Below are 70,997 nucleotides of genomic sequence, written 5' to 3' on the forward strand. Positions count from 1 at the left end.
TTGTTCTCCCTAGGCTCGAACTTCTTGGTAGGGACGGTGATTGCCGGCTTTTCTTGTTTGTTCCTTTTGGCAAAACTTTCTTTTTCGTCCTCTACCTCCATCCAGTTGTTCGCGCAGAAGAGTGCATCATGAATTGTGTCTGGTTTATGAAGTATTAAGTCTTCTTTAAACCTTGAATCATGTCGCAATTCTTTTCGTAGGGCAGATAAAGCTGATTGCTGCGAGATTCTTGGGAGCTTTGACAGCACTCCTTTGAATTTGGTGATAAAAACTCGAAGCGACTCATTAGATCCTTGCGATAAGTTCCAAAGATCGGCATCCGAAACGCTTTTATCCATAAGGATGGAGTATTGCTTTAAGAATACGGCTGATAGTTTGTCGAAATTGCTGATCGAACCCGGCTCTAATTGGGTGAACCACATTAGAGCTTGGCCACATAGATTCTCCGAAAAAAGCTTGCAGTAGCCTGCGTCCTCATCAGCTTCATCCAACTCGACTCTTCCAGCAGCGATCAGAAAAGCTGCGAGATAGCTTTTTGGATCCTCCAATCCGTTGTAAGGGTCCAACTTGAGTTTCCGGGAATCTTTGATCCTCAAACTTGCAATTCGCGAGATGAAAGGTGTTCGCCTAGCCTCTTCAATGACTCGATTGATGTCTGGCTCCGAACTTGTAGCTTGATGAAATTTTGATTTCATTTCTTTTAATTCCTGGCTAACCTTCCTCATGGTCTCAAACTGGTCGAGGTTCTCCTGCTCGTACTGAGCTGCAAGTTGTTCTTCATCTCCGAGCTGTGTCTCTTCTTCCAACGTCTGAGCCACGTTATTAGTAGCATCAGGAGTTGTTTGTCCGCTGGTTTCATTTCGTGCAGCGGAACTTGGCGAGTTGAATATCCCTCTTCGGATTCCCACAAGGTTTCCTGCACTTAAAGAGCGAACACGAGTTTGTATAGTATTGACGTTTTGACTAAGAGATACCTGGGATGTTTGCAACGTATCGACGGCTTTTTCCACATCCGAGAACTTTTGTGATATGTCCGACATGGTTTGCTGCATAGCTTTGAGGGTTTCAGCCAATGATGTCTCAACGGTGTCTCCTCCGGACATTGTTGCTTATCTCGGAAGTGTGATAAAGGAAAAATCTGACCACTCAAGAATCCTAACTCTCCCCACAGGCGGCGCCAAAATGTGGATGTCGGATTCACACACTCAAGTATTTTATTAAGTAGGAAAGATTATTCTTGAGGGACAAAATGAATATGCAAAAGCTTGTAAATTGCTACGAAAATTGCTATAATATTTCTTTCTTCAGAGGGAGATCCCCTTTACATGGCCATTGGCCTTCATATTTATACATAGAGAATTGACATTAAAATGAATAATTAAGTACAATTATTCCCTCTTAAATGTGTCCGTTTTGATTCTTCGACTTTAATGCTCAACGTTTGAATTTGAGTTGACTCTGATCTTCATGGGCCTCGCCTTTCTGGCCCAAATGTCCCTGAACCGACTTGCCCGCATCTTTCACACCGAGCTCGTGTCACAATGCAGCCACTTCGAACTCTCAAAGTGGTGACAACCACTTAGACCGTTCCTTCGACTTATGGGTCCTATGGGCTTCATCCTTTATGGGCCATCATCTTGACTACGTGGCAATCTTTGGTTGGTCTCGGACTTCTGGTGCGAGATCCGACACCAACAGAGGTGTTCTACAAACGATCTTCAGAGCTCAAGCCCATCTAATTAAACTTCACTGTTCGATTAGGTCCAAGAAAGCAGAATAACAGAGAAGAAGATCAGATTTTGTGACGGCGAGGAAGGGAAGAAAAGCGAAACTTTGGTTTTTATTCTTCACAAGCTGTTTTTTTTTTTTTGATAAAAACCCAGAATTCTGTGGGCAATTTCGTCTTTTGGAACAGCTGATAATGGCAAACTCATAAACTGTTGAAAAAAGGTCAAATTCAACAAAGACCACTCCAGAAAATGGCTTTCTCGTAATTGATTCTTTGATTGTATGTTTTTAAATGCAATTAATGTTATTTATTTTGGAACTAACTGAGAATTTACCGATTACTTTGCAAAAGATCAAAATATTTTAAATGCCATATCATTGGTAATTAGTTATAGCTAAGCGAATATTATATAGGCTTAGAGATGGTGGATGTGACTCCTTTCTGACTACAGTGTTATTAGTTTTATGAGAAACATAACGTTGAAATGTTAGTTATGGAAAACAATTTGTTGATTCAAATAAACCAAGAAAAATAGCTATTACTTCTTCTGTTTCACAAAGAGTGTCATTTTAGAGTTTTGCATACAGATTAAGAAAACATTAAATTTTTTGTTTTTTCTAAAAAAAAACATCATTAACTATATACCTAAACATAATCTGCCCAATAGTAAAACAATATGCAGAATACTAATAGTCATAAAACATAAAAAATTATTAAATTTTGCATTGAAAATCTAAAACGACACTCTTTGTGAAACAAAAATAAAACCTTAAAACGACACTCTTTATGAAACGAAGGGAGTATAAGTTTGTAACCATTTTGCTTCTTTATAAAGTCAATTATCTATATATTATTCTGGATTTGCAGTTTTTAGATTTTAATTTTCGTTTTGTCAAGGTAAACATTGATTATCTTATTTATATGGCTCCATTAGGTATTGTTAGCTCAATTTTATCTAGGTGATTCTAGTTTTGTGGAGTGTTTATTAACTTGACAACAACTTGGAATCTATATTAACAATTACAAGAAGATAAACGGTTTAAGAATTGGAAGAATTTTGGAGATCTTTCTCTTCTAATGGTATAAACACAAACACAAAACATCTTGTAGATCCTTTGGTTTATAGACTTCTAAAATAATTTTAAGTATTAAATGTTTAAATATATGTCTACTACCTTTAAGTGTCCAAAAATATTTTCCGACCGCAGACCATTTTTTTTAATATTGAGCACTTACACAAAGTTAATTTCACTAATACAAAGATAACATTACAACATTCAATTCTAATCTTAACCCTTTTTGTAGGAGTTTGATTTTCCGTATGATCTTAGAAATCTGACTGGAAAGGTTTGTAGATCTTGAGATCACTAACAATGCCAACTACAGATCCTGCAGCCGCGGCAACGGATACAAAAAGACAGGCCAGACTTAAGACTTGTAGACAAACCCACTTTGTGCCCCATCTCGGAACATTCTTCTGTACAATGTACATTTCCACCGGGAAATAAACCGTTAAAGGCCAAAACCCGATGGCCCCCAAAAGACCGAGAACATCGTTAAAGAAAGGCATTAACATTGAGATCAACGTTGTTGTCATCACGAAGATTGTCCTCCATACGAGCCTGAAGAGATTCAAGTTGAAGGGTTTCCCCGGAAAGAGTTGGATCTTGATCTCATTTGTGACAAATTTGCTCTCTGGAAACCTCCTAGCGGCTTCCTTCTCGACAAATGCAAAGAGGGGTTGGCAATAGACTTGGTAAGCTCCGACTAGATGGATCACTATAGCGAGATTGGCTATGTCAAGCAACCAAAATGGGTTTCTGAACCCTCCATTAGCGAGGAGATTCCCGGGTGCGGTATCTCCAAATGCTGCATACCCTACACAGCCACAGAGCATGTAGAAGAGTGTTGTCACTGCCACACTTACAAAAGTCGCTTTTCTCATAGTGTTTACTTCTGCTGGCGGTGATTTTACCGTGTCCTGCATCATCAACTCGTCAGTAAATTAAAACATCCTTTAAACAAACTCTTATCATACATACATGCATCAAAAATACCTGAATTTCGATGAGAATCATCGAGTAAGAGTACGCAAACGCAATGTTTCCAAGAGACTGAAATGTTCTCCAAATTTTCTGCGTCGGTGTCACTGTCCCACTCGGTGTCACTGTCCCAACAGTGACTCCAGTGAGACTACCTTTAATTTCTTTGTTCTCTACCACTTTAGAGACACCAAGACCAAGCCCAATGGTAGAATAACCAAAAGACATGACCGCAGCGACAATGGAAAGCCACCATAACTGATCAAAATCCGGAATCTGAGAAAATATGATTTGTACAACACCGAATGCAATCATGTAAACATTTCCATTCACATGACAAGGATGATTTCCTCCATTCATCTGTTGGCAACTTGTCCTTTGGATTGCTCTGTTATTTTATTCAATCATAATTAATTACAAGTCAAACAATAATAGAGCCGTTCTTTCGAATCTTGACGATTCTTTAATAAGACTACAATGACTTTGACACTGCATTATTGAGCCAAAACTTAAATGACTTGTATGGACAATATTGAATAGCAAAATGAGACACGCATCTAACTTTTTTGGACAAATGTGAACAATTAAAAATTGTGAAAACAAAGTTTTAACTTACACCAAACTTATAGCTGATGCAATAGTGTATCCAATTGCAGTACCAAAGAGATTAAGATATTGCACAACTCCACATACTTTCACCTTAATCCCACCTAAAAATGAATCAAGAAGTAATCAAGATTCAATTTTTACTGATTCTAAACCAAAAAGATAACCGAAATGAATTCTTTTCTTACCGAGGTTAGCGTGAATAGCGTCCATGTAAGTGTAGTTTCTTTTGCCGGAAACAGAGTCACCAGAGCGGTAACAAGAACAGAGGAGGGTAGATGTGTAATAAGTAACGAAAGAAAAGAGTAACATAGTCACTGGACCACCAACCCAACCAATCTGAGCAACGGCCCATGCCAATGACAACACTCCTGACCCAATTACTGCTGTTATTATGTGTGCACTTGCTGTCCACACCGTCCCTAAAATCCAATCACATTCAAACAGAATTTTTAAGACAAAAACTGTAATAAAAAAAACCAAGTCAAAACTTTAATGGGTCTGATTTATTTTGCACACAATCATGTTTCTTTTGTTCTTGTCCATACAATTCAGTAACAAAAAAAAACATGTTTTTCATAATTCCAATGCAGAATTTGGCTAACATCCACAAAATTTATTAAAAAGTTGAAATTTGTCACCTTTAACAAACAAAGGCTATGCATATATTCATAAGAGTTCATTAAAAGTAGCAAAGTCGAAATAAAGTTTGCAGATTTTTATGGCTAGTTGACAGTACCCGTTTCCCGTTCCCGTACCCGTTTCAGTGCTACTTACTACTTAGGTTATTGTAGATGTTTTAAATTGCAAGATCAACAGACTCCGGGTTTTGGTAGGAATCCCGAAACCCGAAACTAATTCCGGGTTTCGGGTAATCCTCGGTTACCAAAAAAAAAGAAAAAGAAAGTTATATGTTTGCGAAGAAATTGTTTTCAAGAAAACATTAGCTCTATTAAAAAAAACAGAGAAGAAAGAGAAATTACCGGTTCGCTTGGGACGACCATCGTCATCGAATAAATCGGAGCTATTTCTCGGAAGAACATCCAAGTCTTGAACATTCTTAACGACCATCTTCTTCTTCTTCTTGACAAAAGACCAAAATTTACAATAAAAATCCAAACGTTACCGACAGGAAAAACGGTTGAAAAAGTTTTTACTTGTTTTTTTTCTTCTCGTTTAGATCTTGAATTTTTTTAGACCAGAAGAAGTGAATGGAAAGGAATCAACGGTCACAAGAGACCGATGTTTTCTCCGGTTTTCTATGGACCAGAGATTATGTAATTGGAAGAGAGAGAAGCATAGAAATTGAAGAAGAAGAGATTAGAAATGCATGATGATAATAAAACAGACCAAAGCTTTGTTATTTCACTAATTTATAAGCTCCGTGGGAGACGGAGACATCCAACTTGTAGGAGGAAGAAGCAAAGGAAACCGCATGTGCTTCTTCTTTTTTTACTATTTTGTTTTGTGAGGACTAGAAGAATAGTTTAGTTTTGGGTTTTATATAAATTAATGAAAACGAGTTAAATTATAGACCCTTTATTCTTAATTTTTAATGTCAAATCCTACAAATTCCATAAAAGCTAAACAATCAAACTAAATCATATCTTTTACCTTTAAAACATAAGTATTTAATTCTAAAATATAAAAAATGATTTGTGTCCTTAGTTTTAAGAGTATTTGACTAAATTAAAAGTAATTTCAAAATTAATTAGATTTTTTTGTAATTTTTCATTGACTATTAAGTTTTAGGAAATTTTGCGTTCAAGAAAAAGTTTACGGTGGATTTAATTCTTGAAATTTGTTATATCATTTGTAAAGGGTCGTAATGGATGATTTGGTGGTGTGAGGTAGAGATATTAGAATGATTTATTAGAGGCACTCTCCAAAATAATATAATACAACTTATCAGTTTCAAAATTTGGTTAAAATTTTAGTAAACATTTTTAGTAGTAATTACCATAAAAATTGATAAAGTAAATATTTTGTTTTATTTATATAAATAATTAACATTTACCATGCATTTCTGTGTCCCAAAAATATTAAATATTTTCGAATAATTTTTATTTTATTTTAGGAGTGTTTTTTTCTAACCATGTAAAATACACATTTTTGGGTATAATTTTAACCATCGAAATTATAAGACATAAATTCTATCATAAATCTGTTGATTTATGTAAATGGAGAAAATAATCGATAGTATTCTAGAAGATTCTATGAAAGACCGACACGTGCCGCGATCGGTGAGAATCATGACAATATGGGCCGTAGTCCACCGAAACCGGGTCAATACGGGCCATAACCTAATCTTGTGAATAACTTTATCCTCTCAAGAATCACGGATCCTATCAAGAGAATATTTGATGTGATCTTAACGAGAGAATATCGGATATGACTTTATCACGTGAAGGGCGGTTGCTCAAATCCAAATCCCACGAGGATTAGGATCGCCAAGACTTCTCTATAAAAGGAGAGTCTCATTCGACGAAAGAAGACACGAAATCGAGAGCAAACACAAGAGACTGCGAAAAACGGCGAGACACACGACTCAACTCTATAACACGACTAGGGTTTATAGATTGATTCGTTGTGCCTTGATTCTTGTACTTTGCAATCGATACTTTGGTCAATAAAGAGATTATATTCGACTATTTTTCTTGTTTTCCGTAGACTCTCACGAATCGATTACTTTTGCCAAAACACACATCAACTAGATGAAGTTTTTCAACATAAAATTGCTAGAGTGGTTTTCATGTTTTCTACATGATATTGTTGTGCAATGGTTTTCGAAGTTTTCTCCATATATGAATTACAAAAGAATAGAAAATTCAATAAAATCATTTGAACATCTAATCTATCTCTTAAGTTGAAAAGAAAAAGATTAAAAAAAAAACTAATTTTTCAGAACGATGATGTTGGAAAAACATTATGCCATCTAAAAAATGTATAAATCGCTAAATAGTAAAGAACACAAAGAATCTGACTTTTTTTCTTGCATTAATATAGCTGTATTGAATGCGTAATTATATCTCGTGTTTTACACCAGATTTTATGTCTGGGAGTTAAAGCTGAGTTGCTTGAAATGATATATCTATATGGGAAGTTGAGATATTATGATAAGAGGGAGATATAAAAATGGAAATTAAGTCATAATTTTGATATCAATTCCAGTTAAGCCGCACCAATCATTGTAATTACTAATTAGCTACCTCCTAAGAATTTGCATCAAGCTACTATCCCAGTTTGGGCCAATGTTTAGAAAATTGGATCGGACAGCTTAGTTAGACTCGTTTAACATAGAATATAATCCATCTAGTCGAGTTGAGACTGAATAAAAACACCAGATTTAGTTGAACGATGGAACGGGGTACTGTAATCGTGTGGTAAGCGCACTATGGTTCTAGCTTGGGGAGATATTCTCATCTTCTCCTTGAAAGTAACGAACATCATTGTTGAATCCTTGACTCCGGTTTGAAATGATCGGAACAATTAGTCTAACCCAAGGCCGGTCCAAAGTTTTATGATTCCTAAAATCCAAAAAAATTTGATGTTCATTTACAACAATAAAAATACAAAATTGTTAAAATTTTCGGTAACCAAAGTTTAAACTCGTCACCATCAACCTGTAAACGTAATAAATAGTTGAATACCACTAGACTACAAGAAGTTTTGAAAATTTGATACCCCTTAAAATAAATATGTAACGCCTCGACCGTTTCTACTAGTGAGCATCCACGTTCTCTCTAGGGTCCGTGGATCAAACCTTGTCTGACGGTCGTTCCGTTACGTTTGGGAAGATTTAAAGACTTGTTTCACCGACCCTATAAATCACCACATGATCTTTCCACATGTTTTGTCTTCACGCACACGGTTCCGATAATCACTTCGCGAAAAGTCATCAATCATAAAATTGTTCCAGCTCAAGCATGTGTAACTGTGAAGTTCTTTCAGGATAATTGACCGAAAAGATAAGTGCATTTTGGTGACATATGTTGCCCAATCAATTCTTTTAAACCTCTCCGCATGCACCACCATATTCCTGAAACCAGGGTGTTACAATTCACCCTTACTAACAGATCACAACTTCCTCGTTGCGCACCAAGACCGTCACCCCCGACGGTGTGAGCCCTCTTGACTCCATACTCGCCTGGGTTCGAGTATGATACCACTTGTAACGCCCCGACCGCTTCTACTAGTGAGCACCCATCTGTCTATGGGCCCACTCATGTCCGACAGTCGGTCCGCTACATCCAGGCAGCTTTAAAGACTTGTTTACCGTCCTACAAATCACCAAATGATCTTTCCTTGTGTTTTGGCCTCACTAACACGGTTCCGACAATCACTTCCCAAAAGGTCACCAATCCTGAAATTGTTCTAGCTCAAGCGCGCTTAATTGTGGAGTTCTCTTAGGACAGTTTACCGAAAAGATAAGTGCACTTTGGTGACATAGGTGACCAAATCAATTCTTTTAAACCTCTCTGATGCACCACCATATTCATGAAATCAGAGTGTTACAACCAAAAGATGTGAATCAGCAAATATGAGAATTTCTTCTATTCCGATAATTCCATGGATTTTTCCCTTAACTTCAGTGTATTCCAATTTAGATTTATTATTTTGGAGAGTAGCAATATTTTTAGATGAACGAGAAAAACAACACTGTTTCCCATGGATTTTATGGTTCTTGTGGAAAGATATGAATAAAAAGATCTTTGAAGGAATACAAGTTGAACCCATAGATATTCTAAATCTCGCTTTACATGAACAAGTTTTGTGGGAAGATGCTCAATCAAATCTGGTTGAGACAATGGGAAATATGGAATCCTTGGATACCTCGTCACATAAATTAAGGTGTCAGATTGATAATTCATGGAAATAATCGGATCCTCACGCAGGCCTAGGATGGTGGTGATGTCAAAGAGACAACCGTACAATTCTACTTTGTGCCAAATGTCTTTGAAGGATCCCCTCCCCTCTACACTCGGAGATGGAAGCTTTAACATGGGCTATGAAGAATCTCCTCTCAAGAAGGATTGATTGCCAAGTGTTTGAAACATATTGTACAAAGTTGATTTTGATGGTGCAATCTCCTGAAGAGTGTCATGCTTTCTCAAATCTACTAGATGAGATTGGTTTGCTTCGAGTTTTCTTTCCCTTTTTCTCGCTATCTCATATTTCACGTTCTTATAATTTAAAGTGGATTGTCTACCTCGATGCTCTAGATTGTCATTTTCTGATATTGCATTTGTATATATTTTTCTTTCTGATTTGGCTACAAATCATGTTATGGACATTTAATTAATGTGTGGTTGAAAAAAAGGAATTGAATTTGAAGAAAATGTTAATGTGAATTATTTTTTTTTCAAAATATCGAATCCCATTTGTTGTGTATATGGTTTTTCATATTTTGACGCAAAGAAAATAAATAGGTCATCTAATAAATAATGTTTTGATTGAAGTAAAGTAATGCATATGTATATACTAAGACTTACAATCTTAAATGTTAGTTCAAATAAATGATTTCCTTTAGCTTGTAATTTGGGCAAGTCTACCTTAAGTTTGTGGCTTTTTCATACTCTTCTTCTTCTTCAAAACATTCATACTTAAATGTTGCTTGCTTTTTTCTTAGGCCTTTACAAGTTATTAGATTTTGGTGTCTGACTCTCAAAAAATTGTTTTCTTTCTAGTATTTAAAATAGTTTGCACAAACTTCTACATTGGATGAAAAATTAGATATTAAATTCTTTTTAGATAATTTTGGAGAAGTGTATTTATATTGCTCACTAAATAACCATTTCTTATTATATAAGATTGTAAGCTATTCAAATTTTCTGTATATTTAAACTCTTAATTTAGTTTTTTTTTTAAAAAGTTCTTACATATTTTAACAAAATTTACAAATAAAAAATAACTTTCAAAATGGGGAAAATCATTAAAAATATGTCCAATTTTTCATGTGTTTACAATAAAAAAAACAATATTGGTCTAAATAATAGCTTTTGGTTTTTAACACTAACACATTTTTTTGTCAACAACAATATTGGTCTAAATAATAGCGAATGGTGATACACCCGACACTATACTACAATGCACAAGTCACTATGTTATAGGCCATTAACAATTTGCGTATTTTAAAAATTAAAATACTATAGTACGTCTTCAAAATTCTAAAATTATTATAAATTATGTGTGATTCTCCATCAACATTTGTCTACAAATGGACACTAATCCTTCAAATATAACACTTGTCTCAACACTTTCTCCACTTGTTGAATTCCTCCACACTTGTCATCCGAGTCGCAACAAGTGTCGTTCTAGTCGCAACATGTGTCTTCGTAATTGCCATTTGTCCCAACGGCTCCGCCATGTGTTAAAGTTGCATGTAAGGGTGATATGCCTATAAATAGAACCTTGTTGAAGAAGAAAAATAGTAGATGAAAAACATAAGAATAAGAAATCTAAAGGGTTGCTTTCTTCTTTTCTCTTCTCTCCCCTTTTTCGTTTTGATATTTTCCTGTTAAGATCTCATATTTCACAACAAAAATAATTTTATAAAACATGAAGATAAAAATTTTATTAGAGAAAAGAAAATTGTTAATTTGAACTACCATTGTAAAATGATAGGAATGAGAGAAAAATAGACAAATAGTCATAGACATAAGCACATAGCTGTGGGGGAAAATGTCATCTAATAGCCCAACTTTCAAATTGTGGCCGTTCCAGACACCAACTTCATATATGGCCATTTTAAACATGAAGATATCATTGACTAACCGTTTGAACCATAAACATTCGTTGACCAGGCCAAAAAGACAAACCGTTATCGATTGTTAACAGATTATCTAACATTCGTTAACACCTCCGTTAGCCACCCCAAAACAACGTCGTTTAAGCTTTCTTCGAATTTATTCCCAGGGATTCGAACCCATCACCTGCGAGTGTTCCCTGAACTTACTGAACCAACTAAGCTAGAGTGTGTAAATGACTATTATTCACAAACACATAATTATATATCCGAATGCCGTTAGATACATCAGATCCGGTGAGAGCAATTGCAGAGCAGATACATAAGGTGCGACAACAAAGGTGCCTGTGAGACGACGAAGAACTAGTGCAATTTGTGTTGCTGATTTCATATGAATCGACGAATCCATCAATGGTGTCCATAGAAACAAGTTCCGATGAATTGAATTTAGCAAATTCAAGATCTTTTCAATCAACGAAAAAACGATATGGTTAAGATTAAAGAGAATCATACGAGAGAGAACACAAATTCGGAGGCGGCTATGGAGATGTTTTGTTTCGTAGGTTAACGATGAAGAAGAAGAGCTCTAAGAATATATAAGTATATATGTTTCCATAGAATTGCCAATAAAACGATATAGGTAAATTGGTTAAGTACCTTTTGGTTTTCTATAGAGGTTATGGGTTCGAATCCTAGGGTTACTAATTTATTTTTAAAAGACAAAAACGACGTCGTTTTGGGGTGGCTAACTGATAGTAGAATTTTAGCTAAGATCAATTATCCTTAAAGTACTATCATGTCATTGTAGTATTTAAGGTGTCAATCCAAATGGGTGTGATGCTAGCAATCAAGATGCAATCAGATATCACAGAGTCAAGCCAAGCAAATACAGGTTTGATGTTGTTAACAGTTCTAGTGATCATGCAGAAAACAGAAATTCTAACAATAACAGGCAATATACTCGATCACATAGCTTGATGTCAAGCACTGGGTGTGGTCGAGTATCAGGTCGAGTAACTTAACAGAAACTGTAAACAGGGTACTCGACTGCACAGTTTGTCACCAAACTACTGGGTGTGGTCGAGTACTTCAAATGAAACAAGTAAAAATGCGAAAACTAAGCAACAAGTAACGAGATCAGGCAATCAAAAGCGATGTGAACAAAGAAATCAATTGGAAGAGAAATTCCCGAGGATGGGGTAATCGAGTAGTGAAGTCTCCTTAATCTAACAGGTGGTTAACATGCTCAACAAACTATCCCTAGACAACAAGTTCAATAACCAAATCAAAGTGCTACCGCAACAGAGATCCTCAAGCAAAGCTAGTCCCAGACTCAATCACCATTGACGAGAGCTAACCTAACAGGCATTACGAAACAACAAGTCTAAGCCAAAACGCTCCCTGTAACCAATACCTTGGTACAGAGCCACGAATCTCTGGAATTAGTGGTTCAGACATTTCATCGAACACCTTTTGGGTGCGGAAATGTCTGGGCTCAGATTCCAGTTGATCAGAAAGCAATCAGCATTAAGAACAACTAATCCAGAAGGGATCTACCAATCAAACTCAACCACCTAGCAGATCAAGGATTCTAAACTACTCTAACCCATCCTCAAGAACCCTAATCACTACTCAAAACTCATGAACATGAACATAAACCCAGAAATGCATAAAAACTTCATACTAGCAAGATCTCAACAAGATGAACAACTTTGTAGAAGAAATCAAAAGCAAATACTCAATAGATTAAGAGAAATCTGGATTACAAATATGAAGAAAGCACTAATTGTTCTGCAGAAAAAAACTTAGACAGAATAAAAACTTCCTCTGAAAATTATGAGAAACAACCTCTTTATAGCAAATACTAGGAAACCCTAAATCACAAGACGACAAAGTATTAAGGCGGTTTACGGAGATACTCGACCCTTGTGATCGAGTAGAGAGGTTGAATAAAGTTGGCGCCTTTGCGATTTCTTGCTCTGGGCATGTCGTGATCGAGCATTTGGGTCGAGTATGTGCTCGAGTTCTGCTTCATCCTCTTCTCTTCCTTATGCTCAATGTCTGGTTGAGTTGGGATCTGAGAAGACTGTGAAGCTTGTGATCAAGCGGCTGCGGGGAGGTGGTGATCGAGTAGATTGGTTGGTGGCACGCTCTGGACTGCTTCTTCAACCCTGCGATCGAGTATGTGGGTAGACTGTCAGGATGGACTGCTCCTCTTCCTCTGTGATCGAGTAGAACTGTGAACTGGCAGGATGGACTGCCCTGTGATTGAGCAGAACTGTGAATTGGCAGGATGGACTGCCCTGTGGTCGAGCAGAACTGTGAACTGGCAGGATGGACTGCCCTATGATCGAGCAGAACACTCCTGATGGTCTGCTGAGCTGACTGCTTCCCTCTCTGCTACTGGTGATCGAGCAGAATGGTCCAAATGTGACTTTCAGCTATGTTTTTCCTCTTTCTGAACACCAATAGCCCCGAAGCACCTGAAACAACTCAAATATGCAACATGCATGCAAAACTACCCTAATCATGCAAAGTGATGACAAATGATGAAGAATGGTATGAAACAATGACGAAATGATGATAAAGTGATGCTAAATGGATGCTCAAAACAAGTAAAATATAGACATATCACTAACGGAGGTGTTAACGGATGTTAGATAATCTGTTAACGATCGATAACGGTTTATCTTTTTGGCCTGGTCAACGAATATTTATGGTTCAAACGGTTGGTCAACGATATTTTCATGTTTAAAATGGCCATATATGAAGGGGAAAAATGTCATTTAAATCGTCACTTTGCCATTTGTGGAGGTTTAAAACATGAACTTTGAGCCTGGTGCTTTTAATCCTCAATTTCTAGTTGACTTTCAATTTAATCTCTAACTTTCGTTGACGATGCCGATTGAGACACGTCTTTAACTGGACAAACGGAGGATTAAGACGCTGTTATCTGTCCGTCTAATATATCCGTTAATAAGCTAAACGATGTCGTTTAATCAAATGAAAACCCCCAAATTCGATTAAGCTCGAACCCTAGAATACCAAATCGAAATTAGAAATACAAAATCGAAGATTCTCTCTCGTTTTCTTCTCTAATCAAGACTTCAAGATAGCTGTGTTGAGTTTTCGATGTAAAGATCCTTACACCTAACCCACACACACACTTTGAAGGCACTCCACGGGCAGCGAGTACTATCGATGTCTCGGAGCTAGAACTCATCGGAATCGAGACAACAGATCTTGAGGAATAAAGATGAGATCGAGATTTGAGAAGAAATCGAGATTAGAAAAGAAAGCGAGAGAGAATCTTCGATTTTGTATTTCTAATTTCGGTTTGGTATTCTAGGATTCGAGCTTAATCGAATTTGGGAGTTTTCATTTGATTAAACGACGTCATTTCGCTTATTAACGGATATATTAGACGGACATATAACAGCGTCTTAATCCTCCGTTTGTCAAGTTAAAGACGTGCCTCAATCGGCTTCGTCAACGAAAGTTAGAGATTAAATTGAAAGTCAACTAGAAATTGAGGATTAAAAGCACCAGACTCAAAGTTCATGCTTTAAACCTCCACAAATGGCAAAGTGACGATTTAAATGACATTTTCCCCATATATGAAGTTAGTGTTTAGAACGGCCACAATTTGAAAATTGGACTATTAAATGACATTTTTCTCCATAGCTGTGTGAATGCAGTTTCCAATAATAGAACTTTTTATTGAGAAAAAAACGCAACATTATTTAAACTGATTGGTGATTTTTGGAAAGATTGTGAATTGCGTACGACCATCAAAAGTTGGTCAGTAAAGTCACTTTGAATATTGACTTACTCTCACTTACCATCGAGCTACGCTCAAAACTGTTGACCTTTTTGATTGCCACCATTAAAAACAAGTCAAAGTTCGATAAGATGCTGCTCACACACAACACATAATAATATCCCAAAAGAATTCGATTGTTGATATTTAAATAATGGGCATTTCAAAATAATAATAACAATAATTATGGCCAAAAAGCTTCATATAAAACAATGCGTAAAAAATCTTAGTAATACATTTTAGGATCTACGTCATGCATTTTTATTCTTTTTTCAATTTAGTATTTAGCTCTTGGGGTAATAGAATTTTTGTTTTTGTAAATTAAATTGGGACAAAGCTACTCCATGCATCGGTAGCTCGGCCTTACCGATGCCTCTCTATGTAATGTGAACTACGAACGGCTTGATCCCTCCGATCAGAGGGTACGTAGGCAGCCCTGCTTGCAGGGCGCAGCTATGATATTAATAAAATTTTGTATTTCCATCTAATTTTGAAATACAACCGAACCGAAATATACATCGATACCCTGGCCAGGCAATTCGATCGAACACGTTCGAACGAGAACGCACACCCTTACTTAAGTCTGCCAAAACAAGTAAAAAAGTCTTGGAAAAAACCTACACTTAAGGGTCTGAAAGCCGAGCTCCGTACTCGCAAAGCCTCGATAAACTGGGTAGCATAAGCCGGGGACGAACCCGCACTCCCAAAGATTTATCAGGCCAATACAGGGTAAGCCGATCACCGCGCGTCGCACCTCACGATGTCTCGAGCCCGTCTCGAACACTCCGAGCAAACTCGGAAAAGCCGAAGTAGGTAAAACTTCGCACAAGCCAAGTCCAGCACTTGCATCTTACCGACAGAATAAACGTATAGGCCGAGGACAGACTCACAAATTCCCAACCGATCAAGCCTACCAACAATCAAAGTAACCTAGGCCTCGCATCAGCTTGGTGAACTCGCACCAAGCCGATCACGACCAGGTTTACACAGAAACCGGCCGCGTCCCGTCCTACACAGGAGCCGACCCCTGAAGAACAGGCTAAAATAAAAGAAGGGAAAGAAGAAATAAATGGCGAAAACCACATAAAATAAGCCGACCTAGCGGCAATCATGTTCAAACAAACCGACCCAGCAAAAGTAAAGCTAAAAACCGAGTTAACGGCACGTGTTCAAAAGCCGACAAAGCGGCGACTAGATAAAAAAAAGCCGTCAAAAGAGGCAAAACGACAACTTTAAAAATGACCTCGCAGTCAGCCTTCGATATCAATGTCCTCCCCGTCTTGGACAACCTGAGCTAACGGAGTAGCCACCCGCGGAACCTCCTGGCCGTCGCCAGTCTGCTCAGCGCCTGTGGCCTCGGTCCCAAAACCACCACCATCCTGAAGTTCGGCCCCGGTCTCACGAGCTTCAACTGCGACCTCCTGCTGAGTGTCCTGATTAACGGCATCTTCTTCGACCTCGTCATCTCCGACGAAGTCCCTTCCACTGGCAGCCAAAGCGGCATACTGAAGGTTCTCAGTAACCTCGTTCCGGTCCGCGAAGAGGGTATAGGCGTCAAAATCGCCATCCTGAAGTTCAGTCACGTCGAAGGCCGCAAGATCAGCTCTGTACTGCGCCACGTCAGCCTCAACCCTGGAAAGCGTTTCCTCCGACTTAATGACGACCTCGCCGTCTTCCACTAGAGCCTTCAGAAAACCAAGGTTCCCGACTGCCTGGTTGTAAAGCAGAAGAGTGGGCTGCGCGGCACGGGTATCCTCAACATGAGCCTGTAGACGGGTGAGACGAGCCTGAAACAGCCGGGCCATCTTCGCAAGAGCTTTACCTCTACAGTACTCGCCGTACTCAGCACGACGTTCTCGCAGTCTAGCCTTTTCGGAATGGAGGATCACAGCGAGCTCGTCATACCGAGCCTTCTCTGCCTCCACTTCGGCGCTCAAACGGTCCCTCTCCGCAATCAGCCCATTCCGGTGATGATCGAGAAGGTTGACCTTCTCCCTAAGCTTCACCGCCTCGTCCTTAACAGCACCCAACTCTCGCGAGACTTGATCTACCCGCTCCTTCTCCGCAGCAATGGCAGCCTGATAATCACTCGAATTCGGGTTCTCGTTCGAAAGCCGACGAACTCGGCGCTCGTAGAGATGAACCATGCGGTTCATCGCGAAGGTCGCCTGATAAAAATATATATAAACAATTGACCGAGGAAGGGTAACAAAAATATATATGCACATATATATAGTAATAACCTCGATGATTTCCTGGCCACCTCGGTATACGCATCCCGCTCCCGAAGATCCTCAATTAGAGGGAACGAGCCGGGGCCATGACCCATCTCGCGGAATAGAGCAGCACAGGCGTCCGCATTAGATGTAAAGGGAACATCCCTATCAACATAGCGATACGACCACCGGTGGTCGGCGACCCGAGGCCTCTTCTGGGCAATCGGACGAGCTCCCGTATCAGCCGGCCTCTTCTTGTTCAGAGGCTCGACTGAGCCACTCCGGGCTTCTACGGCCCGAAGATCGTCACTTGGGGGAAGGATTACAGCTCGATCACCTCCACCAGCCTGCTGAGTTGAACGAGCTGCGAGCATCTCGTTCTTCTTTACCCTCTCGGAGTTAGGGCTCAACGGTCGAGAACTTCCGGCCTGGAAGGCGTGACGCCCTCCTTGATCTAGGAGACTCTTCTTCAGGGCCTCCCTCATTTGACGCTCCTCTGAGCGAGTCGGCTTTGCCACAGGAGTCTCCGTGGCCGGCCTCTTTTCCTTGTAACGACTGGCGTAATCCGGAACCACACTCAGGTCGAACTTACCCATTGCTTTACGACCTAAAATCAAAAAAGAAAAAAAAATATATATATGAGCCAAGGGAACGAAAACCCGCAGAGGCGAACGATATATGTGATACCTGGTTTTGATGGAGCGGAAACTTTGGAACTTTGACGAATTGGCCCTCGACGAGAAGAACCTCGGCGACCGCGCGAAGGATTCCGAGAGGGGCGGCGAGCAACCTTGTTAGTAGACGGCCAGATATACGTACCCTCGGCGCGAATCTTTTCGAGATCCTTCTTTAGCTGCTCGGGAAATGGATCAAATATCGTCGGGAAACGAGCTGCATAAAAAAAAGAAGATATAAGAATCGAAAACAACCAAAGAAGAAGTGTGAGGGCGGAAGACGAGCTCAAGCTACCGGGTGAAATTTTCCACCCTGTATAGATCGGAATTCTAACGTCCTCAACAGATTCTGCCGAAATCCTAACAAAGAAGTATCCCGCCGACCAGTCACTAGTTTTGCTCTTGGCCTCATCGACAAGCTTAGGAGTCGTGGATGACTGAACGTAGTGTAAGCCCGGCTTTTTCTTGCTGAGGCTCTTAATCTTAGTCACCTCCTCGTAATGAGAAGAACGGACAACCACGCCGCACCTACTCGCCAGCCAAACCAGGCCTACCGCATTCCGGATGGCAGCAACAGAAAGCTGAGAAAGAGCCATCTCCCGCCTCGCTACATATTCAAGCAGGAAGCCCGGAATCGGAAAAGTGAGATCGCATTCCGTAAAGAAACTCTCATAAACACAGAAGAAGCCGACCGGAGCGGACCAAGGTCGCTCGAATAAAGCCGGAATGCGAGTTTCAATCGAGGACGGAGCATCACAGTAATGGAGGGTATACGCGAGGGTCTCAAATGACGTCCGGGTCGGCCCCAGGAAGTCAACGTGATAGGGAGATGGTCCGGGAACCCCGAAAGGCATCTCAACGAGCTCAGGCTCAGCCTCTAGATCGTCAAACTTGACATCACCAATATCCTCATCTCGGAGACTATGAACGAATGGAACGATCGAGGTAGCCCCGACAAGATCCCGTTGAGAGGGCGAATCGCGACGTTGCAGTTCGGCCGCGAGAATCGAGGAACCGGCGTCAGACGACCTCGACGAGTTCTGTCGACGAGGGGACGAGTTGGACTCCAGGTCGTCGTCAAAAGAATTGGCTCGGAATCGATCAACGGATGATATACGACCCGTAGAATTAGACGAGGTGCGAGAACGGAAGTGGTCGGAGACGGAACCGCGAGAACTAGCGTCGGAAGACATCGCAATAAAACAAAAAAAAAAACGAGATAAAGCGAGAGAACGAAATAGAGAGGAGAAGGTTATACCTTTAGCGGAGGAAGAAGAATGAGAAACGGACGAGAGAAGAGGGAGTATTTATAGAAGCGAAAGGTGATAAGTAATCATTATATCTATGAAATTACGCAATAATTACGAGCTAAGACAGCTTCACACGCGAAGGGACGGTCTCCAAACACCGGGAACAATGTCCGACGAATCGATTCTCGCGTCTCTCCCACGCGCGCGCGTCGACGAAACTCGTTGATCCGAAACGACGCGAAGAAAGGCGATATCTTGCGTGTCTTGGGAAGGGAAAAACAATCATGATCCTCGCAGCACACGATGAATCATGATTGGGGGGCAACTGTTGAGGGAGTTATTGGGCTTTAAGGATATAAGGCCCAATCCAAGAGAAGCCCATCACGAAGGAGGCCTTAAAGCCCGAAGACATCGGGATCCGAACGACCTCGCCGCCTTACAGATCTGCCACGTCACGAGACGCAAGGGTAGAACCGGAAAAACCTGTCAGAGTACGCCCTACTCCGCGGGGGTATAAAAGCAGGACGACTAGTCCTGTCAAATCATCGAAAAACACGCTGACACGGCAAGGACACGAAGAGCTCGGCTGGGACACGAAGAGCTCGGCAAGGATACGAAGAACTCGGCTAGGACACGAAGACCGATCTCAATCTAGAAAAGGAAAGCGACCTCAATCTTCATTCAGCTCGGAGAAGCGACCTCAATCTTCATTCAGTTCGGCTTCATCGACGACCTGGAATCCTTAATCCGAAGTCATCAATCTCGGCTCGCCTAACGCCATTTGAACTCTCGGCTCGAATTGTTTTGGGAGATTCTTTTTACTTCCCCAGAGAAACCCTATTTCGTACTTGTGTGATTCGTGCATCAACAATTATTATACCATAGTTGAAAATTTTACGACAAACACAAAATATTCGAAAAATGGATATGTAAGCTCGGTGACAAATCGCCATACAGTGTATAAAACATAAATTAGTAATTTTGTTATGTTTACTACTATAACATGTTATTCTGTTTAATCAAAATAGAATAAAAGACTACTCTTTTCTTTTCTGTTTAACAATTGTAGTTACCCTCAAATCAATATTGTTTCTTCAATATATAATTTTGTCTACATAATTTCGTAATACTTTGTTAGATCTGCAACTAGCTAGCCATGTATGTCTACAAGAATAAATCCTTAAACCTACATGGAGTGGCAACTTGACCACTTGAGGTGCATGGAGTTCCAAGTTCGTGGGACTTCGGTGCCGCTCATGGTGAGGAGTTCGTAGTCGCCGGGGCGAACTATCTTCGAGACTTGGTACGGCCCTTCCCAGTTTGCTCCTAGTTTGCCGGCGCCGAGTTCAGCTGTATTATCGAAGACTTTCCTGAGTACGAGGTCGCCGACGTCGAAGTGGCGGTTGTGTACTTTTTTGTTGTAGTATCGGGCGGCAGCAAGCTGGTAGTTCTGAACTCGGCATAGTGCGGTGTTGCGCATTTCTTCAAGTTCGTCGAGTCTGTCAAGCATCATCTGGTCGTTGAGGTCGGGACGGACTGCCATCATAGAACGTCGAAGACTTGAGTATCCGACCTCGGCTGGGGCCATTGCTTCCATGCCGTAGGCTAGCGCGAATGGTGTTTGCGTGGTGGCACTGCGGGGTGTAGTTCGGTACGCCCAAAGTACTCCGTCTAGCTCGTCTGCCCAAGCTCCCTTTTTGTCGTCGAGGCATTTTTTGAGGCCGGCGAGAATAGTTTTGTTGGTCGCTTCGGCCTGCCCGTTGCCTTGCGGGTATCTCGGTGTGGACTTGTTTAGACGAATTTTCCAGTTCGCACAGAAATTCTCGAATGTCAGCGAGATAAATTGCGAGCCATTATCGGTGATGATTTCGTATGGAAGGCCGTGTCGGCATATTATATATTTCCAAACGAAGTTCTGGACATCTTTGGCTCGTATTGCCGCGTACGATTCGGCTTCCACCCATTTAGTAAAGTAATCCGTCATGATTAGGATGAACCGTTTTTGCCTGGAGGCTGGTAGCGGGCCGACGATGTCCATAGCCCACCTCATGAATGGATATGGTGCCGCACCGACCTTGAGTAGCTCGGTTGGTCGATGGATCGAGGGCGCGTGTCTTTGACATTGGTCGCACTTGGCCGCGAAGTCCTTACAGTCCGATATCATAGTCGGCCAATAGAAACCTTGCTTTTTGATTTGTAATGCGAGAGCTCGTCCGCCGGAATGGTTGCCGCCGGCCCCCATGTTTGTTTCCTTCATTATTTCTGTGATATCCTCGCTGTGTAGGCAGTTCAGCCATGCTCCGGTTGCGCTGAGCTTTAGGAGGCGATTTTCCAAGGTCGTATATTTCGCGGCTTTGATGCGTAATCGACGTGCTGCCAATTTATCCGTTGGGACCGTTCCATCGGTGAGGAAATCGCGTATTTCGACCCGCCAGTCTGTTGGGTCGGCTGCGTCCGGATCGTGATTGGTTCCGACGAAATTGACAGTATCGATTGCTTCGATGATTGGTCGGTCTACGCTTTCCACCGGGATAATACGTCGAAGGTCGGGGTCCGACGTGGATGCTAATGCAGCGAGAGCGTCAGCCGGCGCGTTATCTCCTCGCGGGATTTTGGTTAGTTCGAAATGTGTAAACTGTGAGGATAACTTCTTGACGACCTTGAGGTATGCCTCCATAGTGTCGTTTTTGGCTTCGTATTCGCCGCTAAATTGATTTGCGACGAGCTATGAGTCCACGTATGCTTGGACTCGTTTGATCTTCATTCCTAGGGCGAGGCGTAGACCGGCAATGAGTGCTTCGTATTCGGAGACATTATTTGTTGCCGTAAAGCGCAGACGAAACGATTGCTCGATTATTTCCCCGGTTGGTGAGACCAGTCGTATGCCGACGCCAGAGCCATGCGATGACGAGGATCCGTCGGCGTACAGCGTCCAGACGCCGTTCTGTGGGTCGCCATGCTCGGGGTCGCCGCTTAGGTTTTTTGGAATGAGCGGTAGTTCAATAAGGAAGTCGGCTAACACTTGCGATTTCATTGCTGGTCGGGTCCTGAAGTCCATATCGTATTCGCTGAGCTCGATTGCCCATTTAGCCATTCTCCCGGACTGGCTCGGACTGTGTAGGGCGGTTCGTAGTGGTTGGTCGGTGAGAACGGCGATTGTGTGGGACTGAAAATAGGGACGTAATTTCCTGGCAGATGTTACGACCGCTAGCGCAGCTTTTTCCATTGTGGGATAGCGTGTCTCGGCTTCGATAAGGGACTTGCTGACGTAAAAGATCGGCTTCTGGTCGCCTCGGTCATTTTTAACAAGCACACCGCTCACGGCCGAGCTTGATACCGCGATGTACAGAAATAACGTTTCACCGTTTTCTGGCTTAGCGAGAACCGGGGGCGTCGTGAGGTACTGTTTGAGTTCGTTGCAAGCATTTTCGCTCGCTTCATCCCATGCAAACTTGTCCTTCCTTTTTAAGAGGTTATAGAAGGGTAAGCACTTGTCCGTCGATCTGGCGATGAAGCGGTTGAGTGCGGCGATCCGTCCTGTTAGTCGCTGCACCTCGCGCGCATTCTTTGGAGAAGGCAGATCGAGGATTGCGCGAATTTGCTTTGGGTTAGCCTCGATCCCCCTCTGTGTGACCATGTACCCCAGGAACTCGCCGGATGTTACGCCGAACGTGCATTTTGCGGGGTTTAATTTCATATTGTACTCGTTCAATACGTCGAAGCATTGGCTTAGGTGTCGGACATGGTCGGCTGCTACTAGAGATTTTACCAGCATGTCGTCTATGTAAACTGCGATGGTTCGTCCGAGATGATCAGCGAACATCTTATTTACCAAACGTTGGTACGTCGCACCGGCGTTCTTGAGGCCGAATGGCATCACCTTGTAGCAATAGGTTCCTCGGTCTGTGATGAACGAGGTCTTTTCCCTATCATCTCTGTGCATGAGGATTTGATTGTATCCCGAGAATGCATCCATGAAGGACAGAAGTTCGTTCCCGGCGGTCGCTTCAACTATCCTGTCGATGTGGGGGAGCGGGTAGCTATCTTTTGGGCACGCCTTATTGAGGTCGGTAAAGTCTACACAAACACGCCATTTGCCGTTCTTCTTCTTCACAACGACCGGGTTCGCTAGCCATTCCGGATATTTTACCTCGGTTATCGAGCCGGCCTTCAAGAGTTTTTCGACTTCGTCATTTACGGCCTTGGCTCGCTCAGTTCCCAATTTTCGCCTTTTCTGCTTTACCGGTTTATAGGTTGAGTCGACGTTAAGCTCGTGCGTAACGATCATAGGGTCGATGCCTATCATGTCGTCTACGCTCCAGGCGAACGTTTTAGAATTCTTTTTTAGGAACGCGATGAGTGGTTCTTTAACCGATGGTACTATCTCGGCCCCGATTGCGACGCATCTTGTCTTATCCGTCTCGTCAATATTCACTTGTTCTGTTCTGCTCAGCTGAGGCTCTTCGAGGGATTTTTTCAGGGTCGGGACGGTCGATGACGCTGGCGTCGTTAATTGCTATAACTTCTTAGTGACGCGGTTCTTGTGTTCGATGAGAAAACATGTTCTTGCGATCTGTTGATTTCCTCTCAAGGTGAATACTCCGTTATGCGTTGGGAACTTGATGCACTGGTGGTATGTGGACGGGATCGCCTGCATTTGATGCATCCAGGGCGTCCCCAAAATAACGTTGTAAACTGCGGGCTTGTCAACTATGACGAACTTGACCCACGAGATCGTTCCTCCGACGAATATGGGCAACTTGATCGTTCCGATTGTCATTACGAAGTCACCATCGAATCCGGCCAACGGGCGCGATACGGGTTTTATTAGCCGATCGCTGACATTCATTATAGCCAAAACGTCCTTGAAGATGAGGTCGACTGAGCTTCCAGTATCGATGAGCACCCTAGTTACTCGGCTATCGCCGATAATGAGTTCGACGACGAGAGGATCGTTATGCGGTGTGTCGACGCCTTCCAGGTCGGATTGGGTAAATGATATGGGTTCGTCGATGGGCGTAATTGATGGCGCGCTCGTGGACGGCCATACTTCCTTCATTTCAGCTTTTTTGCGATGTTGTTTAATTGATCGAACCGAATCGTTGCAGTTTTGCAGTCCGCCCATTATCATTCGGACCTGTCTGACGACCACCGGAGCTTCGGCTGGCGCCTTTCCGTTCCGAGGTCTTTTGGCGGAATCATTCGCATCCTCGACTTCCTTGGCTTTCGCATGGTCTTGTAGGTATTGACGAGCCGTGCTTTCGTTACGCTTTTGATTTCTACCTCCTTGGGCGCGATCGCACTCGATCGCAATGCTTCCGCTCTTATATCTTGCCATCAGCAAGCTTTGTAGATACCGGCAGTCTTCAGTGGCGTGCGCTCTACTCTTATGGTATTCACAGAATATTGATGTCGATACCGGGGAATCGGGGTCCCTTACGTACTTGTTCCACGGCCTTGGTGATGGTGTCTCGCTGTTAACGACGAAGGTCGTAGGTCGTCGTGCCTGGCCGATGCTACCTTTGGAATGTTGCTTTGGCTCGGCGTTGTTTGCCGTGTTAGGTATGGCCGAAGCGGTCTCCTTGGTTACAGATGTTTTGGGCGGATTATGCTTTTTGGCTAGAACGAGCCGCTCTTCTTCGAGCTTGATATACCGCGAGGCTCTATGAAGTGCGTCCTCGAGAGTGTTCGGAGCATGAAGAGTGATATCGTCTCTGTACTTTGAATCGTACCAGACGGCGTTGCGCAGGGCTACTATCGCGGCTTCGTCAGGGATGGTGATTTTGGTTACTACCACCTTGAAGCGATCGATAAACGATCGGAGTGACTCCTTGGGGCCTTGCGATAGGGACCATAGGTCGGCGTTGGACGTTTGGTTCTCGATGAGAGGTGAGTAGTGCTTTAGGAAAGACGACGACAATTGGTTGAAGCTACTGATTGTATTTGGCTTTAGGCGGGAGAACCAGTTGAGAGCCGGGCCCGTGAGATGTTCGATGAAGATCTGGCACCGCCCTGCTTCGAAGTTTTCTGGAGTCAGCTCGGCGCGGTTAATCGCGACGCTGAAAGATTGCAGGAATTCCTTAGGGTCGCCTTTTCCGTTGTACCTTTCTAATTTGATTTTCTTGGATCCGCGGACGGAGATGCTTGTGATTCTTCGGGTGAAAGCGGTTTGCTGAGTTTCCTCGAGCACACGGTCGAGTTCTGGAGCCGAGCTAGTGGCACGGTGAATTTTCGAACTCATTTCCAGGACAGCGCGTCTTAGTTCGGCGATCTCCGTATCTCGCGGATTGGTGCTGCCCATGGTTTGGACGGGCTGAGCTGCCTGGGGACGTCCGGGGAGTTCTGGAGTGTAGACTGCGTTTGCACTCCAACTCGTTTGCAGACGGTTGATCTCGTCCATGGAGAACGCTTGAGCCGCGGCCAGAGATGCGAACCGAGCATCTGTTCGTGCGTCCTGTCGACCTAGATGGTCGAGGATGTTCTGGAGCAGTCGGTTTGGCTCGGCGGGAGTTGTTGCCGCAGCGTGCCGTTCTGCACGGTTTTCTTCGAGGTTCGTTGGACGTCGTCTGCTGGGAGAGGTTGGTTCGCCTTCCTCCTGGTGTGCCGGGGGCGTTTCGTTCCTTGCTGCTTCCGCTGGCCCCTCGGGCGTTTGAGGTAGCGATGCGGGAATAGCTACCGAGGTATGGGTGGCCTTCCTTGTCGGAAGTGCTCCTAACGGGATCGGCGTCACCGTCTCTCCTCCCGTGGAGGATGCGTTGTCGTCTCGGAGGCCCGTGCTGGTTCCCTGGTTTCCATCGGTTGCCATCGTGTTGTCGCGGGCTCGTTTTGTTGACTGGAGAAATCTCTGAGCTATCCCCCTACCTGGCGCGCCAACTGTTGATGCACGAATCACACAAGTACGAAATAGGGTTTCTCTGGGGAAGTAAAAAGAATCTCCCAAAACAATTCGAGCCGAGAGTTCAAATGGCGTTAGGCGAGCCGAGATTGATGACTTCGGATTAAGGATTCCAGGTCGTCGATGAAGCCGAACTGAATGAAGATTGAGGTCGCTTCTCCGAGCTGAATGAAGATTGAGGTCGCTTTCCTTTTCTAGATTGAGATCGGTCTTCGTGTCCTAGCCGAGTTCTTCGTATCCTTGCCGAGCTCTTCGTGTCCCAGCCGAGCTCTTCGTGTCTTTGCCGTGTCAGCGTATTTTTCGATGATTTGACAGGACTAGTCGTCCTGCTTTTATACCCCCGCGGAGTAGGGCGTACTCTGACAGGTTTTTCCAGTTCTACCCTTGCGTCTCGTGACGTGGCAGATCTGTAAGGCAGCGAGGTCGTCCGGATCCCGATGTCTTCGGGCTTTAAGGCCTCCTTCGTGATGGGCTTCTCTTGGATTGGGCCTTATATCCTTAAAGCCCAATAACTCCCTCAACAATAATGGTATATGCAAAAAAAAAATGACTCTCACTAAATGTTTTACAAGGAGATATAACAAGAAAAATAAGAGAGAACACAATAATTTCTTATTCCACAGAACGAGAAAGGTTGAAGATGATAGAAGATTGTATTCATTTGTATTTGAGTCACTTCAATATAGATTTTGTATAATTATTTCTTCTATTTGTTCAAGATGTAATTAAAATTATTTTTTTGTATAGCCAAATTAACAGGAAAGTTGATAAAATTTAGGACTTATATTTTGAAAGGAATGAAACTTTACAAGTAGATGATTTTTTTTTCCTTTTCAATATTTTGATTATAATAAAGAAAATTGTAGACTGCCCAATTTCTATATATAGTTTAGTAAGTTAGACCATTTTTTGCTTTAGCTTTGATTGGTTGCTTAAGATACTCGAGTTGGATGTTTGTGAACAATATTATAGTAGAAGAGTTAGGTATGGTCTTATCGGTAGGCAAAAAGCATCAAATTCCAAATACTTCCCGTAAAGAATATTATAATTAGAAGGAAAAAAAAAAAAGAACTTGGATCTAATTATATTTTTTTCTATGTATCCTAATGTTTTTTTCAACTGTTTGAATCTTTGTAGTCATATTTCGTATTAAGGTATATTGAACATGTAAACCATATTTTAACTCTTCTGTGGATTTAATTATTAGCATTACCGTAGTACCACCCGAATTCATATAAGTTAAATAGTTTTAAGAACTATAACTATTGGTTTTATAAATTTACACCTAAAATGTTAATCCATGAATATACAAACATAGATATACATTTATGGCCATCCATATCAGTAAGAAATGTTCTAATCGATCGAGGACCATCCAAAACATTCTTCAATATAATCAAATCTTTATGAATATCATTCATATTCGTATGCGGCTGCACTGTATCCACTAGTTTTGAAAAGATATGCTCGTCTCTTTATACACTAAACTATTGTATTACTATGTAATTAGTTATTGTCAAGCGTTGAATGTCGGTATTACAAATTAAAAATAATAATTAAGATTACGTTTGAGATATTGGTATAATTTAAACTTTTATACTTGTTTACAACGTTTTCCGATGCGTGTTTAATATTTTATGCTAAGACATTGTATCCGTTTTATTAGTGTTATCATCGACATGTGGAAGCAAATAAAACTATTAAATATATGTTGATGTTTAGATATTGAAACCATATATACATGTCATAATCAATTATTCAAATTTTAATTTTTTTTCTAGAGATTATGGTAAAATTATGCTTATATATAGTCTTATTGAAAGATTAACGAGAACGACCGAGACCGAATCCTATGGGGACCAACTAATATTGTGAGTCATCAAAGCTCATTTGAAGTGAACGTTATGAACTCCGAACCGAAATATATTCTGCAAAAAATCGTATTGTGAAAAATTCATAGTTAAAGATAGAGAAGTTCTAAGCCAATTGGGGTAAGTTCCCATTCCATTACATCCCACAAGAATAGTTGGTCCACAATAAAAATCGGTTTGAGTTGATCTCATTAGTCTCTCCATAAAATTTTTACATCTAAGAGCTCTAGTTCAAAACTAGATCACATTAAAGCAATGTTATTAAAAGAGATTATAAAGCAAATCGGATAATTTTCTACCTTATGGTCACCACTCGATCATGTCCAGTAGCTGGTGTACATACACGAAAGTAACTGAGCCAGTAAAAAACTAAGCCTACAAGAACCGACAAACTTCGCACGGAACCTCATTAGCCAAAGCCTTACACAAACGGAGACTAATAATGACGACTAAACTAACACGCACTCGCTAAACTACGAAAAGATAACCATCAACCAACAAAAACTACTCAAAACCCTGGAACTAAACACGATCAGACCTTGAAGGAAACCCAACCACGAGTTATGTTCTTCTTGTCCTCATTTGAAATTTGTAAACTTGAAAAAAAAAAAATATAATAAACTTCTTTAGGATGGTAACGTGGAAGCATCAAACAATCAGATCTCGATCAAATCTGGTGGAGGAGACTAAAACAGCCGCTTAATCGACTCATCAAAAACTTCAGGAGGAAGAAATGATGAAGGATTCAATCCGATTAAGAGTTTAAGACCATGGTAAAATTTATCTCATGGTAAAAAATTTCTTTATTTGAAATAAGAATAATAATTAATTTTCAAATTCTTATAAGGAAAAGCTGACCCACCACATTAAAAATCTAAACATAGCTTATTTTTCAAATATACTAAAATAGAGTACTTTTCAAAATTCCCAAAAAAAGAAATCCCATTGATTCAAAACTCAAACTCAAAACATATTGTCTCTCTTCAAAACATCAAGGGATCCTAAGCCAAAATAAATCCTCAAATCACACCTTCCTTTATGCCAAAGTATAACATTTTTTTCAAAGGGTTATGTAATTGACTTGTGCTAGAAATCTAATTAACATATCTATAATAGTAGTTGCCTAATTATGTACCACAATTTTGCTAGTTCACCGATTATGAAAAATGTATCTCACGTTTAAATTTGCACTTAATAAATAATTAAGCAGATTGATATTAACTCTCCCACTTTTACCAATATAATCATATAATTTATCAATCTTCACATCTTTTTATGTCTCCAAAGATAGAGGAAGAAAATCATCAGCAGAAGATAAAGTGAGATCGTAGATAGCTAATTTTTATAAATAGACCAACAACAGCAAAATCATGTACAATCAAACAATCAATCCAACATCATTGGAACTAAGTTAAATTAAAAGATTTAGCTGTTGTTGAAGAACTCTTGTGGGATTATGGATGGACAAAACTTCTTTGCCACAAACTTGTACTGCAAAAAAAAAACAAAACACAAACCAATCGTTATTAACACATAAAACAACACCTTAATCATCGTTCTTAATTCTTCTTAAACACAAACTTACTTTGTGTTGACTGTATTTCTCTCTCACGGCAGGTAGAGTAGAGCCGTGAGCGGTACTACACAATCTTTGAAGATCCTTCACACATCCTCTCAACTCCATCGCTTTATATTGCGTATAGTGTTGTAACGTCGAGTTCTGATCCAACCAAAGAAACAATCAACAACACATTTTACTTCATGATTCTTAAAGAGTAAAACAAAGTCTTGATGTTGTTTAAACATACCCATGGTCGTCTTGTTGGGTCTAGAATGTACTTAGCCAAGAAAATGGCGGAAGCAGCTACGAGTGAAGGTGAATGAGAGAGCATAGTGTACTCTAGAAGCGATAATTCCGCAATGTAGTTAGCCATACATTCTAGTTGCATCAATGGAGCCTCATGAACTCCATGGGCTGCTCGAACAAAGCGTCTGAATATCAAGTTTTATGATCCAAGTGGTTAGTACACAATTGTATGCTATAGAAAATTAAGGATATGTTTCGTAACGCAATCATCTTACTAACCTTAGAAAACATTTGGTTGTTGGGGCAGTCATTTCAAACTTCAAGTAATTCAGAACATCAGATTCCATATCAAGAACCTGCAGAGCAACAAGAAACAGAAAAATCAGTATCTTATTAGTGAAATCTTGACCTCATTTATCAAATTCAAAACACAAACCTCATCTTTGAGATATGTATTATCAGTGATGTAACAGAACTCCTCAACTTGTGGAGCACATATCTCTTCATATTTTGCTGCTATCATCATACATGCCACTCCAAGCAACTGAAGCTTCTGCCTACTAATCACATTCCCAGATAGATACCTATCTATATAGTTCACTGTCAAATACAACGTCTCAGGTACAAGTCTATACTCTTCTGACACCTGCGAGAAACCGAAACACCATAATTAAACATCGCCAAGAGTGACAAAAGCCATCAGATTCTGTAAATGTTGTTAACTATAATTCACCTCAATCAGCCAATCAACAAGAATTCCACGCATACTCGAATTCACATCTTTCTGAACTCTCTCCATATAATCAACCGCAGGCCGCTTCTTAGCCTACCATATAGATTCACAGATTCAGAAACTTGCAAACATAAACCTAAAATCTCACATCGAATAAGAGTTATCACCTCGGAGGCACAAAGATGCTTATAGATGTCACAAGCAAATGTAGCACAAAGCTGAGGATCAGCATTGTTACTATCAATGTTAACAATCTGATTCTTATCCATTTTCTTCATATCAGACAACACATCTCTGCTACAATAATTACCTGCAATCCAAGCAAATCAATTCAATACCAAACAAAATCTAATAAACAAAGTCATAGAGAACCATTAGTAAGTAATAATACCAATTGTTTCTGAAGTCGGCGTTATGTACAGATTACTCAATGCTTTCCTTTCAATCGAAACAACAGCGGAAACTTCGTCATTATCGATATACTCAACTTGAGGACTCTTGTAAGAATCACTTGAAGACATTGTCTCGTCCATTGATACTGATCCATCATCAGATTTGCTAGGTGAGGAAGCAACTTTGTGAGGAACTACACTTTTTTGCAGAGGTAAAACATTGCTCGAAAAACCGGCATTTACGCAAACAGGTGGTGTTGGTGCTAACTTCAATTTCGCAGACTTGTTAGAACAATGTACCTATACAAAAATCAAAATCAATAAGAAATCTCACAGATTCAATCAAAGAAACGATGAATCTATAGTCAAATCAAACAAAATTGATCACAAAAACCAAATCGTCAACAAAAACTGAAGCAAAATTTTGTAAAATCACACAGAAATCGAAACAAAATCACGAAATTCCGATCAAAGAAACAATGAATTCATAGTAAATTAGAGTAAACGATTCTTCAAATCAAGTCTATAACAAAAACTCAGATTATGTAAAATTATACAGAATTGAAGAAACTAACCGAATCAAATGATGAATTTGGTAATCGTGAGCCATTTTTTTGATTAGTGATATTACTTAACGGTGCTCGTTTTTTCGTCATCACCGCCATAGGTTTCACTGAATTTTCCGACGAAGATGGTGCTTGACGCTTTGCTAGTGAGGATTTCGTCGACGAGGAAAACGAAGATCGCCGATTCTGATGAATGTTCGACATTTTTTTTAGGGTAAAATCTCTGTGAGAATCTCTGAAAAAGGAAACTGAGTTTTAATGGAGAAAGAGAGAAGAGAAAGAGAAAGAGAAAGAGAGACTCTAAAAACAAAGTGAAGGAAGTGATTTTTTGTTGGGTTAAATAATTAATTTTGAAATTTGAAAGATGATCCTGACCGTTGATTTTGAAGTGTAGATTTGTCTTGGAGCGTGCACAAGTTTTAAAAGGTGTATGTCTGTTATTTTAGTATATATCACTGACTTGTTATATTACGCCACGTAAGGGTCAATTAGCTTTTAGCCAAATAATGTGTGACAGTCGAAAACGAGACTCGGTTTGGTTTACTTTTTTTGAATTCGAATTTCAAACGGAAATAAATTCGAATTTCAAACGGTCACCTTTTGGGCTCTTTCTCCTTTTTTAAAATAAGTTGGAGAGACATAAACCATAAAAAGATAAATTCATACATTGAAATCAGGAGCTATTTTCAATTTTAAATATTTTTACCACCGAATATGTAATGTGAAGAAAAATGTTATGTTATTTAAATTTCAAAACGTGAAATATGGAGAGCTTATTTAGTAAAATATTTGCGAAAGATATTTCTTAGTGTTTTTACTTGTTTAGTAACAACTAACAAGAATCAGAACTAGTAATATCAGATTGAAATCTCAAGGTGTCATGAATGTGTACATACATTAGAGAAAATTACTTTTGGTAGTCACGGATACTAAGGGTCCGAATGGTAACAGCGTAATTGGTTGTGGGAGAAAAGCGGTTTTATAGTGCGGTACGGTTCAACTGCGGTATGTGCGGGAGAAATGTATTTGCGGGACAAGTGCGGTTAGTATAAAATAAGCGGTACGGAATAAAGTTTGATTGGTGAAAAAACTATTTGCGGTACACAATAAATTTTTTGACATAATTATTGCTAACAGTTTTAAAATTTTCAATCATAAAAAAGCACAAGACAATAAAAAAAACTATTATTGGTCTGAATCTAATATTTATGGCATATATTCGTTGTTCCGTAAAACACCAGTTATAGTTTCTAGCAGTTGTATCTTATCTTCATCGGTGCTTTCGGCTATGTCAATGAAATACTTACGCCATAATACTTGCTCCTTTAGTGTACTTATGCATGTCTAGTAAAATCTAGTATGTTTAGGAAGGTCTAACGCAATGAATATCTCTTCTGCCTTTTTAAATTCATCGTAATCATCTTGGATCTGTGTTGTTGTTTCAGTAGGAGGAGTTGAAATTTCGATCAGATGAGTTGAACCTGTTTGGTTGGAAGACATATCTACATTAAATAAAATCCAACGATTACTTTACAATTTTCACAAATAAATCAGATATAAGTATTTTATTTTTTTAATAAAAAATTTAAATATATATTTATTTATTCAATATATATTTAGCAATGGCCATACTATATTTGTAAGTATTGAAATATTTTTAAGTAAAAACATGTTTATATATATATTATAATAATATTGTATAAATAAAATAACTAAAATCAACGTAAGTAAGTTATATCATAAATACAAGTAAACTATATAATCTATATAAACATGTTAACTAAAATTTTGACCATAATGAAATTAATTTTGTACATAACCAATTAGTAGAATAAAGTAGTATATGTAATATTAATCTATTTTTAGTTTCATGAAGTTCAAAAATTATTATTATAATAGGTCATAAATAAGCTAATATTATTGGAAAAAAATTATGAAAATATATTTCATATTACATTCAAGTCCATGATTAAAGATGTGGTTATAGAACAAATTATATAAAAAAAAAGTATAATATTACCTGAAATATTAGCAAAGGAAAGATGTTGTCAACAAAAAAAAGAAGAAAAAAAAAAAAGAGAAAGAAGTCACAATGGATGGAAGACAAGAAATCTCTACACATATTAGTTAGGATAGAAAATATGACATATATATATATAAGCTTTTTTAATAATTAAAAAATAAATATATTATCTGTTAGCGTTTTTTAAAAAATCCACTAGGTAAACACTTGAAAAGCGGTCCACTCTCTAATCCATTGGACAAACCGCTTTTTTTTTTTCTTGAAAAAAAAAACGCAAATTTCCATATCTACTTGTGATTGGTAAAACTGACGTGGTTTTGATAAAAGTGTTTTGAAATCCGATTTTTAAGTGTTACCACTCACTGCCTAATATTGGCTAAGTTAGAAAGTCTAAGGTAGTGAATGGAAGTTACAAAAGCGGGACGTATTTGACATGTTGCGGGACAGATGGAGAAAATTCACCAATCATACAAATGTTATGTATTTAATAAAAACGCACTAGCACAGTAAATAATTAAAGCGGGACGGATTTTGTTTGTTTTTCTGTTTGCAAAAGCGGGGCGTTCTATCCGCATCATATTTGGGGTGTATAGGTGGTTAAAGTGCGGTTTTTGGTTTTTTTTTTAATATTTTCACAAATACTTTTTATAATATATATGTAAATATACTTATTTGGTATGTATTAATACACTTAAAAAGCAGTTATTTGGGCGTAAATATTTCATTGACATAGTTGAAAGCACCGATGAAGATAAACTATAACTGCTATAAATTATACCTGGTGTTTTACGGAACACCGAAATTTGCCAAAATAATTAGGTTCATGCCAATAATAGTTTTTTTTTAATTGTGTTGTGTTTTTTATGATTGAATACGTATATGAAAATGTTTCCTTATTACCAAAAAAACACTAATTTATAATTACTACTATATTTATTTCTAACGTAATGCGTACCGTTTGTTTTTTTTTACCATTCAAATATTTTATTGTATAACGTAAATTATTTTTTCACCAATCAAACATTGTTCCGTACCGCTTATTCTATAAAAACCGCACTTGTCCCGCAATTATATTTCTCCCGCATGTACCGCAGTTGAACCGTACCGCATTATAAAACCGCTTTTTCCGCATAGTCAAATACGCTGTCACCATTCGGACCCTAAATATCACCTTCATGATGAATATCGTTACTAGCATAAATAATATCACTATTCACTATAAAAAAAAATTGAAAATCCGAAACTTTGTTAAGAAACACTGTAATTGTGTGCCTCTAGTACAATTGCAAAGAAGCTAGATAAAAAGATTAAAGATGTCAACTAGGATTATTAAGAAATAAGAGTTGGTTAGGAACTTTTGGTAAAGTAAAGATTCACTTAATAATCAACTCACTTAATAATCAACTCGTTGACGTTTTAACGTAGGCACTTGGTCGTATTCATTTTCGCGAACTTATTTCCAAGTTAGGAGTTCAAAATCTTCACTCTCCAACTTGAGTGGGAGTATTGGGGATACATATGATTATAATAAGGATTATTTTACATTCTATTAAGATAAAGTTTAAAACTTATATTTTAGGAGTTTGTGTATATCTCGTCAACGAGATGGTCGTGTATAAATACCAAAGTGTGAATCAATAAAGCCAAGTCAGGTCGATATCAAATTCTACATTTTATGAAAAGGAAAACAATACTAGGGAAATGCAATTAAACGAACATACAACCAAGAAGTCTTTCCCCTCTTCATGCGGAACTGGAGACTCTCTTATGGACGATGAAGTGCTTATTAGCGCTCCCAATGACGAGCATTCTCATTCTGACGGATTGTTCGGATCTTTTAGAGATGACTTCTAATCCTGAGGAGTGGCCTACTTTTTCTACAGAGTTGAAGGACTTTGTGTATTACATGGCTTTGTTTTCTACTTTTAGTGTTAGACATATCACTCGTAGTGGTAATTCTTCCGCCGATCATCTCGCGAAATGTGCAAGAGGTCGCGGGTTTTGTTTTTCCCATGTAAGTTTTACGGTACCTGACTGGCTCTCTCTAGAAGAGAGTCATTTTCCGTGAATTAATATATGGTGTTTGATTGGAAAAAAAAAAAAAAAAAAACTAAGATTTTCTTAAAAAAAATAAGATTCGTCAAGAGATTATATTATGGAAATATTGAGGAGTCGAATACGATGTTATATTTCTAAAGAGATTGACAAAAATAGCACTACATTTGAAAAGTTTCACAAATAGCACTATAAACTTTAATTAAATATTAAATATAAATAATTAGTTCAATTAAAATAAATAAATAAATAAAATTGGAAATTTCCCGCGAAAAGTTCAGGAAGGATTCCACGTAATTCAGGACGGGAAAAAGTCGGACGGAATTATTTTTTCCGGGAGCGAAAAATTTTGATGGAAATTTTTTTGGCAGGAAAATTTTGACGGGATTTTTTTTTGGCGGGAAAATATTTGTTTTTGGTGAATATTGGTGGGAAAATATTAACGATGAATTTGTGACTTTTTGTATATATTTATAATTATTTATTAATTTACAAAATCAAAATAAGGTGCTATTTTTGTCCAATAAACTTTTGAGTGCTATTCTTGTCTTAAAAACTTGATTTGGGGCTATAAGAGGTAATTTCTCATCACTATTATCTAAGATATGTCTAGTTGTTTATACAGCCAAGTACAATGGGAGACGAGTTCAATTTGGGGAAGTTATGTTAGGAATCAGTCAAAATAAAACTAATTCCAACAATCAAAACTAATATATAACCTTTTTTTTTTATCATAGCATGGATATTACCTAGTAACTTAATAAAAGTTTAACCTTCTTTTAGTATCCCTTCTAACGTTTTTGATTTGGATCAAAAAATTCAGTGTTTAGGATTTCTTTAGCTTGGAAGATTTATAAAAAGCTATTGGCTGGCATAATTTTTAATAATATAGAGAAAAATTATTCTTTAAAAAAGAACATTGCAGTGAATGAGTCTCGTAACCACTTATTATTTAAATATGATTTTTCTTCAGCTATCTGAACCGATTTGATAGAAAAAATGGGAATTCCAATAAGAAAATTTCACATATCATACTAAACTTTTTCTTTCACTGTTTGGCAAAGTCAATTTGAGTTTCCATAGAATAGCCATAAAGCCAAAATCGGACCAAAATGCTCTTGTAACTAAATTCTTAGGGATCTAGTTTCACAACCCAGTCTCTTAGATAATTAAAAAAAAAAAAAAACTAATAAACATTTCGTTGTGAGAAATGAAGAAAAACGAGAAAGAGAGAAGAACTCTTCATCTTCTTCACCAAAAGATTTCTGGAAATTTGGAGAAAATTTTCTATTCTTTATGTTATCTTTAATTCTTTGATAGTTGGGTTACACAATCTTCATTTGAGAAAAAAACATGTTGCAACAGAGGAAATAATTCCGGTGAGACGAAACGAAGAAAAAATTTCAGGCGAGAAGAGATTGAGAGATTTCAGTGTAGAGAACTCCGGCGAGAAGTAAAAAGAAGGATATTGGTTTCTCGTATTTTCGCGACATAAGTCTCGGGAATTTGGAGGATAGAATGATGGCGAGAATATATAGAAGGTTTCTCGTACACTAGAAACATAAAAGGTAGATTTGACAACGTTTTGCACTTCATCTTTTTGTAGGATTGGAAATATAGATCCGAAAGAAGATGAAAATGTAGCTGCAAGTTGTGTAGAGCTACCAATTAGGTTGTTTGGTAAAGGGCTGAAGGGAACATAAGAAATGAAATTTCTGTCAAGCACTCTTTTTGGCTAGCTTTTTCATATCCATCCTAACAAGTATTCATTTTCAGGGAAGCTCATTCTTGGATTAGTGTGCCGATAGTTGGTGACAAAGAAACAGCACGAGATGTGAATATTTTTTCGAGTGTCGATTCACAAATATTATTTGACACATATCTTGTGATTTTGAAAGATTATGATCTGCTACAGACAATATCTTGTGATATTTTCCCCCTAGTTTATGTAGGCTATGATTGGTGACAAAACTAAAAGCAGTACAAAGCTATACACAAAAATTGTTACCAATCAAAACAATTTTATGAAAAGCGGTACGCGATAACATAACAGTTCTTTTTTTGGACAAAAACAAAAACAAATTAAAACGGTTACGATTAAGGTTAAATAAAGTTATGGTTAAATACGGTTATGGTTATAACGGTTATGGTTAAATACGGTTACGGTTACAATAATTATGGTTAAATACGGTTACGGTTATTTGATGACTACAAAACGGTTAATATCGGAGGCGAAATCTTACGAGTTACCTAACTTATTATAATACTTTTAATAAAATAAAAAGTATGTTATAAACCAAATTTTCTTCATTTTGAGCAATATAACATTACAACATATTTGTTTGAGAAAAAGACCATTTTTTATAACGTAGATTTTTTTATATGCGGTATCATTTACTTTTTTGAAAATCTTAGTCTGAACATTCGATATTTGTTTTTGCATTATATGGAGTTACAATTATATTTTTAAAGTTTTAACTATGCGGTTAATAGTACGGTTAACCATGCGGTTACGGTTAAATAACGGTTTTGATATGTTTACGGTTAATTAACGGTTACGGTTAATTTTTTTTTAACCGTAACTAATTATTTTTTACGGTTAGTGGTTATGATTTTTAACCATTTTATACGGTTACGGTTGAGAAACGGTCCGGTGACGGTCCAAAATACGGTTACGGTTAGCTTTTGTTCATGCCTACAATCTGCAACTAGGCATGACCAAAAACTAACGGTAACCGTATTTTGGATCGTAACCAGACCGTTTCTCAACCGTAACTGGATAAAACGGTTAAAAAGCATAACCATTCACCGTAAAACTAGATTAGTTACGGTTAGGAAAATATGCTAACCGTAACCATTGATATACCAGAAACGTATCAAAACTGTTATTTAACCGTACGGTTAACAGTATTATTAACTGCATAATTAAACTTTAAGAATATAATTGTAACTATGTATAATGCAAAAAAAATATATAATGTTCAGATAAAGATTTTTGAAAAAGTAAATAATACCGCCTATGAAAAATCTCATTAGAAATAATGGTTTTTTTCTCAAACAATTATTTTGTAATGCTATATTGCTCAAAATGAAGAAAATTTAGTTTATAACATATTTTTCCATCTTGTTAACAGTAGTGTAAAAAAGTTACATAAATTATAAGATTTTGCCTCTGATATTAACCATATCGTAGCCACCATATAACCGTAACCGTATATAACCATAACCGTATATAACCGTAACCGTTGTAACCGTAGTAGTATTTAACCGGAACCGGTTTAGCTTTATATATAGTGATTAAGGTTACGGTTAAAGAAAATTTATAACTGTAACCGTTGGTTAATCAACCGTATCCGTAATAACCGTAACCGTGGTCATGCCTATCTTCAACAATTATTTATGTAAAACCAAAAAACAAAAAAGCCTTTAAAACTTATCTTTCCACTATCGGTGAACAATCGTTTATCTAAAATTCAAAAAAAAAAAAAACAATCATTCATGTGGATAGGTAACGCGAATTGGTTTGTCAAATTTTTCTTTTATCTAAATAAATATTTTATTAATAAAACAAATATTATAAAATACAACTTTGTTTTCCTATATATAGAAGAACGAAGCAAAGTTTATCATCGTTGTTCTCCTAGTTGTATTTAATTGTTTTTCTTTTTCGCAAACGACTTCTTTTCATTTATCATTACAATTTGAATAAAAAAAAGTACAAGACACTATTATTGTTTCAGTTATATACGATCAAGGTAATAATTAATTGTTTATGATACATATATGTTGCTAATTTATAATTAAGGTCAAAATAATTATGTGAATATAATTTTAGTTTAGTTTATATTATAGTTATCGTATATAACATATTCATGTTATGTTATGATATAATAATAATTATTTAAATGAATACATTTGTGTTACAATGTAAAAATAATTTTAGAAGATGGTATTTGTACTATTATAATTAGTATCATTTGTTACTGCTAAATCTAAATTATTACTAAAATTGTATTAAACTGATTTGTCGTAGTTAATATTTTGTCTACAGAGTGTCTAGTGCTAATGAACGGTCAAGTTCTTCACGTCGACGAAAGAATGTAAATTATATATATCACATAACTAATATATTTAATATAATAATTTTTATAACCCAATTACATGAGTCATTCATATAAAAAAAATATATATATTTCACTTTTTTTAGAAAGAATACTGGTCTTTTTCTAAAGAGAGTGTTGTGCTTGAACTATATGAAGCTGAGCTTGCAAATATAGACTATAATACATATGGTTTGAAAAAACTACATCGAAATCGTATTATGAGCAAACTATTAAAGAGGACGGGTAAACATGTTGATAGTTGGATAAAGGTCAAAAACAAGATAGATACATTGAAGGGAAATTACAAAGAATGGGTCGACCTAATGAGTAAAACAGGTGTAAGTTCGGATAGCAGAACTTGAGTTATCCGAATGGATGACGATTGGTGGCAATTACGTGAGGCGGTATGTATTCTATTTTGTATTAATTTAAATTAGATGTTAAAATTGTGTATCTAAGAAATATATATATTTTTTTTCAGGAGAGTAGAACAATTTTGGCTTGTCACCATAAACCGCCAAAATATTGGGATGCACTGTAACGTATTTATGGACAATATGATGTATAAACTGAACACATGTATGATGTTGATGGAGCACGTAGAGAACTGCTTAAAGAAGATGAAAGAGCAGATTTTAGTGGTGGTTTTGATGAGGATGGTTATGCTAATAATGAGATTCCTCAAACTCATGCAGAAAATACTGATGAAGATGCAGCACCCGAAACACATGTAGATATTCCAGTTACATCGGCAGAAGAAATCTATAATCGTTCAGGTAGAAATACCGCACGTGCTGCGCCATACAGTGCCGAACGAGGAGAAAGTAGTCAGCGAAGAAGTAATTCACGAGTTCATTTTTCTGGTAATAAAGATCGTAGTAACCGTAGAAAGCATCAATTCGAAAGCTCTGTTACCACTGCATTTCAAGGAATAGCAGATGCCCAACGTGCAACTGTATCAGCTATGCGACGTGATAGGTACAATCCCGAAGAATACGCAAAATTTAAAGAAGCATTTGCTATATTGAATTCTTTACCAATTGAGAAGTGCAAACCGTTTTGGAAAGCCTCAGCAAAGCTTCTTAAGGAGGATGCATGGTGGTGTAATGCATTTTTAGACACCTCTTTTAAGTCAGATGAAGATAGAATCCGATTTTTGGAAAGTATAACAGAGGTGGGCCGATTGGAAACCGTAACTCCTTCAAATTTGGCAAACTTTGGATCCTTTTAAAGTGGTCCCAACGGTGGAAGTGTGCGATCATCGGGAAGTTCTATAGGACATTCTTTAGGAAATTCTGTGGGAAATTCATCTGGAAACTCTGAATATAGGTTTGCTGAATTTCCACAGTTTCATTCATCTCCCGCTATGGGATAGTTCTTTTCCTCTCCGGGGCAAGGATTTAATATGCCTGGACAGATGATGGGTGCGCCATATGTTCCGATGATGTTTCCTCAAGGATTTGGTGGTTATCCTTTTATAGCCTCGTCGTCTGCTACACAAATGATGCAAACATCAGGATCTCCTAGAGTCTTTAATGTTGGGGCAGCATCATCGATGGGTGGAATTTCAGCTAGACAAATGGGAGAAACTAATCAAGAAACAAGAACATATTTTTCTCCTGGTTTTGTAACGCCAAATCGACGATCAACTGATATTAGATATAGATTTGGTGTACCATCTGCAACTGGTACTCAGCCACGACATTTGAATTTTATGGATGATAGAACATCAAACAATCACACTGATAGCTCGAGACAATAAATATATAATCTCAAATGTTTATAGTGTTTATGAATGTTTGTATTATATTTTTAAGATTTAAAATTTATGTTTAATGTATGTTTGTCTACCACTGATTTTTTAGTCACTTAACTTATTTTTTTAATGGCCAGGAAAATCGTATGAAAGAGTTGTACTCTCGTGGACTAGATAATCTAACACACCAAGAATTATGCGAATTGTTTATGCTTGAAAAAGAAGAAGTCGATGAGGTACTTATTCAACCAACGATGCAATACTTTGAACTATATTTTTGTCGATAACCCATGCAAGTGGGAGGAGGATTAGGTTGGCTAAATATTAAATGCCAAATTGAACGTGATGATGCTTCATGCTTACATGCAGTAAGGATGACCCGAGGAACATTCCAAATGTTGTGTCAGATGATGGAAAACAAGTATGGCTTAACACCAACAAAAAATATTAGCATTGACGAAAGTGTTGCAATGTTTCTTTCTACATGTGGTCATAATGAAATTTAACATACTGTAGCCCGAAATTTTGGGCGTAACCAAGAGACAGTAAATCGGAAGTTTCATATAGGCATGACCAAAAGCTACCCGTAACCATATTTCGGACCGTAATCAGACCGTTTCTCGACCGTAACCGTATAAAACGGTTAAAAACCGTAACCGTTAACCATCAAAATAGACTAGTTACGGTTAAAAAATATACTAACCATAACCGTTAATTAACCGTAAACGTGTCAAAACCGTTAGTTAACCGTACGGTTAACCGCACTATTAACTGCATAGTTAAAACTTTAAAAATATAATTGTAGCTGCGTATAATGCAAAAACAAATATCGAATATTCAAATAAAGATTTTCAAAAAAAAGTAAATGATACCGCACATTAAAAAATCTACGTTAGGAAAAATAGTTTTTTTCAAACAAATATGTTCTAATGCTATATTGCTAAAAAAGAAGAAAATTTGGTTTATAACATATTTTTTCACCTTATTAAAAGTAGTATAAAAAGTTAGTTAACTCGTAAGATTTTACCTCCGATATTAACCATATCGTAATCATCAAATAACCGTTACCGTATTAAACCGTAACCGTATTTAACCGTAACCGTTTTAACCGGATATATAGTGGTTAAAGTTACGGTTAAAGAAAATTTATAACCGTTACCGGCGGTTACTCGACCGTAACCGTAATAACCGTAACCGTGGTCATGCCTAGTTTCATGAAGTGTTAAATGCGATAGAGCGATTTGCGTGTGATCAATTAGGACTCCAACGTCCCAGCAACTTAGAGAGTATCCCCGCAGTCTTTGTTATGATCCGAGGTATTGGCTATTTTTTATAGGTTTCATAGGTGCTATAGATGGAACACATGTTCCTGTCATAGCACCACATGAAAATCGAAGAGTTTATTGGGATCGTTTTGGTGAACCAAACCTAAATATTATGACGATATGTGATTTAGACTTGCTTTTCACATATATATGGAATGGAGCACCGGATTCCCTTCTTGATTCTAGAGTTTTATCGATAGCACAAGAGAATAGCCAAAAATTTTTGAAACCTCTAACTGGTAAATATTATCTAGTTGATTCTGGATATGCGAACCGAAAGGGTTAGTTAGCTCCTTACCGGAGTAACCAATAAGAAGAGCTGAGGTATCATTTAGGGCAATTTCATAATGGTCCACCTCCAAGAAATAAGTATGAATTGTTCAACAGATGGCATGCTTCACTTCGTTCTGCTATTGAAAAAACTTTGGAATCAGAAAAAAATAAATGGAGGGTCGTGAAACAACTACCGCGATACAAATTAGAAATTCAAAAAAAAATAGTGCTTGTTACAATGGATCTTCATAATTACATTCGGCGTTCCAATATTGTTGATGATGATTTAGAGACCGATGCAGATAATGAAAATGATAATGGACAACATGATGTAGATGTAAGTGTGGTCATTGAAATAGAAGAGGTGGAAACATCGAGAAGTGGAGCATATATGGCAGATGTACGTAATCAAATAGCAGATTTGTTATGGGAAGCTCGTACTTAATTTCAATTGTTTATGTGTTTGTGTATGTTTAAATTCTCTATGTATGTATGAGACATTGTATTTTAGATTAAAAAAATTTACTAAAATTAATTTTAGTAAATCAGTTTTAATGTTTTAATTTTATAATAAGTAAAAAGATATTTTTATTTATTATAGGACTAGTAAATTCATATTATTATTCTAACAATAAAATATTGTTCATTCTGTATAATTTTAATTTTCATATGTAATTATATACTAAAGTATATTTCTATGTAATTTTTTTTTCTAAACTCTGAATATTACTTATTATTTGTACCGCTATGATGTTTCTAATCAGAGTAAATTTTTTAAATTTGTCCTGTGTTGTTTTTTGTACAGCTTTCGTGTTTTATTCTTTTGTACAGTTTTGCATTATTTCCTAACAGTTCCAGCTAATAGCTAAAAAACTGGTACAGCTTTAGCTTTAGGTTACCAGTCAGACCCGTAATAACTCATTATGACTAAGATTTAAGCGCACTTTTATCTTTCTCATATTTTAATTTCTTATTTTTATATTTTTCATACTTCAAGAACTTTCTAACCACCCACTTTAAGCAAAGAACTCTCTGACCACCCACTTTAAGCAAAATAGATTTATATAAGATTTAAGCGCACTTTTATCTTTCTCATATTTTAATTTCTTATTTTTATATTTTTCATACTTCAAGAACTCTCTGACCACCCACTTTTCGTGTTTTATTCTTTTGTACAGCTTTGCATTATTCCCTAACAGCTCCAGCTAATAGCTAAAAAACTGGTACAACTTTAGCTTTAGGTTACCACTCAGACCCGTAATAACTCATTATGACTAAGATTTAAGCGCACTTTTATCTTTCTCATATTTTAATTTCTTATTTTTATATTTTTCATACTTCAATAACTCTTTGACCACCCACTTTAAGCAAAATAGATGTACATTTATATGATTTGACTCTTAAATCAACTCCATAGTTTCACTTCACCACAAAAAAAAATGATAAACGAATTTACTAACGAAATTATAAGAATGAGATATTTAGTATTTGTAGGCCTGGGCATATGGGTAACCCGTTCGGATTCGGGTAAAACCCGTTCGGGTTCGGGTTGAATGGGTAATGAATTTATGGCCATTCGGGTATTCCTATGATTTCGGTTCCGGTCCGGTTCGGGTATTGTCGGGTTCGGGTCGGTTTGGGTAATACCCGAAGTTTAAAATCACTTTACATACTCAAATGATCAAATAAGAGAATAGAACATCAAACATGACATTTAAATACTAAATTCAATCCTAAATAACAAAGATGACTATTTCGCTCTTAAGTGTTAAGAGTAGATTCTAATTATCTATATACATATATAAACTCAAATGTCAAAAGTCACAAAACCTAAAACCTAGGACATACATATAAGTATATAACTATATAAGACTATATATCTAATTATCTATATACATATATAAACATGTGTATTTCTTCGGGTTTGTGGGTACCCTAAATGGGTAACGGGTAATCCCCGACCCGACCCGATACCCATGGGTAATCCAATACTCTACCCAATGAGATAATTTTTCTAATACCCTAACCCGCTCCAACCCGATTTTTTCGGTCCGGATATCGGTTCGGGTATCGGATCCGGGTTTTTTGCCCAGGCCTAAGTATTTGTAATTATAAGAATTGAGAGTGAATGTGATATTGCACCATTCACTTTCACGTATCCTTGTGTATGATTGTTTCATTTACTTCTCTAATTGGCCTCACATAAGATTTGATATTGCACCATTTACTTACACATATCCATATTTCAAAAATTGTTTAGTATGAATAAAAATTCTTAAGACCACCATTATCCATGGGTTCTTAGCCAAATCTTAAGCTAAGATTTGTGAAGAAAAAGCTTAAATATAAACCTAAAAGCTCTTATATAAGACCTCTTTCTTCACAAATCTTAGCTTAAGATTTGGCTAAGATTCATCTAAGAGCCCATGGATAAGGGTGCTCTAATATGTGTACCAGATAAACACACAAATTAATAACGTGTACGCACATGTAAAACTCTCTTAACGACACAATTCATAATAGATTTGGCTAAATGCAGGTCCCTATATGATTATGAGATTTTTAAGTTGTGCTTGATATGTAAATAGATTTGATTACGTGTTATAATATTGAAATAAGTTTATCCTTAATCAACGGAATATTTTTGAATCGGGTTGTTTTATAGAATAAATGATTATGAGATTTTTAAGTTGTGCTTGATATGGAAATAGATTTGATTACGTGTTATAATATTGGAATAAGTTTATCCTTAATCAACGGAATATTTTAGAATCGGGTTGTTATATAGAATAAATGATTATGCGAATTTTAAGTGGTGTTTGATATGGAAATTGATTTGATTACATGTTATCTAATTAATTTTCTATTGAATGTTTGTAGATATGGATCATAAAGGCTTGATATTAATAGTGGGCCAATAAACATAAAGCCCATTATGCAACCAATCAAAGGTTCGTGTGTATTACCGAAGTTCGCCCGTGATCCGTCTCATTTACCAGATGGATATCCGATTAAATATCCAGGATCCGCGTCCTTTTGAATCCCAAATGTCAATTATACCCCTCGACGAAATTTTTTGTTTTCACTTGAAATACTAAATTTGTAATGGCATTCCTTTGTAATTTTTTACCTTTATTGAGGTTAGTTATTAAAAAATGCTTCCCAATTAATAGAATAGATAATATATAGTAAAATGGATTTTAAAGGATAGAAAAAAAACAATAAAAATAAAAATTATTCATAATAATAAAAAGAAAGAAAATGTGAAAACTTAAAGTGGTGGAAAATTGTATAATTATTTTTAAAACCATTAAATCCCTCTGACATTTATTTATTTTTTTCTCTTTTTTAACTGTAGCCAACGAGATCAATGTACTGTAGTTGACGAAAACGTAACTAATTCGTACACAGTCCAATCAAATTCTAACCAGACGTACACGACTACAGTTTTATTCATGGGCATTTTCATCCGAAATGATGTAAATGGCTAAACTGTGAAAATTGAAGCTGATGGTTAAAAAACATGACTGCTGGCTCTGGCCTGAAATTTACCCTTCCAAACCCTCATGTGGATTGGGATCAGATTCTTCTTTGGTAATTATCATTCTCGTCAAATGTTGTAACCTCTCTTACCTTTCTTCAAGGTTGGAAAACTTGTCTCTATGAGATATGGAATGAGCAGAACCGTCACTACCACATTGGAATCACTCTTCCTCGCTCAATCATTCTTCTCAAAATAGACTTGGAGATCAAGAACAAAACAACCGCCTTAAAGAATTTGAGATCAAAGCATGGTGAAGCTTTGGTTCTCTTCTGGTCTACACGATGAGTTACCTCTTGTGTATCCAATAGCGGATCGAGAATTATTTTTACCCAGGTCACAGTGTATCTGTCTCTTGTACGATTGAGTGTGCGTGTCTCACTCCTTTGTCCTCTGCCACTCCCTTTCTGGTGATTCTGTTCTTTTATTTTCTTTCGCTGGATTTTATTTGATTTCATGTATTTTTTCTACTTTAATCTAAGGTCTTATAAAAATAAAAATAAAAACAAAAACATTGCAACTACAGTAAAACCTCTATAAATTAATAATGTCGGGACTAGCAAATTTTATTAATTTAGAGAAGTATTAATTTATCGATAAATTAATAATTATTAATTTATAGAGAGATTTTACTAATTTTATAATTTCTTAAAAACATTTCTATCTAAAATAATTTTTTTTCTTTATAAGTAATATTTTTAAAAAACTAATTACAAATAGAGAAGCAATTATTAAGTTTAAAAAACAACACAAATTTTTTCGAATAATAGAGTCATATTTTATTAAATTTTTGACATAGAATATTTTAAATATATATCATAGTAATTCAAATATGACATATATAAATTTATATCATATATATATATATATATATATATATTGATAAGTTTATACAATTATTAATTTATGATATCGATTGGACCATATGTTTATATGAGATTTTCAAAAAAATTATTATCTTATTAATTTATCGATTTAAGTCATATTTTACACTGGTCCCAACTCGGGACCGGAAGAATTTATTAATTTAGAGAGGTTTGTATGTCTTTTCCATATACTTTTGGATCAACTTTGTCGTCGATTGCTTCCTCGTCAACTTTGTTGTCGTCTATTGCAAGTATTTTTATCTTCCAAAGGCTAGAATCTCATATAAGACTTATCCAACCTAAAACATGCCTTGAGGTTGTTCCATGTTTGATCGGTCATCTTCTTCTTTCCTGATTAAAAAACTCAATCAAGGACACTCACAAACAAAAATAGACGTTTGAGAATCACAACATGTTGCTTTGCTGAATATCTGTAACACCCCGTTTTCAAAAATATGGTGGTGCATGCGGAGAGGTTTAAAAGAATTGATTTGGCTACTTATGTCACCAAAGTGCACTTATCTTTTCGGTCAACTGTCCTGAAAGAACTCCACAGTTAATAGTGTTTGAGCTAAAGCAATTTCAGGATGGGTGATCTTCCGGGAAGTGATTATCGGAACTGTGTGGGTGAGGACAAAACATAGAAAAAGATTATGTGGTGATTTGTAGGGTTGGTAACAAGTCTTTAAAGCCTCCCAGATGTAGCGGACCGGCCATCAGAAGATGGTGGGCCCATGGACCTAGAGAGAACGTGGGCCCATGGACCTAGAGATGACGTAGGATCCATTAATAGAGATGGCGGTCAGGGCGTTACAATATCACTCGTAAATCTTTCCTCATCAATGTTCTTATCTCAAAATCTAGATCAGTATTAACTAAAATTTACGAATGCAACACTATTTACCGATATTTCCTTGTTTGCTAAACTAGCAACTATAAACTCACATCTCGTCAGGCTTATCCTTATATTTTTCACCAATCTTCTTGATGAAGTTTTACAAATCCTAACATCTCTCGTAGATACAAGAAGATGAAGATGAATAACACTATTTGTACATTCAATTTAATTCTAAACCAAATTATAACTCCTATGCGTACATCACCTAGTCGTATTTGTTCTTACTAAATTAGGTGTGTGATAACTATTGATTGTCAGAGAAAGAAAAATAATAGTAAAAATTGTTATAGAAATAGAAAAGTCAGGAAGTTGCATCAATAGGCATTTTTTTTTTCATTTTTTTTACATTGGCGTAAATAGTTTGGGATTTTATGATCTCTCTGCCTCCTCTCTGTCAAACCTTTGAAGGATTTTTTTTTCTTGTTTGTCGGAAAAACTGTCCGGCAATTCTTGTAGCAACGACAAAATAGAGAGGTATGATTCTTATCAATTCTTTATTTCAATTTGTTTTCAATTTGAAAATTCTTTTTCATTTGTTTTTTTTTTTTTTTTAATCCATTTAGATCCTGGGATCAAAACCAATCATCTATACTATTTTTCGCCCCGGAGGAGGTAGTTGAAGAAACGTTCTGGATAAAAAGGGTAATTTTACAAATAAATTATGCATTTCTTTTCTTTAGATATATTTTAGAAAAGAGTTAAAATTTTCGAAGTCTTACGTTCAGATGTGTTTCAGAAATGTGTTACAATCACCAATTCATGCATAGACGTGGGATTTGGAAGAACTATATAAACCTTAAAACAAATAACAAAATAAGTTTTTTATTTATTTATAAGAAACTACATGTTTTTCTTTCAGTATCTTATCTTTTGAAGTTTTCTTGTACGCAGAGAAGAGAATATGGCAAAGGCCCCCTCCTCAACGAATCAGGAAGAGACACCTTCCTTGTCTTCTCCTCGACTGAGGTATTGATCTGTTTCCGATACATCTACTTTGATCATTCATTTGCATTGCTCTCTCTAATTGAGGGCTTTTGGGAGCAGGGACCACAATAAAACAATGACGTCCGAGATAGATGATCCGGAGAAAGCAGCGGTTACAATCACACGTCTCATCGAGCAGCTTCATGCCAAGAAATCATCGGCGCAAGAGAAAGAGCTTAGCACCGCTCGGCTTCTTGGTTTAGCCAAGGGTAAAAAAGAATCTAGAAAGATCATTAGCCAGAACGTGAACGCCATGCCTGCCTTTATATCACTTCTCAGGAATGGAACCCTCTTGGCAAAACTCAATTCCGCTTCAGTCCTGACCGTTCTATGCAAAGACAAAAACGTTCGTTCTAAAGTACTGATAGGCGGATGCATCCCGCCGTTGTTGTCACTTTTGAAATCTGACTCGGTGGATGCAAGAAGAGCTGCGGCCGAGGCCATATATGAAGTTTCCTTGTGTGGACTGGATGGTGATAGTGTAGGTACTAAAATATTTGTCACAGAAGGCGTGGTACCGAATTTGTGGGATCAGTTAAAGACGAAGAAAAAGCAGGACAAGACAGTGGAAGGACATTTGGTTGGGGCTTTGAGAAATCTTTGCGGTGATAGAGACGGGTTTTGGGCAATTACACTTGAAGATGGTGGAGTCGATATCATCTTAAAGCTTCTACAGTCTAGTAACCCGGTATCTCAATCAAACGCAGCTTCTCTCTTAGCCCGTCTTATTAGGATTTTCACTAGTAGCATCTCAAAAATAGTAGAGTCAGGTGCTGTGCAAGTTCTGGTTCCGCTTCTAGGTGAGGAAAACAGCGTTTTCGTACGTGCCAGTGTAGTCAATGCTATAGAAGCCATCATATCAGCTAAAATTGTGGCAAGAGATTTGGATGGGATCCACCTTCTGATTAGCACAGTGGTTGCTTCGTCTAAAGAGTCAGTGGATGAGGAAACTGAACGCGTCTTACAAAGTTATGGGACACAAGCTTTAGCAAACTTATGCGGAGGAATGTCTGGTTTGATAGTGTATCTTGGACGGCTATCTTTGTCTCCACGCCTCACTGAGCCCATCGCTGATATTCTTGGAGCTGTTGCTTATGCTCTGAGGAAGTTTCAGCTAAGTTGTGGTGATGCTAGAGAAACTTTTGATCCAACACTAACAGAAGGAATACTAGTGAAACTACTGAAGCCCCGGGATACTCAATTGATCCAAGAACGTATCTTGGAGGCTATGGCAAGTCTATACGGAAACGCTGATCTATCAAAATTACTCAACAATGTGGAGGCTAAGAGGGTTTTAGTTGGTCTAACAATCTTGGCCACAGCTGGTCCACGCGAGCGGATGATAACTTGTTTGTCAAATTTATGCAAACATGGGAATGTTTGGGATGCTATTGGGAAGAGAGAAGGAATCCAAATCCTCATACCGTATCTTGGGTTGTCCAGCGAACAACATCAAGAACTGTCTGTTGAGTTCTTAGCGATCTTGACTGACAAGGTCGAAGAAAGTAGATGGGCTGTTACTTCTGCAGGCGGAATTCCTCCATTATTACAGATACTAGAGACTGGTGTGTCTCAAAAAGCAAAGGAGGATGCGGTCCGTGTAATTTGGAACCTATGTTGTCACAGCGAGGAAATTCGTCTATGTGTGGAGAAAGCAGGAGCTATTCCCGCACTTTTAGGGCTTCTAAAGAACGGTGGACCAAAATCCCAAGAGAGCTCAGCAAATACGCTTTTGAAACTGATTAAAACAGCTGATCCAAGAGTTATCGAGCAAGTACAGGCTTTGTTTCTTGGAGATGCTCCTAAATCAAAGGCTCATTTGATAAGAGTTCTAGGCCATGTTCTTGCATCGGCTTCTTTGGAGGATTTTGTCACCAAGGGTTCTGCAGCTAATAATGGATTGAGGTCTCTTGTCCAGAGACTTGCCTCTTCAAACGAGAAGATGAAAGAGAACGCAGCTTCTGTCTTGGCTGATCTATTCAGTTCAAGAAATGACCTTTGTGGCGGTCTTGGATTTGATGAGGATGATAATCCGTGCACAAAGCTTTTAAGCGGAAACACTCACGCTGTTGCAACGCAGTTAGCGCATGCCCTGGGCTCTCTATCCAATCCAACAAAGAAAAAAACTGGCCCAAAGAAGTTATCCGGTCCAGAAGTCGAAGTGATCAAACCATTGATAAAGTCAGCAAAAACAAACCCAATCGAGTCAACAGAGAATCCCATGTCCACTCTTGCGAACCTTCTTTCTGACCCAAATGTTGCAGCCGAAGCGTTAAATGATGATGTTGTTTCTGCTTTGACTAGAGTACTGAGAGAAGGAACACTGCAAGGTAAGAGAAATGCTTCACATGCTCTTCATCAATTACTGAAGCATTTCCAGGTCAGTGATGTGTTCAAAGGAAACGACCAATGTCGATTTGCTGTTTCTGAACTCATTGATCTCTTAAACGCAACTGACCTGAACAATAGCGCTTTCATCGACGTCTTAGAAGTACTCTCTTTACTAGCCAAAGCTAAATATGGTGCTAACTTGTCCCATAACCCCTTTTCTGCATTCGCTGGAGTTCCTTCAAATTTAGACTCTCTTGTCCGCGGTGTGGCTGAAGGTCATCCATTGGTGCAAGATAAAGCAATAGAGATTTTGTCTCGCTTCTGCAAGACACAGTTTGTCTTGTTAGGTCAACTTTTGGTGACACAATCAAAATCAATTTCTTCATTGGCTAACAGAACAATCAACTCATCAAGTCCTGAAATAAAAGTCGGAGGGGCTATGCTGCTTGTGTGTGCAGCAAAGAACGATAAGAAATTATGGGCGGAAGCAATTGAACGAACAGGGTATTTGAAAAGCTTAGTAAACACTCTTCTTGATATGTCAAAGCAGAACTCTAAATGTGCTTCATATGGAATTGAAATTCAAAGACCAAGATCTTTCATTACAATCAATTTGTGCTTACGGATGGATGACTCCGAAATGGTTGATCCAGTTACTGTCTTGGGAAGCACCGTCTCAATGTGGTTACTCTCCATTATTTGCTCTTCTCATCCTACGAACAGACTTGTTGTCATGGAAGCCAATGGACTTGAAATTATTGCAGAAAAGCTTCAAAGAAACAAGTCCAACACACAGGTAGATAAGTATACTTACTAGCTCTCTTTAGCTTTTTTTTTTTTTTCAAATCCTGCATCTGAGTCATGATCATTAATTTTGCAGGAGAATACCTCAGATTCCGAGGAAAAATGGATTGCTATGTCATTCTTAGCTGTTATGTCTCAGGAACCAAATGTTGTCTCATCTCCAGCAACAGAAAATCTTTTGCCAACACTAGCACCTTTCATGCAATCTGATCAGATGATTGACGGATATTTTACTGCACAAGTGTTGGCAGGGTTAGTTCGTCATAAGAATGATAGGATCATTTCAGAAATCATGAATTCAGATATCGTAGAAACTACGATAAACTTGGTAGGGTGTGCGGAATCAGACACAGGGAGTTTTTGTGCCTTAGCAGAAGAGCTATCTCTGGTACAAAATCCTTTTGAGGCCACTTTAGCGGTACTCTTCGAAGATGAAAGAGTAAGACGTGGTTCATTTACCAAAAAATGTATTCCGTTGCTGGTGAATCTTTTGAAGCCATATGCAGATAAAGCTGGAGCCATTCCAGTGGCTGTTCGGCTTCTTAGTCGTATTGCAGAGTGTGGTGATTCAAGTAAATTACATATTGCTGATGCTGGAGCTCTGGATACTTTAGCGAAGTACCTTTCTTTGAGTCCTCAAGATTCGACTGAGATCATTGTTTCTGAACTGTTAGAATCACTCTTCCGCAGCCCAGAAATCACACGGCACAAAACAGCTATAAGTTCCATGAAGCAGCTCATAGGAATTCTTAATCTTGCTTCTCGAAGTACCCGCTACAATGCTGCAAGGGTGCTCTGTGAACTTTTTAGCTCAGAGCACATCAGAGATTCCGAATTAGCATGGAAAGCACTTTCCCCTCTTATTGAAATGTTGAATACAACATTGGAGAGTGAGAGAGTGGCTGCTCTAACAGCTTTAGTGAAGCTAACTATGGGAACAAGTCCAAGGTCAGATATTCTTACTAGTCTTGAAGGAAACCCATTGGACAACATTTACAAAATTTTATTTTCAGATAGTTCCTCACTTGAATTAAAGACAAGTGCTGCGAGGATATGTCGCTTTCTATTCACCAGCGAATGTTTGAGAACAAGCTCGTCCGCCGCAGGTTGCATGGTTCCCCTTATATCTCTTGTCCGGTCAGGAACAAGCACAGGTATAGAAGCCGGAATGTTTGCACTTGACAGACTCTTGGATATCAAAAGATTCTCAGAGGTCGCCGAAGAATATGATTGTGTGAATCTGTTCTTCGGCTTTGTGGCTTCCGAAAACTATCTAATCAGTGAGGCTGCAATTTATTGTCTTATGAAAATGGCTAAAGACAACACTCCCCGTAAAATGGATCTGATTAAAATGGGGATAATCGAGAAATGCCTTGGTCAACTCTCCAGATCTCCTCCAAGTTCTTTGTGTTCTGTAATCGCAGAGTTTTTCAGAGTTTTGACGAACGTTGGTGTTGTAGCTAGAAGCCAAGAGGCTATAAAAATGGTACAACCGCTTCTCTTAATTTTGCTTAGACAAGACTTGGATTTTCAAGGCCAACTCGGTGGTTTACAAGCTATAGCAAACATCTTGGAGAAGCCAATGGTTCTTGAATCATTAAAAATTGCATCATCCGCAATTATTATGCCTTTGATACCACTGCTTGAATCTGAATCTATAGCGGTCCAAAATGCAACCACAGAACTACTGACCTCTCTACTCGAAATGCAACGTTTCCAAGAAGAGATAACGACCAAAAATCTCATCCCTCCTCTTGTGAAACTTGTCGGGATCAGGGTAAGAAACTTACAAGAGATAGCAGTGATGGGTTTAGAGAAATCCTCAGTTACATGGACAAAGGAGGTAGCAGATGCCGGAGGAATTCAAGAGCTGTCCAAGGTTATTATCGACGAAGATCCTCTGCTTCCTGTATATCTATGGGAATCAGCAGCTTTCATTCTCTGCAACATTCTCAGATTCAACCCAGAACACTATTACTTTTCAGTGACTATACCAGTTTTATCAAAAATGTTGTTCTCAACAGCTGAGAGCACAGTGATCTTAGCCATCGACACATTGATCATCTGTGCAAATCAAGAATCCTCAAGTGTTCAAGAGATGGCAGAAGCCGGTGCACTCGACGCATTACTAGATCTACTAAGATCCCACCATTGCGAAGAACTCTCCGCAAGATTACTCGAATTAATACTACGCAATCCAAAAGTTAGAGAGACAAAGATATGCCAGTTTGTACTAACCCCTTTATCTGAGTACATACTTGACCCAGACACAGTATCAGAATCCGCAAAAATTCTCATAGCAATGGCTCTAGGTGACATCTCTCAACACGAAGGACTCGCTAAAGCCACAGACTCGCCCGTGGCATGTCGTGCGTTAATCAGCTTGCTCGAGGAGGAACCGAGCGAGGAAATGCAAATGGTTGTGATGCGTGCTTTGGGAAACTTCGCAATGCATAGTAGAACAAGTCGTAAAGCTATGGCTGAAGCTGGTGGAGTATATTGGGTTCAAGAAATGCTTAAATCTTGTAATCCACAAGTTTCTACACAAGCAGCTCTAATTATCAAATCTCTCTTCTCTAATCATACACTTCAAGAATACGTCTCCGGCGAAATCATCAAATCTCTAACAAGTAAGTTCCGATTCCGAATTCAAAATTTATGATCGGAGAAATCAAACACTCACCGATTTTAATGCAGATGCGATGGAGAGAGAGTTTTGGACAACGGCGGCGATGAACGTGGAAATAGTAAGAACGCTAAACGCGATTCTCACAACGTTTCCCAAACTCCGTTCGTCGGAAGCGGCTACCGCTTGTATCCCTCACTTAATCGGAGCTCTGAAATCCGGCGAGCAAGAAGCGAGAGATTCGGCGATGGATACGATATACACGTTACGACAGTCGTGGATAACTATGCCGACGGAGACGGCGAGATCTCAAGCAGTTTTAGCGGCGGAGGCGATTCCGGTTTTGCAATTGATGATGAAATCGAAATCGAAATCTCCAGCTCCGTCGAGCTTCCATGAGAGAGGTAACAGTCTCTTGAATTGTTTGCCGGGAAGTCTCACGGTGGCGATTAAACGCGGTGATAATCTGAAACGGTCTAACGCGTTTTGCAGATTAATCATCGATAATTGTCCCACAAAGAAAACCAAGGTAATGTAATTTCGGTTTAATCCGGTTCTAAGCAATTCGGTGCAAATTAATCCGATTTTAACCGGTATTAGTTCAATTCAATACGGTGCAATTCAGTTTTCGATTATAAGTTGATTAAACCGGTTTTGGTTCAGGTTGTGAAACGAAGCAGCTCACCGGTTTGGAAAGAATCATTTACATGGGACTTTGCTAGTCCTCCAAGAGGACAGTTTCTTGAAATCGTCTGCAAATCTAACAACATCTTTCGAAACGTACGTAGATTTATCGTTGTTTTATTATTCGAATCTTTCGCAGAATCGGTAACTTTGTTAAATTTTGCAGAAAAATCTTGGTAAAGTGAGGATACCAATTGACAAAGTATTGACAGAAGGAAGTTACAGTGGAATTTTCAAGCTAAATGATGAAAGCAAGAAAGATGACTCGTCTGATAGAAGTCTAGAAATTGAGATTGTTTGGTCTAATCAGTCATTTTAATTAATCCATAAAGCGCTAATGATCATCTTTCTTACTGTAAAAAATGTTTTATTATATGGTCTTAAATTGTTTATATGTAAATTCTAAACTTTAAAGAGTTATTATAGTTGTGATGGTGTCATGTTTTGGGAAGCTTATTGCAATTTGAAGAAACCCATCCGAGTTGTTGTTTCTCGTTGTCGTAGATCACCATTAGCCCTTGCATAGAGATATCTTTAAAAGAAAACAGACGAAAGAAACAAAATTAGTTTAAGACAATAACATTATTGTTAAAGTGTTGATGTTGTTTGTTTGTTCGTCTTACCTCCGATTACGTTGGAGTTTTGTAATCCTACTTCACTTCCATTTAGTAGTCCCAAGCAGGCATTACCAGTTTTCTGAAGAAAAGAATAAGAATTCATGATTGAGTATTTTGAATGTGATGATGAGAGTTTTTTTTGGTTCTACTGACATTTTCTTACAGAGATGATGAGATAAGATTCGGGTGGAATCTGGAGCTGAGTGATTCTTCTGGCATTGGTAAAGTTAATTGTTATGGTCTTGAAGAAGTTCTTAAACTCAAGAACAGATTTGAAGAAAGTATAATCTCTCTGAAGCCGATCGCGGCAAATATGAAAGAAGAAAGTATACTCTGGTGATAATAATGGTGTCCAGGCCACACCAAGGGTAGGAATGAGAGTGTCTCCAAAGAACAAATAGCCTCCACCTTTAGAACTTAGGCAATGTCCAACCACATTTCTCGTTAGTCCCGCGGCTACAAGCTGTGGCAAGACACCAATTTTCCCTCTCCCAAGCCCCAAAACTCCAGCAGTCGCGGGCGGAGGATGTGCTTTAGGTAAAATCTGATCATAACCACACCTGAAAACACAAGTTTCCTTAAGAATTAACATTTTCATCATCTCAGGATTCACATGTCTGTTTTATAGCTCACCCGAATGCTAAACGAGGTTGCATGGCCGAGCCATTTAGGAGTTTTAAAGGAAACTGATCAATAACAAGTGCACCCATTGATGAACCTTGATCAGCATAATTAACTTCATAGTCACATTGTTCTTTCGGGTTTGGACATTGAGGCTTGTTAGGAAAGTGAAGTGCTAAACAAATCGGGTCTAAGCACGGGACAGTGTTTCCTTTAGGCTTGTACTGACGTATAGGAGGCTACAAAAACAACAAAACAGTGATCATAAGAAGCAGAGAATCCAATCAAGTTTCATTTCGAAAACAGAGAGAATATACATACCAAAGTACAACCAGTGCAAGGAGCATCGCATTGAACCCAAGTGAGATCACTACCAGTATCAATATCAAATTCAAATGCCTTTGGAGGGGTTCCTATTTGAAGTAAGACAGAGTAGTATCTACAAAGACAGAACAAAAACAGAGTAAAAATATCGAAACATTGTTTTTTGTTTTGTTAACAAGATAGAGAAAACATTGATGTTCCTACCCGAGAGGGAAGACGTTGCCGGAGAGAGGGAGGACGACTGAGGAAAGAGGAGATTTGGGAGAGAGATTACTGGGGAAGGTTTTGAAGACGGAAGATTTTGATTGAGAAACTATGACCAAGAACAAGAACAGAAGAAGAGAGAATCTTGAATTCATCTTGATCTTTGTTACTTGCACAACAAACAATAAAAGAATCCACAAACAGATGAAGATGAGATCTGATTATAAGAGATATGGTCAATATATACGAATGTTGTAAACGTCAATGGTCATGATGATCTAAGTCATATTTAATATATTTCCTTAACAAGAAAACAAAATACAGTAAGACATTAATTCTTTTTTGAGAAATTAGGCTGTATGACCATAAATTTTTTTTAATAATTCAATAACTAACCTAAAAAAAAGTTGACTACAATATATTCTGTGTATAACATGTAATATATACTATCTTTTGTTCACATGTCATATATTTTTCTATCTATTTTTATTTTTTTCTTTCTTGATATCACTACATCCCATAGTTACTTAGGTCATCTCCAAGGCAACGGTAAAACTGCATTTTAAAGTGATGCAGTCCACTTTTTCACTCCAACCCAACTGTAAATATTACACTATAATAGTGTGATTCCTTTATTTTGTACAGTACTCCACTATATTTGGTGTGTTACTGTAGCAACGGTAAAAATAAAATATTAATTTTTTACATTAACATTATTATTTAGTTATAGTATACTAAATATGATTTGTCTTGTAATTGAATAATCTTACTAAATTTTGTAAGTAAAAAAACAATGTATCAAAACCATATATTTTTTATTTTTATTTTTGATAATATGCAATATAAATCAGTAGAAAATATTAAAACAACAACAAAAAATTGATTGAAAAATACATAATAAAATTCAATTAACCATGGAAAACATAAACTTATAAAATTAAAAGCTATTTTTGATATTTCGATTGTAATTTTATATTAATTAATAAATTAAAAATATTACAAATAAAAGACATCTTTAGTTTAATAATATAATAATAGAACATGTTATTTTTAGTGTGATATTTAGAGCAGGTTTATCGGTGATATCTTAGAGATATCTTAGGGGAAAAAATTATTAAATTTAATGAATTGATCAAACAAATGCTAAGATGTATATCTTATTTAAGATGTTTTTGATGAGTTTAGATATGAGCACGTGTCCTGCTCTGATTAGTTTGAAGAAAGAACAAAACCAAAAAAAAAACTCCTCGTTTTTTTATTTCTCTCTCGACTTCTCTCTCTTTTCCTCGAAACCAAAACGGCGATATCCTATGAGGCTGTTGATCTGACGAATTGAGAGGAGAAATGAGATGGAATTGCGTGTTTCATCTCACGTAATCAGAGCTTTTCGGTGGCGTCTCTCTATCCCTGCAATTCTCGAAGCTTCCGCCGGAGAAATCGAGCCGACTCGTCTTCATCCGTCGAACTGAGAGGAGAAATGAGTGGGGATTGCGTTTTTGATCCGTCGGTATCATGATCTACATGAGAAAGGGTACGAATCTCTCTAATTTCTCTCTGATTTCATTAGTACATCGTAAATTAGGGTTTTCACAATTGGGAGAGAAATTGGTAGCAAAATTAGTATTCTATGATGTTAGGGTTCTTTAACTGATTGTGATTTGCTTTTCTGTCCAGCCACCTGGAAAAAGAAATGCCTTTGTGCTTCATAAATTTAAGAAATTGGTTAGAAAAGGTTCAGATAAAAACATATTTTAATACTATGACCATATATCGTTTTAGTTGTAATATTATGTCATTGCCTAATTGAAATTTTTACTTTGAAGGATAATTTCAACTCACTGGTCAACGTAGCAACATAAGTTGAAGTGGAAACCATATCGTCAGTTATGAACGAGGGTCTCTAAGATTTTGCTTTCTTCTCTCCTTTGATACATGTAAGTACTTTGCATTGTTTGGTATATTCTCTTGCATCGTTTATTTCTGTGCGGGTATAAGCTTTGTTTAGTGCAGCATACCTCAATTATGGCTATATCATTGAACTTCTGATTTTACATGATTTAGATTTGTGTTTTTCCAAGTGTTTATTTGGTGATCTCTGCTCAAGTAGAATACCTAATCTATCGCACAAATAACATGAGCCAATGCTAATAGTCTTTTTTTCATAAGTTAAGTCTCAGTTTTCTAACGAATGAATCAATGTTTGAATGAACTTGTGTTTGTTTAATTTTGGCAAAACATAATCAGTTGATTGGTTTGGTCTGTTTGAATGAGTTTTGCTTGAAATAGATAAATGTCTCTGTTTTTGATAAGTGTTCTCTGTTTTCATTGCTTTGATCCTTTCTACTCTTTTTGATGAGGTTTATTGGAGAATTTGCCATGAACAAAGTGATGAGCTTACTGCAGCCAGAGTTGAAGTGCAGGAGAAACAAGTGGAGTTGCAGAGAAATGTGATAACATGAAGCTTTTGGAAGAGAAATGTGTGTAACTTGTATTGTAAGTTAGTGTTTTGCAACAATTTGAATTTTTTATCCTTAAGAACTCTTTGCTTCTTAACCAATGGAGTAAAAATTTGTTAAGATATTGTATAACTTTTCTTAACTTACAAATAGTGAAATTTTTATTTAAAATAAGGTTAAGATCCAAGTTTAAGATCCTAACCGATAATCCTGCTCTTAGTGTTATGGTTGGAGAAGGAAAATATTTTAGTGTCAAATCTACACCAAATATAGTGTTATTTGAGCACCAAAATAGTGTTATGGTTGGAGATGCCCTTACTATATTTTCTTATTTAGTATTCCCTCTGTTTCGTTTTAGTTGTCGTTTAATGTTTTTTCACACAAATTAAGAAAAGCATTAAATTTTCTGTTTTACCCTTTATTAATATCTATTATAAATTTTTTCATTGGCCAAAACATTAAAACAATAGATATAATACTGGAATTTTTACCAAATATTTGCATTGAAAACCTAAAACGACAACTATTACGAAACAAAATTTAAGTCCTAAAACGACAACTAAAACGAAACGGAGGAGTATGTTATATTCTTAATTATTTTTACAAATATGTATATTGAGCAAAATCGTCATTCTTTTTTTTTTAAGAGAAAAATATTAATTATAGAATTAAGTGTACACTACATGATTTATATATATAGTTTCCCAATATATCATTATTTTGCTTGTTTGGGATGAATAAATATAAATAATCTGGTGTATTTTGATTTCCCAAAATTAAGATGACTTTCCAAGCAAGAAGAAAATTAAATTATGGGCATAGGAAGAAGAAGCTTCGTAGAAAAATATTGGAGGACTTCCAACGCGGTTTCGACACGGTTAAGGGTTGTACTCTGGGGTTTTTGGTGATTTTGACACTTGTATATTTAAATAAATTAAATAATGAACAATTCAGAGCAGTTGTATATACTTATATTACATGAGAATTTATCATTCTTGGGCAAATTATCATTAAACTACAAAAATTTGTCACTTTTTTTTGGAACAAATTTTTTAGTTACAAAGGAAAAATAAGGTTTTAATATCAAGTTTCATGACATAACATACATTAAAAGGAATTTGAGTCAAATCATGATAGGGTATATGCAAGGAGACTTAAATTCGGTAAAATTGTTGCGAACTATTTTAACAGATTTCTCGACCACCATTAGTATTCTTCCCGGCTTGAGACCTCGGAATTCTCTAGCACATTTTTGGGTTTACGAATGCGAGGGTGTCATCTTTTGACTGCCAAAAGCCATTTCATGGCACAACAATGATGATAAACAAAAAAAAAAGACACTTGAAAATTTCAGAGATGAAAAAAAAACACGTGATTTTACTACATGTCCCATTTGAAAACTCTTATCTTAGCCATTCAATATTAGTAATCCACTATATCACAGAGTAACTGGTTTCAAACTTCAAGATCTCACTTTTGAAGACAGTCTCAATATTAGATTCTCCCTCTGTTCATGAAAGACTGATGTTGTTTACCAAAAAAAAAAAATTTTGATATTCTAAAGTTTTCACATATATTAAAAAGCCATCATTGCTTTATTATTTGTCAATTGTTTTTTTAAATTAAACATTTTTAATAACTTTGAAACAATAATAATAATATGAAATAGTTAATCATTGAGTTTTGAAATTAATCACGATAAAAAAAAAAAAAAAACTTAACAACTTTGGTTGACTTTTATATATTTTTTTTATCAACGACTTTTATAATTAAACCGGACTCAAAACCAATTGTTAACCAATAATAATTGAACTTAGCCAGACAAATTGATTCTAAATCTGAACCACACCTTAACCAACTGTTTTACCTCAAGTTCAATCGTTATTTGTCACACTTTGGTCAACAACCCCCTTTAAATGATACCTAATGAATAAATGAAACCAAGTACTCCCTTTGTTTCATTTTATTTGTAGTTTAAAAGTTTTTCATATAAATTAAGAAAGTACAAAAATCTCATTTAATTTATCTCTTTTTTATAAAAACATCATTAACTACAAGTAATTCAACCAATAAAAAAATATGCAGTAAAATATAATTGGTCAAAAACTATTAAATCCATTAAACTTTTGCATAGAAAAATAAAAACAACACTTATTTTACAAGAAAAACAAATCCCTTAAATTACAAATGTATTGAAACAGAGGGGGTATATTTTTTAATCCCAAGAAAAAAAAAAACGTGGAAACTAAAAATTAAGTAAATGCAAAAGATCATCGAAAGCTTAATCTAAATTAATCATCAACCTATGATTTAAATAGTTATAATTTTATATTTTAGCTATTAGCAAGATCTTCTTGAACGCGTAAATCCTATCAAGCCAGCACCAAAATAATATTTCCATAAAAATGACTTGACAGTTTTATTCAATGAATAGAAATGGAATATTTAAATTAATCTTCCATATTAATTAAGCAAACCGATCTTAATTTTCCATTTAAAGAATTATATCTACATTTTCAAAAAGGTCAACTCCTAATATTTTGGACATTAGTAATATTATGTCATACGTGAATATATACTAGGATATATTATGACGACAGCGACAAGTTATATGATTGAGATGAAATAAATGTCCCCAAAAAATTAAAAACGAATCAACTTCTAATAATTAGATGAGAGCGTTTCTTATCTTGATTCTTAGATCTGTGCTCCGATCCTATCTGTTTCCGTCAATGGCAAAAGATTTGGTCTAAAAAAGGAAGTTACGAAACAGAAAACGTTTCAATTCTCATTCATCTCCCAAAAACGTATCTCTCTCTCTCTCTCTCTCTCTCTCTCTCTCTCTCTCTTTCTCTTTCTCTATCTCCGCCGTGAATGGCAACACAAGGGATGGCTCAGCCGTCGGCGAAGAAAAGAAGCTTCCTCCTCCGTGATATCTTCAAACTTTGCCGATCAATCTCAAGGGTTTTTCCTCGTGACAAACCTAAACATCATCATAAGGCTAAACACGAAACCAAACGTTTTGATGAAGAACCTAAACGGAATAAACCAAACGCCTTCGATTTTCGGGTTAGTTTTCGATGTTGTCAATAATTTGTTTTGAATGATTTTTGTTGAATTTGGTAAATATTTTTTTCTAGGAAACAAAAGGGACGGGTAATAATAATGTGGAAGGTGTCAGTCTTTGTAAGGTTCGTAGTTATAGATTTGACAACACCAATACCAATTTCGTGGGGAGCAAGAAATCTCTTTCAAGAAGTTGTAGCCAGAACACAGCCACAGCCACCGGGGCCACGACGAATCCGACATTCCGGAGTTTATCGTTTATAGGGAGGAGCAAAAGCAGCAGCAATAGGATGACGGAATCCGGTGGATTTATGCCGACACTTATGAGATCGACAACCACGGTTCCAAGAAGCTTTGCCAACCCGATTTTGTATTCGAGTTCATCGGCCAAAGTGGCTAAACCGTCTCCAACAGAGAAGAAACTACGCTGTACGCTCGAGGAGCTATGTAACGGATGTACCAAGAAGATCAAGATCACAAGAGATGTTATTACTAGCTCAGGGTTTGTTTTCTTTCTTTACAAAATACCTACCTTGGCAACGGAGTTTCGCGAAAAGAAGACTAACTAACCGAGTTTTTGTGGTTTATAGGCAAATGTGCGAGGAGGAAGAGACGGTGGAAATAAAAGTGAAACCGGGATGGAAAGGAGGGACGAAAGTAACATTTGAAGGCAAAGGAAACGAAGCAATGGGGAGTGTACCGGCTGATTTGACATTCGTGATTGTTGAGAAAGAGCATGAGGTGTTCAAAAGAGAAGGAGATGACCTCGAAATGGCGGTGGAAGTCTCTCTACTCGAAGCTTTAACGGGATGCGAGCTCTCTGTTGCTTTACTTGATGGTGACAATATGAGTTTGAGGATAGAAGATGTTATTCACCCTGGATATGTTACAGTGGTTCAAGGCAAAGGAATGCCAAATCTAAAGGAGAAAGGGAAGAGAGGAGATTTGAGAGTTCGGTTTCGGACTAAGTTCCCGCAACATCTTACAGATGAACAAAGGGCAGAGATTCATAGCATTCTTCAAGTCTCTTCTTGATTTGTTTGCTTAAGACTTTCTTTCCCTTTATAGGGGAGCTTTTACAACATGGTTTAGATAAAAATCCAAAGAGATTTTTACTCTGTATCATCTTTGTTTGTAAACAACCAAGTTGAAATGAAGAAACCGGTTTCCATAATCAACCGAAAACTTTTATTTATCGACTCCAATATTCATCCCCACAAAACCAAAACATATATATTTGAAAACCAATAGGTTCATATTTGAAAAACCAAGAAAATAAGATACAGGAGGAAATGTCCCCGGCCTTTTACCGTTTAAGATAAACCGAGAAGAGCTTTGAATATATCGAATATATTGCTATCGACAAGGGCTTTTAACAATCTAAGCTTTCCTCTCGAGTAAGGCGGATACCTGACTGCTGAATCACCGAAAAGGCTTCTGTAGAGAACAGCCTTCTTGTGACTAAAAGCATCAAATGAGAATTTACCATGGTAAGCACCCATTCCACTTTCGCCAACTCCTCCGAATGGCAATGTGTGAAGTGCAAGCTGCAAAATAATAGAGCTTTAGTATAAAATGCTATTTTTGGTATGTATTTAGCTTGTATTGATCAGATAAGTCTAGTGTTTTCTTTACATGAACAGCTATGTCGTTCACCACTATGCCTCCAGCGGAGACTGTCGTTGCAAATCTCTCTTTCAGCTTCTTGTTATGAGTAAACAAGTATGCAGCAAGTGGCTTAGGTCGAGAGCGAATCATATCAAAACTCTCTTCCAAGTTGTTGAGCTGTGAAGAACAAAAATAGATCATCAAATTTGCCTTCAAGAGATGAAGTAGAGCTTATATAGAATGGAAAATTGTTCCTACCGTGAGAATTGGAAGGAGAGGGCCAAATATTTTCTTCACTCATGATCAGAGAATCTAATGGTACGTCGAGCAAGATTGTTGGAGCAATTTTCCTGAAAAATGGAGACAAAGGATTAGCATAAGTGAAAAAGGTGATGATGATAATATAAAGAGAAGAAACTCACAGATTTTCTCTGTCCTTTTCACCACCGTAGACGATTTTGTCAGAAACTTCCTTCTCATCTAACAGCTTAGACAAGCGATCAAAGTGAGTCGAGTTTACGATACGTGACATATCTTTCGACTCCATAGGGTTCTTCCCATAAAACGTCTCCAATTCTTTCTTCATGGCATCAATCTTCAAAAGAGAAAAGAGAAGTTTATATACAAAAATGCATCAAGATTCTGATCTTAAGTTCTTAACCTTACCACTTTTGGAGCATATTCTTTTGTCGTCAAGATATAGTCTGGCGAAATGCACGCCTGTCCGTTGTTGCAACCCCATTTGCCTGCGATTATCCGCCTCACAGTAACCTTCAAAAGACAAAAGGAGCAAATTACATCAACCACAGTACAAACAAAACACATTGGATGACTCTGGATGAAGTATTCACTATTCAGTACTTTCAAATCGGTATCCGAGTCTACAACAACAGGCGATTTTCCTCCAAGCTCCAGAACAACCGGTGTAAGACGCTTCGCAGCTGCCGCCATTATGACACGCCCAATTTTTGAACTACCTAACCAAAAAAATAGCAGGAAATATCACATGTTAATCCTCATGTATAAAACATTTGAAAGGAAACACATAAAGTCAAGTTAATAAGAACCTGTGTAGAATATCTTGTCCCACTTCTGCTCCAGCAGAGCAGTTGTTTCAGTAACAGCTCCTTCGACAACTCGCACCACAGAAGAATCAAGATACTGTTCCAGTAACTTCGCAAGCAGAGCAGACGAAGCTGGAGCCAATTCCGATGGCTTCAAGACAACAGCATTCCCAGCAGAAATTGCACCAATAACATGATCAATAGACAACACTTGCAAAGAAACAAAAAAAAGTGTCACACTTCATACACAATGTATCATAACATAAAGTGAAAATTCAATCAATTAGGAACATACGGAAGGGATAGTTCCAAGCCGAGATAACTAACACAACACCAAGAGGCTCAGACACAATCTCGGCCGATGCAGGAAACGTTGTTAGAGAAGTTTTGGCCTGAACCGAAAAACAGAACAACGATTAGCAACTTAACATATATAACAACAACAAACTCTTTTCAAAGCACACACCTTCTCCGGCGCCATCCAGTTCTTTAGCTGCTTAAGAGCTAACTTGATAGAGTTTCTCAGTAAAGATACCTACATAATTAATCAACCATCATAATCAAAATTAAACTAATCTAATACTAATGATTAAAGACAAAACCACTTAAAACAAGCCAAAGAAATGGTTAGGAACAAAAACTAAGCAAACTTTACTCTTTAGTAAGCAAACTGTAAAATTTAATGTTATATGGTAGTTTAACAGTAGCAGAAGAAAATTAAATGAGGATTTGCTTTCAATATAGGACCAATATTTTTATAGTATTGGTTCCTACATAACATAAAATTACCTGCATTCTAAGTTGATAGATACTACTCTTAACTTATCAAAAAAGTTACATTGAAGTTGTGTTGTACACGTGTCGACACATAACATCATCGACGTTGCAACTATGGTCATAGACAATAATGAGACCGACCAAGTAGGGGGATATGTTAATCCAATTATAGAGGTTTGGCTAATGCGTTTAAGAGTCACTAATTAAAGAAATATCACTAAGCAAATTACGTCAGCCGCAAATATTACTTGCGAAATCTGATTCTGACTCATAACCATACCAATAATTGGGGTTTTAATCATAGATTTAACATCAAATATCCGGATTTCGCTAAAACTCCTACTAATCACAGAAGTGATCATGTTTTTAGTAAATAATGTTCCGCACACCCATCACATATAGAACATTCTAGCTAAATATTTTTTGGGGGTTATCTAACTAACTATAGAAGTCTCTGTGAAAGCAATAATTTAGTAAAAGTTTTCCAAAGTCCAACGAATCACCATTAACAAAACACCTGAACCGCTTAACGTTCAGAAATTTCCGACCAACTTTTCTTGATTACTTTTGTTGGTCAGAAATTTCTTATAAAACTCTTATTCCAACGAATTTCCAACTAATCCAGTCGTCAAAATATCTTATGTTTTTTCGTAGTTAACTACGAACTACATCTACCTAACAACAAGTCTTATCCCATGGTTAACATATCTAAAGGGTTTCCCACAAACTTACTACGAATAACCAAATAACTAACCCTCACGCAAAATTTCACACCCTAAAATCGAACTTATTTAGGACTATTTTTCATCTAATACCACAATGCCACCTTACAGATTAAACCATAACAATAAATTGAATCTTCAATCAAAATTCAAAGATTCAAACTAAAAATTGACCAATCACGATCAATTCTCTAAAAACTCGAAAAAACACAATCTGAGGAAAGCGAGAGATAAAGAGAAAAAGAATCCTAACCTCATAAACAGAAGATTCAAGCTCAGGCTTCCCAAGATCATCGCGAAGAGCCGCGACGATCTCAAGCTCATAATTATCACAAATAATCAAAAGTTTCTTAAGCTGAGTCACTCTTCATTAATAACCACGAGTCACACCATCATCAAAACTCCGACTAAGACCCGTCACCAAAATACTCGCATCCGCCGCTCCAAACATCTTCTTCGCCGCCATTCCTCAAAACCTCTCTTTAGTGTTTTAAAAACGTACACAAAAATAAAAAAATTATTAACACAGCAATCACGGGAAAGAGAGAGAAGAGAGAAGAGAAAAAATATTGAGTTCGGATCCCGAGAAAAACTGATATTGATTTTGTTGAATCAAGAAAATAAATATTCTTTTCATAGAGATATTGACGTTGCTCGTGCCAAATAAGAAGTAATAATTTTTTTAAAAAAAGAAAAAAAAAGTGATAAGTCTCTCACTTTTTTCCTCCAAATTGATAATAAGAAAAATCATGCATTACAATATTTATAGAGATGAAGAGACGTCAGAAAAGAGAAAAACAAAAGAAGAATACCAAGAAAGCAAATAATTTAATAACGACAAAGTAAGGATAAAATATATTTTTTTTCTAGAAATTATGATTTAAATAATTTATTAGATATTTATGAGACGTAAAGACGTGAAAAAAATCTATACTAGTATTTTTGCAACACTTTGGTGACGAGTGGGTAAAAATGCTTCTGGGTTAATCGGATATTCGACCCATTTTTAAAAATCCTTCACAAAAAATTTGTTGGGTCGGGTTATATTTAACTCAACTCATATACCGGATATTCTATATTTAATAATTTAGATATTTAAAAGATTTGTTTAAGATTTAGAATTATGATTCTCCTATCATCTTTGTTTAATTTGTTTTTAACTGTTTTGAATCATCATATAATACATAAAGTAAAAAAAAAAAATCAATTTTTTTTCTACATATACTGTGATTCGAAATTTTAAAAATGGACATATATTATCTAATTGACGAAAATGTGTGTTCAACGTTCTACATCGATTAAAATAGACAATTATTCAGAATCATAACATAAATAAGATCAACATTAATAAAATAAATGAGTCTTTTTGGCCGAACGGGTTTGGCGGGATGAGTTTTTGAATCAACAATAATAAAAAGATTAAAATATCTTTAATCCGCGCTTCAATACGGATTAAATCCTTATTTTTTTTAATACCACCAATATTAGACATATTAAATCAGTCTCATTGAGAAAAGATTGTATAAAACCAAAAATTGCCCGGTGGTATAATGTTACTTAATAACAGTATTTATAAAATTTTAAATATCATTAACATGCCGCTTTAATACATATTAAATCTTCAGTTTATTAAAATATAAATGTTTTCGAGAATGGTATGATTTGTAAACTTTTATATATAATAAATAATCATTAAATTTTAAAATAAAAACAAATCACGGGACGGGTTAAAAAATTACGGAACGAGTTATATTTCGGAAAGGATTTATATGGCGAACGAATTTGAATCAATATTTATATACCGCTTTAATACGGGTTAAATTCTCAGTTTATTAATAATTGTCTCTTGGACTCGTGGTATACCGTTATTTAATAACAATTGTAAACTATAATATATATAAATATGTTATAAGGAGATACAATTTACAAAATATTTTTATACTAACTTTAAAATTAAATCATCTCGCTGTGTACTGCGGGTTAAAATCTAGTAATCTAATAACGATAATAATATATTTTTTCATAATTTAATAAGGACAAAATAAGAATAAAATATTATTTTAAAAAGGTAAGGAAGATAATGATTATAAGTGATGTAAGAGAAGAGAGGCGTGTGGGTATTACTCGCGGAACATAAGCGAACTCACAACTCACGTGTGAGTGCGTGTTTAAGACGTGATAAATGAGCGCGTGTGGTTTTGGGTTGGTGAGAGAAGTTACGATTAGGCAAGAAGACTGGCCAATAATATATTGATATTAGGTAGTGTTGGGCCTGGGTCAAGGTTTTTTTTTTTTTTTTTTTTTTTTTATTTTCTCATCCGAAATTAATTAGAGTCATTCATGTGGAATGTTGTTTACATAAGTGATATGAAGCGGTTTTGTACGAACTTTTCGTGCCAGATTATCCGCCTTAACATTAGCCTTACGAGAAATTAAAGATAAAGAAAAAGATGAAAACTCCTCCTTGTCGCTCTGAAATTCCTCCAAATACACTGAAAACGCTGGCCATTCGGTTGGAGAAGACACCATCTTCACCAGGTCTGAACAGTCTGTAAAGAACGCTACCTCTTGATTATCTGCACCAATCATACACTTCATCGCCCAGAGAAGGGCTTCGACTTCGGTATGTAGTGGAGATAGACTTCTACGGAGGTTCGCAGCTCCCATGGTTGGAGGCTATCCATTTGACGATGTACAGAACCAACCTGTACCGGAGAACTTATCACTTTCTTTCCATGATCCATCTACAAAACAACGGTATCCCGAATACTCCGTCTCAAGTGAAACATCCTTCACTCGAATTCGATTTACCAAGTGCACAGAACCATGATTTTCATTATGGAGCTCAATTTGAGCGGACTGCCACAATTGTGCCTCTTTTTCCGCTAATCGTAATACTTCTAATGGGTCTGTATCTATGTTTTCAAAGATCTTTTCGTTCCTTGATTTCCAAATATACCAAATTATCCATGGGAAGGCTGATGAATCAACTTCCGTAGGTATTCTCCAAAATAAGTGATCCAAATTCGTAAAATTAGATTCTGTGGGAAAACCCCCATAGCCGTAGGAATCTGTGATAGCGCCCAAATCTGCCGTGCCGGGTGGCACTGAAAGAGTGTATGATTGATCGTTTCCTCTGCTGCGCCACATCTGGCACAACCCATGTCACAATCAATTCCCCTTTTCCGCAACTTTTCCGTAACCGGTACACATCCCGTTAAGATTTGCCATATGAAATGGCGTATCTTAGGTGGACACTGCACTTGCCAAGAATATGCTTTTAACGGGTTGATATTAGGGCCAAAACAGTTTAAATTGGTCTCCGACTTTTCCATCCGTGTAGAATGATATTATCTACTTTATATGTTGGTGAGACCGGAAGATTTTAGTAGAAGAAAATAAAATAGTTGTATTACAATTTTTATTCCAAATGTGTGTATGTACCAATAGAAAAAGAATGGTTAATTTATCTTTTACTTTGAATTAATAGAAACTTCTTTTACAGAATTGAAGTGTAAATATATTTTCAAAATTAGGGGTTTAATTAATATTTTTATACCACATCTAAGTTTAATTACTAGAAATTACGAATTATGGCATATTAATAGTCTCAGAATTAAACCGTAAATATTTTCCAAAATTAAGGGTTAACTAATATATCTAAATGAGATCTAAGGTTCAATTACTATAAATTATGGTAGATTAATAGAACAAGACTTTAGAGATTTTTAGCGTAAGGAGTATAGTTGTTCATTGTGAGTAATGCGCAAGAGAACCATTTAACGTAAATTTTTTTGGTACGGATATAACTGTTAGGAGTCGTCCATGAAATAGATCGTCATTGATCATTTGTTAGACTAAATTAAAATGATTTGTTAGCCTAAACTGATCATTTTTAATATGATGTAAATACACTAAAAATA

General features: G+C 37.1%; 7 protein-coding genes and 1 long non-coding RNA gene across 8 annotated transcripts; 3 read left to right on the plus strand and 5 right to left on the minus strand.

Annotated features, from left to right (window-relative positions):
* Nucleotides 1–2,911: 2,911 nt before the first annotated feature.
* Nucleotides 2,912–5,830, minus strand: LOC9330039 (amino acid permease 5). The gene is made up of 5 exons (XM_021012788.1): nt 5,361–5,830; nt 4,566–4,799; nt 4,388–4,481; nt 3,787–4,159; nt 2,912–3,710 (listed from the first exon to the last, which is right to left on the minus strand). The coding sequence occupies exons 1-5, from the start codon at nt 5,446–5,448 to the stop codon at nt 3,057–3,059; spliced, it is 1,443 nt and encodes a 480-aa protein (XP_020868447.1). The 5' UTR covers nt 5,449–5,830; the 3' UTR covers nt 2,912–3,056.
* Nucleotides 5,831–16,192: 10,362 nt separating this feature from the next.
* LOC110224436 (meiosis-specific protein ASY2-like) lies at nt 16,193–19,025 on the minus strand. Its single transcript, XM_021010497.1, has 4 exons — nt 18,128–19,025; nt 17,978–18,049; nt 17,206–17,765; nt 16,193–17,110 (listed from the first exon to the last, which is right to left on the minus strand). The coding sequence occupies exons 1-4, from the start codon at nt 19,023–19,025 to the stop codon at nt 16,193–16,195; spliced, it is 2,448 nt and encodes an 815-aa protein (XP_020866156.1).
* Nucleotides 19,026–29,059: 10,034 nt separating this feature from the next.
* Nucleotides 29,060–31,728, minus strand: LOC9330040 (cyclin-A1-1). Its single transcript, XM_002893933.2, has 9 exons — nt 31,356–31,728; nt 30,780–31,080; nt 30,556–30,698; nt 30,389–30,481; nt 30,092–30,301; nt 29,935–30,011; nt 29,657–29,840; nt 29,434–29,568; nt 29,060–29,339 (listed from the first exon to the last, which is right to left on the minus strand). The coding sequence occupies exons 1-9, from the start codon at nt 31,548–31,550 to the stop codon at nt 29,274–29,276; spliced, it is 1,404 nt and encodes a 467-aa protein (XP_002893979.1). The 5' UTR covers nt 31,551–31,728; the 3' UTR covers nt 29,060–29,273.
* Nucleotides 31,729–47,866: 16,138 nt separating this feature from the next.
* LOC9327347 (protein CELLULOSE SYNTHASE INTERACTIVE 2) lies at nt 47,867–56,058 on the plus strand. Its single transcript, XM_002891239.2, has 8 exons — nt 47,867–48,660; nt 48,750–48,828; nt 49,078–49,152; nt 49,231–52,297; nt 52,382–54,935; nt 55,003–55,460; nt 55,595–55,711; nt 55,782–56,058. Exons 3-8 carry the CDS (start codon nt 49,088–49,090, stop codon nt 55,932–55,934), a joined length of 6,414 nt encoding a protein of 2,137 aa, XP_002891285.2. The 5' UTR covers nt 47,867–48,660; nt 48,750–48,828; nt 49,078–49,087; the 3' UTR covers nt 55,935–56,058.
* LOC9327348 (aspartyl protease APCB1) lies at nt 55,862–57,614 on the minus strand. The gene is made up of 6 exons (XM_002893935.2): nt 57,382–57,614; nt 57,175–57,292; nt 56,866–57,092; nt 56,396–56,792; nt 56,239–56,311; nt 55,862–56,147 (listed from the first exon to the last, which is right to left on the minus strand). The coding sequence occupies exons 1-6, from the start codon at nt 57,534–57,536 to the stop codon at nt 56,053–56,055; spliced, it is 1,065 nt and encodes a 354-aa protein (XP_002893981.1). The 5' UTR covers nt 57,537–57,614; the 3' UTR covers nt 55,862–56,052.
* Nucleotides 57,615–58,580: 966 nt separating this feature from the next.
* LOC110225171 lies at nt 58,581–59,934 on the plus strand. Its single transcript, XR_002329586.1, has 2 exons — nt 58,581–58,912; nt 59,205–59,934. It is a non-coding gene; the product is annotated as an uncharacterized LOC110225171 (long non-coding RNA).
* A 2,555-nt stretch (nt 59,935–62,489) lies between these two features.
* LOC9330043 (dnaJ homolog subfamily B member 4) lies at nt 62,490–64,095 on the plus strand. The gene is made up of 3 exons (XM_021014467.1): nt 62,490–62,906; nt 62,978–63,405; nt 63,494–64,095. The coding sequence occupies exons 1-3, from the start codon at nt 62,712–62,714 to the stop codon at nt 63,936–63,938; spliced, it is 1,068 nt and encodes a 355-aa protein (XP_020870126.1). The 5' UTR covers nt 62,490–62,711; the 3' UTR covers nt 63,939–64,095.
* LOC9327349 (aldehyde dehydrogenase family 3 member H1) lies at nt 64,057–67,757 on the minus strand. Its single transcript, XM_021014466.1, is given in 11 exon segments — nt 64,057–64,450; nt 64,539–64,688; nt 64,770–64,799; nt 64,801–64,861; nt 64,934–65,106; nt 65,178–65,282; nt 65,373–65,488; nt 65,579–65,785; nt 65,871–65,967; nt 66,042–66,110; nt 67,328–67,757. Coding segments are annotated over 11 exon segments (1,455 nt in total). The 5' UTR covers nt 67,541–67,757; the 3' UTR covers nt 64,057–64,216.
* Between the last annotated feature and the right edge of the window lie 3,240 nt (nt 67,758–70,997).

The sequence above is a fragment of the Arabidopsis lyrata genome (assembly GCF_000004255.2).
Source record: "Arabidopsis lyrata subsp. lyrata unplaced genomic scaffold ARALYscaffold_1, whole genome shotgun sequence".
NCBI classification, from domain to species: domain Eukaryota; kingdom Viridiplantae; phylum Streptophyta; class Magnoliopsida; order Brassicales; family Brassicaceae; genus Arabidopsis; species Arabidopsis lyrata.

Bases quoted from the DNA above. Each gene is read 5' to 3' on its own strand.
- LOC9330039 (XM_021012788.1), bottom strand. From the start codon at position 5,448: ATGGTCGTTAAGAATGTTCAAGACTTGGATGTTCTTCCGAGAAATAGC. The intron at 4,800-5,360 runs GTAATTTCTCTT...ATTGGATTTTAG, and splicing joins TGGTCGTCCCAAGCGAACCG to GGACGGTGTGGACAGCAAGT. The intron at 4,160-4,387 runs GTAAGTTAAAAC...ATAAAATAACAG, and splicing joins GCATCAGCTATAAGTTTGGT to AGCAATCCAAAGGACAAGTT.
- LOC110224436 (XM_021010497.1), bottom strand. From the start codon at position 19,025: ATGTCTTCCGACGCTAGTTCTCGCGGTTCCGTCTCCGACCACTTCCGT. The intron at 18,050-18,127 runs GTAGCTTGAGCT...TTTTTTATGCAG, and splicing joins AGGGTGGAAAATTTCACCCG to CTCGTTTCCCGACGATATTT. The intron at 17,111-17,205 runs GTGGCCAGGAAA...TATTTTTATCAG, and splicing joins AGCGGGATGCGTATACCGAG to GCGACCTTCGCGATGAACCG.
- LOC9330040 (XM_002893933.2), bottom strand. From the start codon at position 31,550: ATGTCGAACATTCATCAGAATCGGCGATCTTCGTTTTCCTCGTCGACG. The intron at 30,699-30,779 runs GTATTATTACTT...CTTGGATTGCAG, and splicing joins GCCGACTTCAGAAACAATTG to GTAATTATTGTAGCAGAGAT. The intron at 29,340-29,433 runs GTAAGTTTGTGT...TTTTTTTTGCAG, and splicing joins AGAAATACAGTCAACACAAA to TACAAGTTTGTGGCAAAGAA.
- LOC9327347 (XM_002891239.2), top strand. From the start codon at position 49,088: ATGGCAAAGGCCCCCTCCTCAACGAATCAGGAAGAGACACCTTCCTTG. The intron at 49,153-49,230 runs GTATTGATCTGT...TTTTGGGAGCAG, and splicing joins TTGTCTTCTCCTCGACTGAG to GGACCACAATAAAACAATGA. The intron at 52,298-52,381 runs GTAGATAAGTAT...TTAATTTTGCAG, and splicing joins GAAACAAGTCCAACACACAG to GAGAATACCTCAGATTCCGA.
- LOC9327348 (XM_002893935.2), bottom strand. From the start codon at position 57,536: ATGAATTCAAGATTCTCTCTTCTTCTGTTCTTGTTCTTGGTCATAGTT. The intron at 57,293-57,381 runs GTAGGAACATCA...CTGTCTTTGTAG, and splicing joins GGCAACGTCTTCCCTCTCGG to ATACTACTCTGTCTTACTTC. The intron at 57,093-57,174 runs GTATGTATATTC...TTGTTTTTGTAG, and splicing joins CTTGCACTGGTTGTACTTTG to CCTCCTATACGTCAGTACAA.
- LOC9330043 (XM_021014467.1), top strand. From the start codon at position 62,712: ATGGCAACACAAGGGATGGCTCAGCCGTCGGCGAAGAAAAGAAGCTTC. The intron at 62,907-62,977 runs GTTAGTTTTCGA...ATTTTTTTCTAG, and splicing joins CAAACGCCTTCGATTTTCGG to GAAACAAAAGGGACGGGTAA. The intron at 63,406-63,493 runs GTTTGTTTTCTT...TGTGGTTTATAG, and splicing joins GATGTTATTACTAGCTCAGG to GCAAATGTGCGAGGAGGAAG.